General features: G+C 37.6%; 3 protein-coding genes across 3 annotated transcripts in view; 1 reads left to right on the top strand and 2 right to left on the bottom strand.

The window, feature by feature from the left end:
* Positions 1-3373: 3373 nt before the first annotated feature.
* Positions 3374-42381, bottom strand: sv2a (synaptic vesicle glycoprotein 2A). The gene is made up of 13 exons (XM_084385434.1): positions 42245-42381; positions 25008-25748; positions 20131-20311; positions 19170-19321; positions 17293-17426; positions 17096-17185; positions 15705-15815; positions 14585-14673; positions 14338-14502; positions 12397-12530; positions 10103-10306; positions 9829-9988; positions 3374-8029 (listed from the first exon to the last, which is right to left on the bottom strand). Exons 2-13 carry the CDS (start codon positions 25603-25605, stop codon positions 7846-7848), a joined length of 2202 nt encoding a protein of 733 aa, XP_084241560.1. The 5' UTR covers positions 25606-25748; positions 42245-42381; the 3' UTR covers positions 3374-7845.
* Positions 42382-48576: 6195 nt separating this feature from the next.
* On the top strand, positions 48577-51487 carry LOC311306789 (uncharacterized protein). The gene is made up of 2 exons (XM_084435368.1): positions 48577-49251; positions 50416-51487. Exons 1-2 carry the CDS (start codon positions 49169-49171, stop codon positions 50759-50761), a joined length of 429 nt encoding a protein of 142 aa, XP_084291494.1. The 5' UTR covers positions 48577-49168; the 3' UTR covers positions 50762-51487.
* The window catches only part of mtmr11 (myotubularin related protein 11), a 32940-nt gene continuing 32180 nt past the window's right edge, over positions 51441-52200 (bottom strand). The window contains exon 17 of the mRNA XM_084435367.1: positions 51441-52200. This exon is cut by the window's right edge and continues 1855 nt beyond it. The gene's annotated coding sequence lies outside the window, so the exon portion shown is untranslated.

Here is a 52200-nt window from a genome sequence, read left to right as displayed (position 1 = left end):
CATTCAGAAGCAGGCCTACATGTACAAAAACGTAATTGCTTTGTTTGAAAATATTTTTTTAAGCAATTTGGAGTTAGATAACATTTTGACTCGGTTTGAAAAATTAACACCTAGACCTAGGCCAGGGGCGGCGCTAGGGCTGGGCTAAGGGGGCTTAAGACCCGAATGTTTTTAGTAAAGCCCCGAATAATTTGTTACCTTGTCTTTCTCATAGTGCAAAACAATTCATCAGAAAAACAAATGTGAATAAGATTAGCCTACAGCAGTCGCGATTACCTAATCATGAAAAGTGCATATTACAGTTTTATTTATTTTTCCCTTTGCATTAAAGGTACTTACGACGTGCTTTTGCAGCGTTGAGCATTGTAGCCAATCACAGACATGTCTGTTGAACGCATCGGCCAATCAGAGGCGTTTAAATGAGTCGCTGTGCTGAAGATGTATTTTGCGCGAGCTCACCGAGTTCTACACTTTCGCAAACCTGTCATTATTATTGGCAATAAACTTAAGATGCAAATAAGAGATTCACTGCAATGTATTTTATATTCTTGATGCTGCTCTGATGCACTACATTACGCACCGCTCTGTTTGTTAGGATGACTAAAAGTTCAGCGGTCTAGCTCATCAATGTCAAAATGCTTAAAGAAGTGAACGAATGTCTGGTAAAATGTACGTAGCCTAGATAAACATTTAATATTTGACTGTTTTACAATAAAAATGTCCAACTACCGACAGTATCCGGGGACGCAAATTAGTCAACTTTTTTTATTTAAATATCAAAAATATTTAAAATAATCTAATTTCATACAGTTATAATTTTTCAATGTAAATTATTTAATTTGATTGGTAACAGCCTAATGTCTTATTATTTTAATTGAATATATTGATCAAATTTAAGAATTTGAAATGAAAGATGAGCAAACATTTAATAAAATAAAACCTTATAAAGGTACAAAAAAAATATTCTGAGTGTTTTCAAACAGTGATGTAATGAAACATTGACAATGTAAGTTTGAAAGGAGTAAAGCCTCTGTTTAGGCTATTAAGGAAATGTAATTTTGCCAAAAGAAGAACTTTTATTTTAAACAAATGTTCATTTTAAATCAGCCTATGTCAGTGTGATATGTTACCATATTATCATGCTTAACACTGAGAATTTGAATAATTGTAATGTGATCAGATGCAGAAATCTAAATCAAAGAATATGGGCGGTTGGCGGGTGGATTATTTATTTTTAACAGTGGATTTGGGTGACTCAGAGTGCACCAGATTAATAAATTTATCTTTAAAATGTACCAAAATTTCTTCCGGGGGGGCATGTCCCCGGACCCCCCTAGAGGTACCAAGCTCCACCCACAAAAATAATGTCGAAAACACATTAGGCTATATGATGATCTATGAAAAATAACATTTAATTACCTTATTATTAAAATACATTATTAGGATTTTACCACCTCCATCTCATTTTGAGCCAGGAAAAACCCTGTGATACAATAAGCCTTTATTTGTCTTTATTCCTATAAATCGCTTTTATAAATAATTAATTCATTCCTTTATATAAAAATAGTATTTTTAAAATACCCAATTTTAGTTTGGGCTAAAGCCCCGAATACCCACTGACCTTAGAACCGCCCCTGAGTCCTAGGCTATATACATTTCTGATCTTCACACAGATTATTTTGTTTATTTAGTCTTTAGAGGACAGACATGTCATACTTTTATGCGGCTTTCCCACCTTTTGTTGAGCATGGCAATAAAGTATTGACCAAGGGGGTAATCTTCCAGAAAAAACTGAAGCTTCCCTGGGCGCCGCCATTGATTAGCAGACCATCACCTGCTGTTAGCATTCCATTGACTCCCATTCATTTCGGCGTCACTTTGACAGCGAATAACTTTACATCTGAGGCGTTTAAAGACTCCATTTGTCCATTATTTATTTCTAAAGAAACACGAAAATGTATAAAAGGCTCCATTAGCTTAGGTTATGGCCCTGTAGAAGCAGTTTTTGTAAAAATAGGCTAAAGATTGCGTCATAACCATGTGACTCTTTGTTGCACAGTAGAGAAATTACCGTATGGACAGGAGGAGAAGCTCGCGGGCAATCGGGGGGACGTGGAGGCAAAATGACAAAATAATTAACCAGAATACTTAGCAAAAGTTTCTCCTGCTCCTAGCTCATGGACACCTCCTACTCACACTCTCCGTCTCTGCAAGTTTCGGAAGGGAGTGATTCAGATTTCTCTCGGCACAGCTACTAGAAGACAGACGGGTTGCTCACGTCACATCTACGTCGTCAAGCTCAGTTTGAGTCTGCGCAGTACGCTCAGCCATCAGGAAGTGAGTGCTTCTAATTGACTTCACTTTTCTCCGTTGAATCCAATGGGGGGGTCGCTGTGTCCATTTCTTTTACTGTCAATGGTATTGACCCTTTTCATATTTCCGTGTTTCTCCGGAAGTTTAGTTGGGTAAACCTATGGTGAATGAGAGACTTTAGCAAAAGAAAAACTCCACAAGTGTTTTCACAACTTTCAAAAAGAGGAAAAAAAAGAGAGAGAGAGATTGATAATGGCATCACTCATAGACTCTGTATAAGAAACACCCTAACAGCTGCAGCGTTAAAGGGTTAGTTCACCCAAAAATGAAAATTCTGTCAGTAATTACTCACCCTCACGTTGTTCCAACCCCGTAAGACCTTCGTTCATCTTCGGAACACAAATTAAGATATTTTTGATGAAATCTGAGAGCTGGCTCACTCCTCCATAGGCTTCTAGGTGACCGAAACTTGCTGGCCCAGAAAATGTATTAAAGAGATCGTTAATAAACTTAAGATTGAGCCACTGTAGTCACTTGGACTATATTAACGATCTCTTTAATACATTTTCTGGGCCAGCAAGTTTCGGTCACCTAGAAGCCTATGGAGGAGTGAGCCAGCTCTCAGATTTCATCAAAAATATCTTAATTTGTGTTCCGAAGATGAACGAAGGTCTTACGGGGTTGAAACAACATGAGGGTGAGTAATTACTGACAGAATTTTTATTTTTGGGTGAACTAACCCTTTAAGCTGTTTTTATATTTGATGCAAAGGTACTATAATACAAAGTATAGTGTTATGAATGTGCATGCATTTTTAAAACTTTGCAGGATTTGCGATGCTGATGACTATTAAAACGTCATCAGTCTGTGAAAAGGGTCCATTTTCATTCATATGGAAACAGGGCTTTGAAAGAAAAAAAGCCCTGTGTTTCACGAAAGAAAAAGTCATACTGTACGAGGTTGGAATGACACGAGGGTGAGTAAAACAGATTTCTTGTTTAGTATGCATATAAAGTTTGTCTATGTGGTGCATCAAGAACTCAAATCATCTATTCAAGCAGTATACCATTTGTTTATTATTCGTATGTACGTTTTAAATCCACTGAGGGACAGTTTTAACTGCACAAGCGCAGTCCAACCCCCCGAATACGAGTCAAAAAACCCAAAAGTAAATCTCTCACAAACTGTAATACAGAACCATTTTGGTAAGGATGGAATCTATATTCAGCGATAATGTCAACATTTCCATTCTTATGTACAAAAAAACAAATCACAAAATGAACAACATACAGTAGTACTCTGTTTCTCATGTTCAACATTTTTATCTTTTTTGTTTTTATTATTCCACATATTTATTCATTTACATACAAACATCTACAATCTCTACAGCACAGTACAATGATAAGGTGATAAACTCTCTGTCACATTTAAATTATGGCAATACACTGAAACTGACAAAAGCATCAGAAGACCTATGGTATATTTGTAGAGTACACGGATGTTGGCCTGTTTTCTTTCAGCTGCTGTTTCATCAAATATGGCCAGCGGACATTTTAGGCCCGGTTTCACAGACGGGGCTTAGATTAAGCCAGATATGTTTGAAGTTGCTTTCAGTTAAAACAACTCAAACATGCATTTTAGTCTGTGACTAGCTTAAGCCTGGTCTGTGAGACCGGGGGTTAGTGTGCTTTCTTGCCCGATAGTTTGGGGGCAGAGCGAACATGTTTACCACTTATTGCTTTGATTTCTTTTTGCACACGAGATTGGTTGTTGCTAATTGAGCACGTTCAGAAATACAAAAGACCCTGTAACAAAACCCATATGTCTTGCAACCAGTACACAATCTTAAGTGATGACGTGCACCAAATCCAGGACTGCTTGTGCACAGAGATAAGTCACTGCTTCACTGAGATTAGTTACTGTAATTCACAGCATACGACAGCAAATATGACGGAATTCGATGAAGGGAACAACAGCGACACATTAAGAGATGTGACCATATGAAGGGTTACAAACTGCAGCAGGACTGTTTGGAAATGGTGACATCAAATAAGTTTTATATTTAACGAACGATTGGTTGTGCGTACAAACAGTTCACTGACAAACCAAATATTTAATAGTTATATTTTTCAAGCATTCTCTAATTGTTTCCAGCTTTTCGGCTTATTTTAACCGTTTGCACGAGCATTAAGTGCGTAAAACACCTGATTGAGAGATATGTCTATAAGCCTTGTTAGGGGTGGGCGATATTACGATATACGGTAGAAATTTGTCAACCGGAGATTTTTGGACTATCATCTCCATCGCGGTTACACTCATGTGATGTTTCTGTGCTATGCAGTCATTTGCATGCATTTTTAAGTATTGCTGTTTAAAAACTAGTGATGTTAAACCGTTAAAGCGCAGTAAACAGCGAAAGACAACTCGTTTCGCTATACGCGCGTGCTGTTTCTCTCAGCGTGGGAGAAATGAACAGTGATTTTTGACGACTTACTGGGCTTGAACGGTTAAATACACATACTTATGTGTCAAAGTGACCATGTCTTTGCAAGTAAACACAGTCACTTATTCATTGTCTTAAGTGAACGTGAAGAGTTGAGAAAGAAAACGCACAAGTATATTGGATCCGTGCAGTCGTTCTTAAAGAGACAGCTTCCCAATCTACCTGCTGTCGTTATTAATGTTAATCAAACAACAAAAAAGAGAAAATTTCTCTAACTTTTGTAAGTTTAATAAGAAACAAATTCTATTTAATTTACACAGTGAAGACTATGCACCGTTTTTTATACATTTGATTACTTTATACAATTTATATAGTATTTTTTATTTCTAGTGCTTGAAGTTTTTCAGCTAGGTCTATTTAATTTATGTCTATTGTAGTTTCTTTGTCACTGTTAACTTGTCTTCAGTAAGCTTGAGAGTTGTTTTTTTTACTTAGGCTAGTATACATTTTTTGTGAATGGTGACAAGAATTATGAAATTTCAATGGTATCAAAAAATGTGATATATTTTAAAGCAAAAATATCTAAATTGTGATATCGTGAAATAAAATGACTCATAACATAAGATTTTGGTCACATCGCCCACCTCTAAGCCTTGTTTTGTTTTTCATTTTCTATTTCTTTACTCGCTTGCTTAGATCACCACACCCTGCTAGAACGTCAATTTATTACAAATCATGTTTTTGTCTGCCGTGATGAGAGATCTGCCAGTACAAACCGAGGAAGTAGAAAATATTTGGCAATTAAAGATGCGCACGGTCACACATGGCACACATACAGATTGTCACTACAGCATCTGTGACACTACTGGTGACGGAAGGTCACGGCAGGGATGGCAGTTTCTACGACAGGTCGTTTTAAAACAATGTGATGCGTGGCACTGCGCAATGCCAATTTCTCCAATTGAAATAATAATATGTAAGGCTGTTATAAACATTGTAAGCGCTTAAAAGTTACATTTGTGCCTAAAATGAACAGTTTGTGTTTGGTAACCACTTTGGTTAAAGTATTTTTAAATCTAAAAATTGGTTGGTTGTCTACTCTGAGCACATAATATGGCTGCTATCCTACAAAATGGCAGTAAAGAATGTTGAATGACACTAAAAACTGTTGTTGTGTAAGCGCTGGCTGTGTTTAAAAGGAACAGGGCTGAAATATAGCTTCCAGCCGGGTGGGGTTTTGTCTTTCCATTTTTTTTTTTTTTTTTTGCGTCAGTATCTGGTCATCAAACCAGTTTTCAATGATACTAGAACTAGTATTAATTGTGCTTGGTAAAATGTAGCAAGTTGGACAAGTTGCACGGTTTAGTGCTCGTCCTAATGGGATATCCATGGTTTTTGTTTCCCATCAAACGTTACAACACATCGGTTTTAAAATCCATTGAGTTTTGACTTTCGCCTCTTTTTGATGCTATATTCAGTTACTGCTACCAAGTCACCAAAAATTGAACATCAGGTCAACAATGATACAGCAAAAAAATCACCCTGCATGTGGCACTACATCTGCTTCTACAGATACTCAAAGTAAAAAATACTATAAAATCAAACTCTCATAAACAGTTATATAAATAAATACAAATATTCAGAGAACACTCAACATTTCACATGCAAGCACACGTACTTCCATACTTTACACACACACACCCACATACAGACGGATACCTCTGTTTCTTTACAAGAACACAAGAGAAAACATGAAGGAGGGCGTTTGTGTGTGCTGCAAATCAGTGGACTTATTCAGACATTTTTTATATATATTTGCTTTGATAAAAAAAATTAAATTCCTTAATGAACAGAAAACCTGTATATACATACATCAAATGGAATCTATCTAAGACGTTATGTTGATACTAGTTCAACATCTGAACATGTAAATATTTTTCTTATATATATATATATATATATATGTTTGTATATTTAATAATAGTTTTCGAGTGTTCAAACAGACAGACTTGGATTACAGCTAATTTTTATATATTTATATTCAATACATAATTTACATAATCATCAAAATAAACCTATTGTTTTTAATCAAATCACTTTGTGCTTCATTTTATTTTTTCTGTTTTTTTCACGTGTTCAATGGATTTTTTGAATGAGAACAGGGCGAATGTAAGGTTCGCCTCAATGTTTGCGCACATTCAAAAGGGACGCAACTGAAACTGCTCTGGAAAACAGTATAAAACAATAATGCAAAATATGAATAATGGCTTACTAAACCAAACTAATGACAACCTGTCATGTCACTCTCATATTTTACATCATGTCCAAAGAATCATGGGTAAAGTAGTGTAATACAGAGCACTGTCATCAGTTATGTTCACCATTTTCAAGCATATGTCGCGCTTCATTGCATGCACAACACATTTTGAAAGAACAACCGAATTCGTCAGATGGAGTACAACAAAAAATGAGTGAACCAATGATACACTGTCTATAGTTATGTAATGTTAGCATTTATGCTGTAAAACATCTAAAAAGCGAGGAGTGCTTGAGCCGATATAGGAGACAATTGCGGCATCACACACTTCTCGGGACACAAAGGACTAGAGTAAAGCAACAACAACCATCACCAGCACCACTAGATCAACACTGTCCATTCAAATATATCTATCTACTGATTTCACGGGTCCTCAGTGATGGTTTTCAAACCGCATGATGGCTTGGATGAAGATTAAAGGGAAAGTCAAAATGAACATGTTAAATTTCACATTCGTACCGTAACGCAAAATTGGAATGTGTTTAACATGGCAGTTTTTCCACACACACACACACACACACGCACAATATTCCTGTGAGACAATGAGATATCAGCAGGGAACATATTTATACATGTAGATTTGAATGAAATGAAATTAAAATGAAATAACGATGCAATTGCACATATTGGAGGAATGAAGATATCTGTAAATGTGGGATTTGTTAGGGCTGCTTCCAGCATTGCTCACTCACGGACTGGGTTTGGGATTTGGGGGCGACAAAGTCGGGCATTCCCTACTCAAACGCTGCCAGCTGCTTGCTGGAATACCGCACTATTGAAGCACCTGACCGCGAGTCTCGGGGAGCTTGAGAGCCAAGAAGCTTCCGACCGCCAAAGCCCCCGACGCGAAGAGGATGGGCACCGCTTTAGTGATGCCCACGAACGACTGGAAGATGCTGATGCCCAGAACTGCTGCTAACTTACACAAGGCGTTCAGAAACCCGAAGGCTGTAGTTCTGAAAAAAGGGAGAAAAAGATTAAAAATGACATCAATTGGATCTGTCTATCTGATCTTTTTTTTGTCCTTGAGAGGAAATTTCTTGCCACCGTAGATGCGTACATAACACAAACACAAATAACATGTTAAATTATCACATAATAGAATAAAAAATAGTTGCTTACATCACAAAAAAACTAAACAACAACAAAGAGAGCATAAGTGACGTATCAATGGCTGATGTCTTTAGGGCTCGTATAGATACAGGAACAAAACTCTTACTTTACCTGGCCTTTCTACACATCAGTAACCTATACCTACGACCAGAGGGCAGGGGGATGAAATATTTATAGAGTGGGTGGTAAATTAGGGGTAGGGATACCAATCATTTTACTTGCTAAATAAGTTATCTTTAAGAATTTGTTCTTGTTGGTAACTGTTATCATATGAAAAAAACAAATGGTACCATAAGTAAGGACTGGCTCAATAATACTGCGATACAAAAGAAGAAGAAGACGAGGCTGAACAGACAAGTGTCTAAGTTTGCGAACAGCTGTCAGTCTTTGTTGACAGCACTTGTAAACCCCTAGAATGTGCTGGCTGAAGTTGAGATTTTGATCCACAGTAATGCCGAGATATTTGAAATACTCTACCCTTTCAACTAATGGTAATGCTAGAAGCATGAATCTGGGTTTTTGGGGAGCTAAAGACCAGTTCCTTAGTCTTTGAAATATTGAGGTTCAAAAAGTTATCCTCACACCACGTACTAAAATGTGCTAAAAGAGTCATTGTCCTTATTAAGCAGATCAAGAATGGCTGCATCATCTGCATATTTAAAGTAATGAGTAGTGGTAAATGGACTCTGACAGTCATTTGTGTATAGAACAGTGGTTCCCAATTCCAGTCCTCGTGACCCACTGCTCTGCACATTTTGTATGTCTCCCTTATTTAACACACCTGAACCAGATTATCAGCTCATTAGGAGAGACTCCATGAACTGAACTGAGTGTGTCAGATAAGAGAGACCTACAAAATGTGCAGAGCAGCGGGTCACGAGGACTGGAGTTGGGAACCACTGGTATAGAATATAAAGAAATGGGCTAAGTACGCACCCCTGGGGGGCGCCGGTATTAAGAACAATGGTTGGTGATAATGCACTGTCCATCTTTACCACTTGCAGTCTATTAGAAAGACAATTATGGATCCAATATATTAAATCTATCCATCTATGCGTTCGTCCTTCTATCTATCTATATAGTATCCACACTACCATTTGGGGACGATCTGTCTGTCTGTCTGTCTGTCAATCAATCAATCAATCAATCAACCAATCATCTATCTATCTCAAAACATTTCTGAAATCAAATGTTTGTTCAGTAAATTACCTCTTAGAGGTGCTCAAGAGCACACATTGTTGAGCAGGCACTGTCAACATATTTTCTTAGAAATAATGCATAAGGACTCTGTGGCAGAACCACTGAGACTTCATTCATTTTGACTGAGAATTTTTAGATATCCCCTAAATTATAATGTATTTGATCTGCACTGCAGTGGCAATGCAGCACAAAATGACTGACAGAAAATTTGATCTATTAACGTTTCTAATCATTTTCATTTAGTATAATAATAAATAAAAAAATATTAAAAGAAGAAGAGAATCGTGTTTTTATCTAATTCCATGACAATTATTCATTTTAAAGTGTGGCGTAACATGCAAGTGTCCAGATACTTACTGAGGTCATTGTATTAATACAATGCAGAGAGAAAAGTGGCAATTGTGGTAGATGCAGTAATCACAGAAATATGAACTTGGCCCACCTCTTGTCCGAGGGGTACAGCTCCACCGTTAGTACATCCAGGGCATTCCATGATGCAATGCTGATGCCCCCAAATAGACAGAGCAAGGCGATCATAGCGGATTCGCTGTTTCCAAATGACAGGAAGAAGCAGCTGACGCAGGAAATCACACTGGAACCCGCTGCACCAGAGGAGGAGAGTGAGAACAAATGTTTATTATTTTTTAAAAGCTCAATTGCTTCATTTTTTTTAAAGCTCTAAAATGTGTTCAGCTCTGATGCAACTTGTTTTTTACCCAGCATTCTTAGACGTCCGATCTTGTCCATAAGCAAAGCAGACACAATGTTCCCAGGCAGGACAGCAAGCGTGCCAAGGAAGCTGACGAAATAGATCATGTAGGCGTTGTTCTCATCGCTGAAATCCAGCATACAACCCTCTTTGTTATGCAGAAAGGTGCTGTTGATGAGTTTGCTGTTGATCAGCCGGTACTTGAACAAGTCTAAAAACAGACGAGGGCTCTTGTTAACCAACGCATCAGCTATTCCTCCACAACAGTTTACGTAAACACTTCTAGGCCAGATAGATGACAGCTTTATGCATGTGTTCTAAACCATTGAGCTACTTAGAAGGCTTAGAAGACAACAGCATTTCTGGCCCTGTTCACACCTGGTATAAGATGCGTTTTGGTCGATCGGATCACAAGTAGACGAGGGAGACACATACCCAGTATATACACCTAGTATTTTAATCCGTCTCTTTTGTCCACTTTGGACCACTTCTGTCCTGATTTCTTCGAGGGGAGGGTCTATGGGAGGGTAAATGCATGGGCTTTTTCAGATCTTTCGATATAATGGGAAAAAAAAGCTTGCATAATTTACATATGAACGTAAAATAAGATGATGGAAAAACATACAGAGAGCAGCAGCTTTCATTTCTCTGACAGCTGCAAGACCACGCCGAACACTGTGAGTGTTTGTTAGAAATCAGGAATGGTGAGAGAACATTGTACTTTGTGCATTGTGCTTCCCGTCTGGCTAGTGCGCTTCCCATAATGTTTACACATTAAGTCAGACGGCAGAAAGTAGGCGTCTTTTGTGGCTGTTCAAACGCACTACCTCTGGAACTGGTCGAAAGTGGACAAGCTCAAAACGTTTTAGACCCCGTTTACCCCTGTATTTAGCGTTGACCACTTGTGATCCGATCTACCGATACAAAATGCATCTTAATACCAGGTGTAAACTGACATTTTGGCTCTGTACTAAAACCTTGTGGCTGCTTTCAAAATACCCATTCACACAAGATATGGTTATTATATGCCCAGTTTCACAGACAAAGCTTAAAGGGATAGTTCACCCAAAAATGAAAATTACCCCTTGATTTACTCACCCTCAAGTCATCCTAGGTGTATATGACACTCTTCTTTCAGACGAATACAATCAGAGTTGTATTGAAAAATGTCCTGGCTCTGCCAAGCTTTATAATGGCAGTGAATGGCTGTTTCTGTTTTGTCCACAAAAGTGCATCTATCCATATTATAAATAAAAATATTTTTCTTACACAAACACATCGCTTCGATTCAGAAGGCCTTTATTAACACCCCGGAGTCGTGTGGAGCACTTTTATGATGGATAGATGCACTTTTATGGACAAAACAAAAACAGCCATTATAAAGCTTAGAAGAGCCAGGACATTTTTTTATAACTCCGATTGTATTCATCTGAAAGAATGTCATATACACCTAGGATGGCTTGAGGGTGAGTAAATCATGGGCTAATTTTCCTTTTTGGGTGAACTATCCTTTTAAATTTAGTCACCGACTAAAATGCATATTTGAGCTGAAAGCAACTTGCACTGAAATATCTTAAAATATGTCTTAAGATGCACACCAGTAATGTGTTTTTCTAAGGCATGTATATAAAAACTACTTGAGTATCCTTATTTAACTAAGGCCTAATCCTGGCTTAATCCAAGCCCTGTCTGTGAAACCAGGACATAGTCTCTCACTTCATTGCCATCTTGAATTAATGCGTTCATTAAGCTCATTGCAATCATTCTGGGATTTGCTGTTCTTTTGGAACAGCAAAATGATGCATGTCAGGGAATGCATGGACTGATAAAATACACCTCAAATGCAATGAAAATTGCTTTAAGTAAAAGTGTCTGCAAATGCATAAATGTAAAAGTTAAAATGCTGTCTAGGTAGGCAGATAACTAGATTTTAGAACAGACTCAAAGCTTTTTAAGTTTCATCATTCATCTGCAAGCTGCTCAGAGAAACAATCATAAACGCCCAGTACGACTGATTTAGGAAAAGCAGATTGTCATTCCCTCACAGACAGTCAAGAGGAAGAATCTGAGCTGGTGTTGCTAGGATACCTGAAATGCGTTCAATAGCTCTAAAACCTGAGGCCATTTTAACCGTAGCAAAACATGTCACATGAGTGTCTTCTTATAAAGGATCATAGCTTTGAATGCCTACGGCTCGAATCCAAACATTTTATACGTCTGAATGTGTCGATCACATTCAAAAACATTCAGCAGTGCTATATTTGTTTATAGCCAGGAGGGTGAAACCTGTGTTCTTCTCACCAGTGTTGTAGAAAAGGGTGGCGATAAAGGTGCAGTTTCTAAAGAAGGTGTTGCTTGATGTGATATCCTCAAAGTAGCATTCCTCAAACATGGAGTCTTCAAACACCATAGACTTCATCTTCAGATTCAAGAACCTTTAATGGCAAAGAGAAAAGATCCACTAAGAAATTTGGTAACACATTAGTTTAGGTAACCCATTCTTACTATTAACTAGTTGCTTATTAGCATGCATATTACTGAGATATTGGCTGTTTATTAGTACTTATAAAGCACATATTAATGCTTTATTCTGCATGACCATATTCTACATCCCTTAATCCTATACCCAATACCTAAACGTAACAACTACCTTACTAACTATTATAAAGCAGTAATTAGGAGTTTGAGGCAAAAGTGAGAATTGGACCCTATTCTAAAGTGTGACCAGACGGTATTCAGATTTCATTTAGCTTTCACAAAGTGCTCCAAATAAAGGCAGCTGGGATTGCCAGAAATGTACCATAAAAAATATGGTAATAACATTTTACAGATTCAACAAATTACAGTAAAGAAAAAAACATATTTCATTAGCTGATATAATTTTAATATACCAACCTAAACTAATATCTGTTTTGTACCTTTGTAATATACTGACAACCACCAAAAACAGATGGTGATGAGAAAGTCACATGAAGAATCAAAGCTCATCACAGAAGGTAAATACTAATATATAAAAGGTGTCATTCATTCAAATACTAAACACCATCATGGTAACACACTTGACACTAAAGTAATGCAATAAACATTTATTATACTACGGGGCTGTTTAATGCTTGAATCTGATTGGCTGACGAGCGTTCTAAGGTGTGCAATTATTTTCAGGGAAACGCACGGCTAAAGTAGATCCAGGCAAGTCTTGACCGCATTGCAGTTCCACATCACTTCACCAAATGATTTCAGTTATTTCGAAGGTCTTTATAGCCTACAACCGCAAAAGAACCAAAACCCACAACGACACTGACCGAGCAAATAAATATAGTAAACAACAGGACAAAAACAATTTATTTCCATGATTTTTTTGCCACAAAATTACTTTTTATTACGTATGGATAGCACATACTCTCTTTCTCCCGCTCTCTCTCGCACACTTAAACGGACACACATACAGCATGGACCAACACTCGCACAGACAATTTTATCAGTAAAATAGTTTAACAACTTAAAAGCTACAAGACATTTTTCACTAGCGATGTAATAACGGCTCTGTTCTTGAAGCAGATAAACTTACAGTTTCGCTATTAGTGGAGACGCTGCTGCCGAATACACAGAAGAGCGTTTTAAGGACAAAAACTTGACAAACGTCTTGAAATACATCATCTGAACAATGTTTTGAGGTGTGATAACCGTAGTATAAGCATAATGATTGACTCCGGGCTGTTGAATTATTAGAAAAATAATGCACACCCGAGGTGGTAATGTTACACCTCGGGTGTGCATTATTTTTCTAATAATTCAATGGCCCGTTGACGGACGTTGATGGTAAATGATGATGTTCATCAAGCATATGATGATTTATATTTTGGCCCAAAAGAAGTTGTCTTCACATATATGATGTTTTAAAATGCTGTCTCGGTAGTCAGCTGACTTGGAACAGAGATAATATTGTGTGAGACATTTAAAAATTTCTTTTACTATAAAATTATACAATAGCAATCACATTTTCACCATCCATTTTGCATTCTTCTACAAAAAAAAGAACAAAAAAAGAACAAAAACAAAAACAGAAGCATGTTCAAAAGACACTCAAGGTTGTTAAGCCATTCTATCACACTTAAACTGCATTTAATCTGGAATATTCCTTTAAAAAGCAAGCGGAATGTCACAACAAAATTCACCTTTCATAGAAAGGTCAGCTCTATTTACTGAAATATGTTTGGCATACTGCCAGTGAGCAGCCCTTACTTGTTGTTGAAGTACTCTCCATTCCGGTGGATCTGGTTCTCCAGGGTGAAGTTAAAGGTCACATGCTCCACTTTCTCTTTGATGAAGACCTTTGTGCGTGAGGAGTACTCTTGTTTCTGCAGGTATTTGATCATGTCAGGGAACCAAACGGTCAACCCGTAGTAGCTGGAAGCAGAGAGCAACAAGTCATGAAACAATGCAGATGGACAAATCATCAGATGGTCTGGAAAAGATCGGTGTAGTTCACCTGAAGGACATGGAAAACCACACGGCCATCATCATGTAGGTGATCCTCCGGTACTCTGGATTAAACACCGTCAGGAAGTTGCTCCACACCTGGAAATCCAACATAAAATAATTAGTTTGATGTATTAAACTATGGAAAAAATGATTCAAAATAGATTGTTGGAGTATGTTTCACAGGAAAATACTATTTCAGTCTTTCTACTTCAAAATGTAATTTTTAATCTGATGTGTTACTTGCCTTTTCTTTGTACTTATTTGTGAAAATTGTTTATAAACAAGTAAATCCTACACATTTTTTTTTCGCTGTATGTAGACACATTTCAACATTTACAATTTATGGAAACTAAGCTGCAAATGTGTGTCAATCAGAATCGCCACAGTAACAATATCACTATTGCATAAGCATGTTAATATGACTATCCACATTTTATATCAATGCCTGTTCGGTATTATACAAAGTTGAATGCATAGGTGTCACATGATTCTTCTTTAGTCATTTTGTTATGTGCTTTTGTCATTTTTATTAGTTTTGTTCTTTTCAAATAATACTATTTACATTTAATTTATTTAATTAATAAATTATTTATTTTGTTCGTTTTAGTTTTTATTTATTTCCAATTTTAGTGCTTAAACTTAAAACTTTTATTTCATTTACTTGCCAAAGCAACATTTCTGCAAAGTTTTTCATCTAATATTTATATTTTATTTTATTTTATTTTACCTTTATTTCAATTAAAATGTTTTTAACAGTTTTAGATTTGGTTAACAATAATATCCCTGGTGCTGCTTAATATTTTTGTGGAAACATTGCGGATACATTTTCTTCAGTATTCAAAAGAACAGGATTTATTTGAAATAGAAATCTTTTTGTAACATTATGAGTGTCTTTACTGCCACTTATGATAAATTTAATGCATCCTTGAGGAATATAAATATGAATTTCATTTTTTTTTAACTTGGTTATGTACAATGAAATGATGACTTTTTGGTGCAAGAAACCTTGACTGATATAAAATAAAATGGTACAAAAGTGTAGAATATGTCCCCTGTAGACCATTTCAAACTAAACTTTCGTATGGTGTTTGTCTTTTTCATCTTTGTCTGTGTTTGTCGTACTCTACCTGGTGGAAGAGGTTGGTCAGCTTGATCCTCCAGCGCTGGTGCCAGGCTGTGGCCTCTCCACCCATGTCAACCAACTCATCCATCTGTTTCACCGTCTTAATGGTGGTGACCTGGGGATTTCACAACATGCTTGAAAAAGTGCCTTGATACTTTACTGATAGGTTTGTGTGGTTAAGTGATAGGAATCTACTCATGAATAGCCTATATATATATATACACACACTCCTGGGCAAAAATGGCTAAACACTATACTTTTAATTGTCTTATCCACAAATAATTGGTCAGGAAATTAGCTAAATGTAAGCAAATGCATTTCTTAAAAACTGTCTCAGAAAATAAAGACTGAATGAAATTGTTGGCAGAATATGGGTTGTGTGTTGAGTGATGAATCACAATGAAACACGAGTTGCGTGGTGATGCTCCAGAGCGGTGTCTTCGAAAATATGCTGAGAAATATAATAGTAAATGCATCTCTTCCACAGTGAAGCATGAAGGAAGAGTGGCATTGTGTGAGGAACATTTTAGCTGCTGGTATTGGTGAGATGCTTCACTGTGAAAAGTCATTTAATGCTTTGGAGTACAGGAGAATATTGCAGAATAGCTTGCTTCCCACAAATGAGTAATGATCAGATGTTATTGTTCAGCAATGCTCCTGCCCAAATTACAAAGACAAACAATAAGTGGCTTGAGAACAAGTTCATCAGGCTGGTGTTTTGGCCTGGTCAGAGTCCAGATTTGAGACCTATAGTGAATATTTGGTCTCACATTAAACTCAAACTAACTGGGAGACATTTTTTCAACTACTGAACTGTTTGAAGCCATTGACATTGAGTGGAACAACACTGACTCTTCTTCCTGTAAAAAGCTGTCTGCAAGTTATGGAAGGATATTCTGTGCTAAATTACTTCATCAATAGTATTTGTGCAATTCTTGCAAATTTTGTGACCAGTGATTTGTAAACAAAATGGTTAGACCATTAAAAGACCACTAGAATATTTTGCCTTTTTTGCTTGGCCTGTTCCTTTGCCCAGGATATTTCTATAAAACTACTTGTCAGTGAGAGGAGAGCAGAGTCTAATTAAGTAATATGATTAAGATTTACAATGCTAATTATTGTGAACTATGAAATTATAATAGTTATAGAATATCCCAAAATATCAAATGAAACGTGTGCATGATTAACATGTAAATAATAACTTTATTGACCCTGATTAAATGAGCATGAAAGCCAATTTGACTCCCAGCTCGGCCATTTAATGGAAACCTATTAGCGTGACTGCATAATTAATTTCCAATTCATATTAAGAAAATAAAAATTCCCACAAATCCCTTCTGTCCTAATGTTATTGTTCTTTCTGAAGGAATGAGGGGTGACTCTAGCTGTACTCACAGAGAAAACCCTCTCTGGGTATCCCTTAGCCCTCATGTTGGTGTCATGGACCTGCTTCAGAATCATCCAAGCTTCGTCATGTTTCCCGTTCTGGTAAAACACACACAATGCATCAAAGTCATCTTTGATTAGTAGCTTATTCTGCAAGTTTTACCTACAGAATTAACCAAAAAACCAAGATGTGGGACGTCACTAACCTCCAAGAAGAAGCGTGGGCTCTCTGGCATGGTGGTCAGCGCAGCGATAGCAGCGACGGCGGGAAACGCACAGACCAGCACAAACACTCGCCAGCTATGAAACTGGTAGGCTGATCCCATCTGGAAGCTCCAGCCTGGTTTAAAGAAAAGGCCATATGTTAGTGAACTAATTTCTGTCATGAAAACTCTGTCATGAGTGTTTGGCATGGTAATGGATATGACAATGTTGATATGTTTGGTCTTGGCAGAATAGATCTGCTTTGTTGCTGCTGCTGTACAAAATAGCTAATTATTAATATTTACATATACTATAATTAATATTCATGACCCAAGCCAAACCTGGCACAGTTTGTGCATCAAGCCATATTAGCTGTTACAATGTTTAGGCTTAATTCTGAAACTTTTATGACAAAAAAAGCACAATTGAGATGCACTGTAAAAAAAACAAAGACTTGAACAAAACAAAGACTTGAGTTAGTTTTACAATAAAACACTATTTCATATGGGGTGTAACGGTTCATAAAAATGATGTTCGGAAGGTTCGGTACGTAACTTTTTTTTATTAAACAGTGGTTTACTGAACAAACTATGTCTGTCTTTAAAAAAACAAAAAGTGTCAATAGGGTTTATACACAACAAACTTCCACATGCTGTAAAACTTCCGGTTCAGGTGCTTCGTTAAATACTTTGTTTTACTCAAGATACCTTCAAAGGAGCGAGCAAAGATGAGTACATCACACATATGCAGATCGATTGAAGTTTTTATTTTCCCTCTCACTAACATTTAGATATTTGAATCGAATAAAACTCCAACAATAAAAAGGGCTATCTAGGTTAGCAGATTACCTTAAAAGCCCATAGATATCGCCGTCAGTTCATACTGCCATTAATACTTTCTCAGACAAGCAGATGCAATGACAGCTGTTTTCCTGTTTGTTCATGTGACGTTCGGCATAAAGTCTATATTGCTGGCAGCAACACACACACTTCAGTTTATGGTGCTGTTGAAATTGGGGGAAGAGATTGTGCTTACACTTTTGGATGCTAAATATGTTAGCAAAATGTCTTAGAACAAGGTTAGAATTATTGCGCTTCATTCTAATCTGCTCCATCCATTTGACGCACAAGCGTGTGCCGGCACTCATCAATTGAAGTCTGCAAATTTCAACGTAGATTTGTTTGCTAATTAAAATTTACAGGTAAGTATACAACCATAAGATGTAAACTGAGGAAAACTCATCTCAAACGCATTAAACAACACACCTATCTGACAGTAGGGAAATCCATTTAGGTTTAACACATAAATATAATATAAATATAAAACACATCTCATGTTTAGGACAACTTGGATCGTGCACTTCTCCGGAAGCAGCTTACTCTGAACTTATTTTTCAGATGTGTGTATATAAGTATATCTCCCATTCAAGGGGGGAAACTCTGATTTTAAAATTACGTTCCTCACACAAAGAAATTTACTAGCAATTTATGAGTGAAAATTGTTTCTCCACCAATTTTTTTTTTTAGTGTGGCATTTCTGGTAAGTATTCATGGTAACTAGGCATTTAAAATCATGACCTACTTCTGAAGAGAAGTTGATAAGATTTAAAACCTCTATAACCTCTGGATTGTTCATACATCCCTAAAATCTTTACAGATCACCACAACACAACACAACACGATAATTAGTGGATTTACTTTCTGGGACATCTCCATCTTAAGTTACCGGTTCAGTCCCCTCTGGAGTAAGCTGAGGTTAAGTGTCTTGCTCAAGGGCACAGTCTCGAGTTAATGGATCTACAACCTTTCAGCTACCAGCTGAGATCAATTAACCATTAAGCTACAGTACACCACCCGAACGATTTAAGTGTGCTAGTTACCGTAGTGGGGAATGATGGCCCAGGCCATGGCAGCAGCGTAGATGCCTCCAATCATCCAGAACATGCAGAGCCAGCTCAAGTGCTCACCACGCTTCTCTTGAGCCAGAAACTCAGAGTAATATGAGAAAACAATGGGAATAGAGCCACCGATCCTACAGCATGAAACAGAGGCACTCCAATATTAGGATATTGTACATCATTTTCTTTTAAAGATTTCAGTAAGTAGAATTAAAATGGAATAAAAAATGTAACAGCTTCTAGCATAGTTCTTAGTACTATTTTATTTATTTTACAGTATAAACATGCTTATACAAACAGTATATGGAGAATTTCCAGAATTATTAGAAGACATTTCTATAAATAATTTGTTTAAAACGCCACCTATAAAATTTGTAAATATAAGAAATTATATAAATGAATTTAAACAACTATATATAAAGTATATAAGTTTAAGTCCATTTATATGTTTATAATATATAAATATATATTATAGTTGTTACTGGTAACAAAAACTAACTATTACAAATATTTTTTTTGTTTACTGAAATAAGCTGACATTTTTTTTATAAACTAGCGAAAATTTGAAATAGTATTAGCTGAAATAAAACAAGTTTAAGTACAAATACTAATATTACTAAAACTTAAAAATAAATTAAAGCTAAATAGAAATAAAAATATAATATAAAATAAAATAAAAAATAAAAGCTAATAATAAAAAATAAATATATATATATATATATATATATATATATATATATATATATATATGGAAGAACTGATATTTTAGAATGCACTTTATCTATTTAATAATTACTTTAAACTATTTTTATGTCATATTTATTTTTATAAAGTTATCTGAAAGAGACCCAAATTTGAATTTTGTCTTACCCTCATCTCTAAACATAATAGTTTTTTAATAAATGTAAAAGAGAGACAGTGGTGGTGTGAAATGTGCATTTACCCCACACCGGAGAGCAGACGACAGAACAGGAAGGAGCTGTATCCTTGGACAAAGGAGGAGAAGAAAGCAAAGACACTGTTGATGGAGAGAGAGATCAGAAGGGTCTGTCTGCGCCCAATTCTGTCAGCCAGACCTCCCCACACAAAGGCACCCACCATCATACCCAGATACACAATCAGACCTGTGAGAGAAAGATAGACAGAGAGAGAGAGACAAGGGGGATCAATAACCATACCAGCATCCTGTCCAAATCATACCGCATCAGATCAAGATGACTAATGGTCATACTCCATTCAGACAGTAAATCAAAGTGACCAACAGAGCAGTGTGTTAGGTAAAATGACCATTCTGGTACTGGCGCTTGTTGCTGGAGCTACATGAGCTAAAATTCGATTAAAATGTCAAAGTTTGCTTCTTTTATAGAATGTAATGCTTTCTTTGTTTTGTGTCTGAGAGCTCAAATTCATTTTGTCTTTTGTTCGTGTGAGAGGTTTTCTTTGGTTTAGAGAATTCACACTGCCTGCTGAATGACGACTCTTTCACAGCTCCACCAGCAGCTGGTCATGTGACTGGAAGTGTGAACGCAGACTGCTTGCACCGCTGGCATGGATGTGCTGCCACGATACTGATAAAGCAGTGCATGAATACAATATAAATGACCCATGGAATATGATATTCCTCAGATGTTGCTCTTTCGCATCTGAAGAGAGTTAATTGAGATTTTAGTTATGTTTCTCACACTACATTTAACCCTGGATTAACATCTTTTTACACCTTGGGTCTTGTTGGCTAAGCTACTTAAGCACACAATCATCCGAAACACAATGACTCTGTTACAAAACCTAGTGAGCTGTCTTACTGTTAGCAGCCTATATAGGCAGCATCCTACATGAAATGGTCTACATAGATGACTACTCTGGATCATACAAATTCCACTCCTTATGTGATTCGCATGGGAATCGCAAATCACTCCATTAAGCATAAAATATATATTTAGCATTTCAAAATATATAAAAAATGGAAATACTTTAAAAAGAAAGAAATGTTTCTTGAGTAGCAAATCAGCATATTAAAATGATTTCTGAAGGATCATGTGACACTGAAGAAGCTGAAAATGTAGCTTTGACATCACAGGAATAAATTACATTATAAAATATATTAACATAAGAAACAGTTATTCTAAGCTGTAATAATATTTCACAACATTACTGTTTTTACTGTAGTCTTGTTGAACATAAGAGACTCATTTAAAAACATAAAAGAATGTGTGTGTGTATATATATATACTGTATATACTGTATATATATATATACACACAAAACAGTATATGGATTTTTTTCCATATATCTTAGGATAAAGTCTCTTAAAAGAGAAAAACTATCTTAAAAGTTTAAAAAGTATTTTACACAATTGTCAAGTAAATATATTTGGTTCTTATGGTGTTCATGTTATTGTCTTTGTGTTGTTCTGCAATTACCCAATCTGTCATCAAATTCAACCCAGGCTGCATACACAACTTTCAGTTGTTAGCAAAAGTATGGCCTTGTCATTTTTAAATCCCAGTGTCCCATTTTAGTACATACCCCTGTCTGCCATTGCATTGCCCAATGGACACAGTGCTTCACTGGCACAGTCAGAAGGTGTTGAGAGCTGTGGTTTGTGCAGTGTAAGCCGATGGGCCCAGGAGAGGAGGGGTTGAGATAACAGACCCCTGCGCTGCATTGCAGTGATGCCTATCAAGGCCCATCATCACGGCTGTATGCCATAGAGGCCTAATCTGAGGCCAAGGTGAGAGAGAAGCAGTGCTGACAGCTGCCACACAAACTCAAAGATACTTTATTTGCAGCACAATCTCAAATACATGCAGATCTATCTATCTGCAGTGCACAAAATAGTTCTGTTGTGTTAAATTCCATTTTAATTTGTAAAAAAAACCTGTAAAATGATTAAAAATAGTATTGTTTTGTTTAGTATATATACTGGGGGGCTGGATCCTTGGCTGCACAAATAATTCTCTAGAAAACGACAGACTAGATGAACGCATGATAATTTTCTCAATAATATTCCATAAGCAAACATGTGTACTGTATATGTGAAGAGCGTTTGCTTTCGGTGGATTCTGCTGAATTCTGCTTTCATGCAGGCCCGTTTATGACCTTCAAAGCCAGTGATGCAGAGCACATTTGCTAGGGAGACCTGAACAATGGAGATGAACACGTGTTGCGCGATTTTATACAACTTACTCAGCTGAGAGCATTAATAAACACAGCTGTGTTTGTGGTTAACCACATGCCTTGAATTTAAAGGGAAGGGAAGTTTTATGCTACTCCAGTATGAACCAGCCAATGAGGGCTCAGTGATGGTTGAGTGGGCGGGGCCGTCTGCATGACGTCAGAGGGGTCTCAGAGATGCAGGAGAGGGGAGTGCCTGCAATATTAAGTTTTATTAATACGGAGAAAAACTTTGAAAAATCATTTTACTTTATAAATCTATTACTTCTAGCAAAATTTCATATTCATAAATGTACATTTTCTAATCATAAGCCATTATTCAAAGTTTTTCTCAATGAATTTCACCAATACCTTCAAACGCTTTCTGTTTCAGAGAAGACCAAAGCAAGGAAAACATTGTCTTGTTGTGCTCTCTTTAAAATACCGCTTTACATTTTGTCACATTTTCTTGTCCTAACATGCTCTAATTGATTGAATCTCCTTTATTTATTTGCTTATCTTTTCTTGAATTATTATTGTACGTTTTGTCTTTTTTTTCCTTCTCTCCTCTGGTGGTTGTTCCGGTTCTTGTTTTACACGTTGATACTATTTGTTGTCTATTGTATAATTATATCTAATAAAATAAAAATAAAAGAGGGGAGTGCCTGGAGACAGCTGACCTCCGCCTCCTCAGAGAGAGAGAGAGAGAGAGAGAGAGAGAGAAAGAGCAGAGGGGGAAGGGAGAGAGAGGAGGCTGTGATTCTCCCGCACAGTGACAGGAAAGCACACAAGCTCCAGGGTTGAGGAAGTGAGGGAAAAAGAGACAGAAAGCGGGGGAGGGGCCGGGACACTATTTTTAGTGCATTATTTTCTTTCTGCGAGTGTCTCTGCGTCACAGATGAGGGGAGCGCAATGGACTGTGGCAGGTTTGTGTATTCTGTTCTTCAGTTTCACCCAGACTAATGTGCCGTTTGGCACCCGGTGTTCTGGTGAGAAACAGACTAAACGCTCTCTGTCAAAGGTATAGTGGCGTGGCGTCACCATTCACCCTCACCGCTGTCACGGTAACAGGCCAAAAGAACTCTGACATAAAAGCTGCTGTCATCGAGAGCTTTCTCTATATATATATCTACAATACTTCTGTCTATCTATCTACCTACCTATCCATCTGTCAATCAATCAATCAGTCTATCTAATCTATCTATCTATCTCCTTTTCCATCCATCCAAATAAACGATGAATACAAATCCATCAAACCATAAAATCTCCTTGACGGCTGATTTGTCATAACATTTAATGGGGCGATTTACTTTCAGTGCCGTGATAAATAATAATAGTGTTTTCTTCATGATATTTTCATATTACACAAACAAATTGCGCTGTCTCTTCTAGGTCTCTGCATTTTAAGCCATCAGTAGAGAAACATGCAGGTCGACTGCTGGGTGCAGTGAGCAGGAAAAAAAACCTCCGCGGGCCATTTCATCCCACACATCCACGCTGTTGGATTTGATTGGAGCATGTCATGTGACAGAGGCTGAAGCATTTTTGCTGCAGAGCTGCAGCTGCGCATGCATGGAAACTTTAGGCACAAGGACCCAGCAGAGATGCAAATGGCACTTCAGCATGAGTCAGGGCTGTTTTGTAACAGGGGAGAGACCAAGGGCCCTGCTCCCTAATGGCACTCCACACATAGACACGCTCAAGCTGAGACCCAGGCAGAATATCTCAATGAACAAGCAATGACATGAGTACACTAGCTCACATTGTAACACAATGAATACAATGATGTCATAAGAAGAATCATATAAAAGATCATTTAAAAAAAGAGACAACATAAAGAAACATAATGAATATGGTCTAACAGCAGCAACACTTACGTTCATTGATGAGTATAGCAGTTAAAACTACCAAAAAGTGTTTGTGGACAATGATCTAATGATAATACCTTATTTTTTTGTTGTTGTTTTTTTTGTGGGGGGGCTCATTCATTGCATGAATGACTCTATTCATGCAAACACACTACTAGAACATTTGTGTCATACACCAGAGGAATCAGTATAAGCCATGAAAGCACACTGTGCTGTTCAGCAGTCTATTGTCAGTTAATTATAGCTCAAACTGCGTCAATGCTGCGTTGGGTTCGACCAGGATGGGCGAGTGTCCTTGCTGGATGGACTGACAGATGGTGAATTGGGCACAAAATGGCAGTAGAAACTAGCCTTGAGATGAATGTTGTTTATATGTCACAGAAAGCCATTTTTGTAAGCAAAAGTAACCATTGGACCTGGTCTTAAACATCCCTACTGAAAAAACATCTTACATCTTGTCTTAGTAGGCTCCCAACCTGGCCAGCCTGTTGGCTGGTGGTTTTTAATCCAAAATTACTTACAAAAGAGAACTAAAGCAATTTGTCAAAGAGCTAATGATAACTGTAATACAGTAATATTTCCCTCATTAAAGCTGTTAAGTTTTTGTCTGATTTTCACTTTTTTGCTTCAAATCAAAGTTTGTAATATTTTTATACACCTCTTAACTTTCTTAAAATCCCTATTGGATAAATGAATGGAAAAAACATTTCCAGAAAAGATTGCAGGAAAAGATGATGGGCACTGTTGCGCTCCAAAGCAAAAACCACAAATAAAAGCTAATAAGCTGTTCTTGACTTACCCAGCATCCCTTTGTTGGGCTCAGACAAACACATGTCCTTCTCAGCACTGGGCAGGACGAAACCCACCACGAAGATCTCCACGCCGTCAGCCATCAGAGCCAGACCCAGTACAAAGTAGAGGGTCCACTGGAAGCGGCCGTGGCCACACTCCTGAAGGATGGTCTCATACTGCTGTGCCAGCTCCTCCTGGTCCTTCCTCCTCTCGCCCTCATACTGCGCTACGTCCCGGAACTGAGATTGTCCCACTCCGTCCCCCTGTCTGTCTGCCTTTTCCACTGAGTCGTTTCTGGGGATGCCCTGGTACTCGCCCTCATAGATCTCATCATCCTCATCGTGGCCTTCTGTAGAGTCGCTGTGAGCCCCTTCGTCGTCATTGGCCCTGCTATTGCTGCGGTAGTAGCTGCCGTCCTGGGCCTGTACGGGGTAGTCGTCGTCATCGTCTTCCTCTTCGAAGCGAGTATAAGAGCGTTTGGTGTACTCATCAGCCACCTTGTCCACGTGGCGGCCCACCTTTTTACCTGCATGCCTTTTGACTTCTTTGGCAATGTCCTTAGCGCCTTTAATAAAGGCCGAACGATCTCTGTAACCCTCATCCATGGTTGAAAGTTGTGTGTTGATGTAAAGAGTGCTGGAGCCGGGTGTCAGGAGCTGCTTGTTAGCATGTAGTAGAGTGAAGCTGGGCTAGAGAAGTTCAGGACCTTGGACAGCACCTACTAGAGCACAGAGCTCTAAACGACAGCCTGAAATTAGAGAAGAACACATGCTGTAATTCAAGATGACACACTTACAGAAATACTGGAATTTACAAATATATGCATCATATGTAACATAAGGTGAATTGTTATCATTTATGGTGAATTGATGGTGCAATAGTCAATAATGTGAAATTATTGGGCAAATCGTCATAATCATGTCCAGTTCAAGATAATAATAAAAAAAAAAAAAAAATTGTTCAAATTCAAAATTATAAATATGAAGTTTAACATTTTAAAGTATTTTTATAATAATGGTTGTAAAGGTTTGGTTGTGCTGCATTTATGCTTATTTACAAAAAAAAGAAATCATTGTCATTATCATCAATTGTATTACAGTTGGATAATTATTATGAAAAATGTCACAGTGTAAACCTTAATAAAAATGCAAAAACTCCAAAAGGGCTTCATTGTCTTTATACTGAATGTAATTTCTGTAATTAAAATGTTGTATTATTTGTGACATGGGCATGTTTTTATGAGATTTGCTCTTTTAGATCTTACTCTTTGCTGAATCATACAGGTAGTCTGTATATTCTGATGATATACAAAGAAGGCAAACAGTATACCAATATTGGCTGACTTATTTTTTCATATTGACTTCAAAAATACATTATTTGTATTCTTGAACTATGAATGACTAGTTTGTACACAGTTTACCTGCTTAAAACAATGCATTTACAATGTCAAACAAATAATGCTAGAAGAAACACAGCTGCCAGTTGTTAAAGGGATACTCCACTTTTTTCGGAAATATGCTCATTTTACAACTCCCCCAGAGTTAAACAGATGAGTTTTACCGTTTTCGAATCCATTCAGCCGAACTCCGGGTCTGACGGTACCACTTTTAGCATAGCTTAGCACAGATCATTGATTCTGATGAGTCCAGTAGCATTTCTTTCAAAATGACCAAAGAGTTTCAATATTTTTCCTATTTAAAACTTGACTCTTCTGTAGTTAAACCGTGTACTAAGATCGACGGAAAATGAAAAGTTGCGATTTTCTAAGCCTATATGGCTAGGAACTACTCTCATTCCAGCGTAATAATCAAGGAACTGTGTGGCTGTACCATGGGTGCAGCAGGCGTAATGATATGACGCAGCGCCTGAAAATAGTCCCCAGCTCGGTAACTTCTTCCAACGTGACCGGGACTAAGTTTGTCTAACCTATTAGACCTATTTTCAGGCGCTGCGTCATATCATTACGCCTGCTGCACTCATGGTACAGCCGCACAGTTCCTTGATTATTACGCCGGAATGAGAGTAGGTCCTAGCCATATAGGCTTAGAAAATCGCAACTTTTCATTTTCCGTCGATCTTAGTACACGGTTTAACTACAGAAGAGTCAAGTTTTAAATAGGAAAAATATTGAAACTCTTTGGTCATTTTGAAAGAAATGCTACTGGACTCATCAGAATCAATGATCTGTGCTAAGCTATGCTAAAAGTGGTACCGTCAGACCCGGAGATCGGCTGAATGGATTCTAAAACGGTAAAACTCAACTGTTTAACTCTGGGGGAGATGTAAAATGAGCATATTTCCGAAAAAAGTGGAGTATCCCTTTAAGACTGTGTCTTAAGAACTGGTTTGACCAACTAGCAGTTAGACAAGCGGTAATCAGTCTTACTTTTCCAATTCAAATTAAACCAATCTACCTTTTTATATAACTGATTTTAAAATGTTAGGACATGTCTTGAAGAAAAGTATCTTTTAAGAATAGTCTAAGCAGTTTATGCAACCAGTCATACCAGCTTAACCCAAACTAGTTTTAAAAATGGTCAATCAGGTAAAAAACAGGCCCCCTGAAAATCGAGAGTTCTCGCGAGAGCACAAGTTGAATTTGCTCAGCGAGTTACTCTGGCGTCGAGTAATGATGCTCATTAAATATGCCCTTGAATCCGAGCTGCACCAATCACATCGGGTTATCTGATATAGGCGGGCCAGAGGTGAGCTAAACAGATGACGACAGCGCTGTGACGTCGAAGTCATTAGTACACATTGCAAGATGGCTATGGATGAACACCAGTTGTTTGAATCGGCTTTGGCCGCTACAATGAACGAGTTAGACTTGGCTTTTTATCTAAAAGAAGAACAGAAGATGGCGCTCGAATCCTTTTTTGCTGTTTTGCTGACCGGATACGGCAAGAGTCTAATCTACCAGTTAGCTCCGCTAGTAGCTAAGCGTATGGGGCTTATTGTTGTGATTGGTCGTAGTGTTATCCAATTGCGTGCAGTGAAATTTTCAAATGCATGCTTGGTGACGCCCCTCGAGCTGGCCGATTTTCATTAGTCGATGCCAGACCCTTAATCTTTCAGATTTGGGTCTGGATTTCCAGGCTAAAAAACAGGTCCAACGGCTGCTCCTCTAGCTAATCAACCATCTAAACCAACTTGGATCCGCTAATGACCTGCAAGTAAATCAAGTTATACACTGAGCCTGGCTTCAGCAGGATTTTCCAGCAGAAACATTACCTGTATACTCTTGATTTTCATAAATCACTTTTGTGATAACAGCAAAAAAAAAAAATATTATAATATAATTAAAATTCTTGTAAGCTTACAAATGAATACATGGATAACACTGACAGCATGTAAATAGGTGCAGCGGCTCTCGCAGTGACCTTGTTTCCTCCACGTTACATTCTGGGGGAAAACACTTTAAGAAACCAATTGAGCCTCCCTGAAAAACGGCTGATTAAAATGTTCCCGAGGGAAATTCATGAAACCATCAGTTTGTGTTGCCTCGTACAATCTGTTGAAATTGGTCTGGATCCAGTTATTGCATTAATAATCAAATATTCATAATTGAGCCACATTAATAATATCTCAGAGGGTATTTAGGAGCTCTACAACACTGATAAAGATCTGTACAGAAATCTTTCACTGCGCAAACCTGAAAAGGATCATATTTAAGGTTAGGAATCAAAAACCGGAACTGACAATGACGACACCTCTTTCACCCCGAGTTGTCCTCACTTCAGCATGAGTAGTGTAGTATGAATTTTGAATGATTTTGTAAAAACAATTTTTTTTGGGATTCGCAGAATCCTTCAGAGTGGGTATTGAATCACTCACTAAACCACAAGTTTTTACTTTTTAGCATATATTGATATATATATATATTTTATTATATTCTACACACATCTTTAGGATATGTAGACATGCATACACATAGATATACTGTATGCATACAGAGCCACAATCATTAAATTCATTACAATTCCTATTCCTAATGACACTGCTCTTCTTTTTTGTCAGTCTTTTTCACATTCTCATCTAATTTAGTAATTTGCCTGTTCTTTTCTATCTCTCTGGCTGTGTTTTCCTCTCTGAATAGCCGTCGGTCATCTCTCAGCAACCACATCACCCTGTGTCTGTGAAGATAATGAGCCGGTCAGTCTGACATTCGGCCTTCTCTGTGACAGACAAAAAAAAAATAGCAATCTCGGATATCTGTCATCAGCCCTGCTCTGAACACCTCGGCACAAGTCCTATTACGTTATCGTGGCACTGATAAGTGAATACACAGAAACTGAACAGCCATGTGTATCGTAGAGCTGTAAATGCCAATAAAACAAATTGACGTGCTTCCCTTGTTACTCAAAGTAAACACTGTGCAATAGAGGAGACGGCTGTAAAACTATAAATGTCTGTAAAGGTGGATCTGGGGCGCTATATGAGCTCATCAGCAGTTGCGATTGGTCCAAGGGAGAAATGGCCCAGTTGGCGGCAACAGACAGGGATCTGCGGTATACTGTCCTCTGTGGTCGTTCAACTATCACTAATATGATACTTGCATGTTCTCTGGATGTCTTCCAATACAGAGGCATGCATGCACTGCCATTGGGAAAATCATTTCTAATATTGATTGCTTTCAGGGCTGGTTAGAAAGTGTTTGGTATAGAAAAATCCATGCATAAGTGGGTTCTGACGAGTTTTTGATGGATAAAGTGCTGACACATGATGAAAATGCATCAGCAACTTTGTGGCTAAGCTCAAGAAAGCGTGATTTCATTCAAAACAACACAAATATCAATGTTGCTTTCATTACTATACTGAAACAATCAAAGGCATTCTGACCCAGGGCCTAAAAAAATCAAACCGTTCACTCCGAGCAGAATCAGTATTTTAACTCATAGCTACAATAATCTTTGTAATCTGTGTAAGTTGATATAAATGCAATGCGATGCACTTACTGCCTCAGATGCGGACATTCTAATGACTGACAAAACACATTTCTGACATTCGCTGGAGAAAAACCTAACTTCATTTGAGCTTGATTTTGGCAAAATGTTAATAATATAATGACACGTTTTTTTTGTTTTTTTATTGAATAGTAACGGTTCAAATACAATCAAATACAGATCTATGGTAATTATAGCTGAAAACCTACCCCAACCCTAAAAATTACCCTAATCCTTCCCCTTCAATAAAATTAAAATGTACTGTAGAAGAAGTGCGGCACTAGTGATGACATCAAAGGTTCTAGAGGGAGGTGCTAATTGGCTGTCTCATTGTAGGGGTGTGGTTTGTAATACTGCAGGATGCAGTCGGAAAAATGTGGGCATTTTACTCACAATGGATGTGTCAATGTCAAATTTGCATAGGCCAAATTATTTGAATGAATTGGTTGACAGCCAAACAGAATGATAAAATAACATTATAAACCGGTTAGAGGTTTCAATAAGCGTTTCTGTTCAGAACAATTAAACTTGCACAAATAACACTAAAATAACACTGTCATGTACTAACCTTCATATATAATTTAGTGGAACACAAAACATTTCATACAATGAAACTGTCTTCCACACAATGAAAGTGCACTGCTAATGTGGTTGCCAAAAAAAAGACCACTAAAGCAGTCAACTCTTTTCAAGTTGTCTGAATCCATATGATGGCTTTATGTGAGAAACAAACTGATAATTAAGTTTTAAATTTCAGTGTGATCCTCTCACAAATCTATTATAAACATTCTTTAAAACAGGCAGGTGAGTAAATGACGACAGGTGAACTATCCCTTTAAGAGCTCTCAGTGACATTCAGTGTCAAAGCATTACACCTGTAAATAACCCATGTAACTAGTCCTGCACAGGCAGAGCACAGAGACTGCAGTACGGTGCAACGGTAACAACCGTATCCCCCACAGTTCCCAAATACAGCTCTATTCGTGTCTGCAGACAGGACAGCAATAGTGGCGTGTAGGAGCAGCGGCATGTGTGAGATGGCTCTGCTGGGAAAAACACTCAATCGACTCTTGGAGGAACACTTGCGTTTCAATTAGACTCGTACAAGAACATATGTCAGCGCTAAAGAACAGGGCCTAAAAGCTCTGTGAACCAAAGCCTATCCCAGAGCTGTCACATCTCTCTGATACACTGCTCTAATAGCAAAATGAGATTATAGGCCATTTAGATGTGACTTAGTACTGCAGTATATCAAAAATGGAGTAAAGGACGAGGAAGACAGTGCCATTCTTAAACACAATAAAAATGAGATTTCTTCTAGATCTGCTATGAATCAAGAGAGATGACACACTGCAAAAATACGTATTTTTTTATAAATAAGATATAATATAAATAAAATTGTATATTGACACTGAAGACTGGAGTAATGGCTGCTGAAAATTCAGCTTTCACATCACAGGAAAAAAATATATTTTAAATTATATTTAAATAGAACAAGGTTTTTTAAATTCGTTTTTATTGCATTTTTATTAAAATAAATGCAGCCTTGGTGAGCATAATCTCAAAGACACTAACTGACCCCCTTTGAACGGTATATAGATATACAGTATATATTATATATATATAACCAAACAAACTCTAATGAGTCTCATCTGACATTTTTTCTCATAAAAATATTGTTGCACTTGGAAATATATCAGATAGTGAAAGTAAAATGGGCTGTGAAACACGTTTCATGTTGTAGCTCTTAATTTGTAATTTCTCAGAAGTTGCAACATATCAGTAAAAGATCTGGCACCTTTATTCGTAACATCTCTTTAGGATCAAGCTGATTGTGAATTAACTCTGATATAAGGGGTGGGCAATGTCTTTGCCTCTTGTTCACCAGTGATGAAAGACCCAATTATGTAATTCAGTTTTTGAAGCAGAGACTACGCCAGTGGGAGTGTAGATCATCATTTTCAACGAGAGACGACAGGAAAGCAGCGCATCAGCTAGAGTGTGAAGAGGCTCATGGGACTCCAGTGAATCTCAGTGTTAGCGAATACAAACTGCCAATGAAAACACAAACCTATGATGACAGCCCTGAGGGGCTCATTTCTGTTTTGGAGTACATTTTCATGTCCCCATCATATATATCTTAAAGGCATAGTTCACCTAAAAACTTTAATTCTGTCATCATCACTAGCCGCTTTCCGACCAAGTAGTTACAGGAACTTAGTTATAGGAACTGTCCACTTCTAAACAGTTCTATGAACTACTCTCCCCCAAACTCGGTTTTGCTGTTTGCGTTCGCACTGGCCAAGTGGCCACAGGAACTGGTAGGAGGGGTAAGGGAGTGACGCAAGCACGGCGACTTTTATTTTGACGGAGCGAAGGACCTTTATTTTGACGGCGCTGAGAACGCCAGAGCAAACAATGCTCGCATTCTCTGTGTTCATTAGTTAGCGATCTGTCTAACAGTACTGTTTAACATGTTATTAGATAGAATTGTTATAGAAAGTACACAGTATATGAAAAAAAAAGTTATTAGCCTATGCCCTGTTGTTGATGTCCAGTGTTGCTAGCTGAGCAGAAATACATAATCATGTTTGACTTGGTCCCCTCAAAGTTGCGTTGGATTTTCTCTTCAGCATAAAGGTTTAGAGGCCCATCTATCACTGTTTTCCATGTTTGTATCTAGTTTCTGGAGTAAATATATAGGCTATAATCTGTGTGTTTACATATAGCTGTTTTAAAAATGGCAGGTGCTGGTGTTTTGCTTGCGTTCGGTCATCAGCGTACACTAACGTCACGAGTAGTTCCTGTAGTGCTGGTTTAGACCCTACTCTGAAGTAGGAGCTAAATGAGTTCCTCCAAATGGAGTTCCTAGAACTAAAATCGTTCCTGGTTCCTGCGGTGCGAACACGCCGACATCCGGGAACTTCCCGCAATAGTTCTAGGAACTGTGAAAAGGTTCCTCCGGTCGGAAAGCGGCTACTTACTCACCCTCATATTGTTCCAAACCTGTATGAGTTTCTCTCTTATGTTGAACATAAAAGAAGATATGTTGAAGAATGTTGGCAACCAAACATTTGATGAACCCCATTGACTTCCATAGTATATATTTTTTTTTCATATGTATGGAAGTCAATGGGCTCCATCAAATGTTTGGTTGCCAACATTCTTCAACATATCTTCTTTTATGTTCAACAGAAGAAAGAAACTCATACAGGTTTGAAACAACTTCAGGGTGAGTAAATGATGACAAAAAATGGTGAACTATCCCTTTAAGCTGTTTGTATGCAGAAACACCATCAGGGATTATAAAGTCATCTTGTTTGGGTGTGTATTCTGGTGATCTGATATCATGTTACAATAATTCCATCAAGTGGCTAATACCAATGAAAATCCCTAAAGCAGATGTCCAGGATCAGAGCGCTGTTGGTTTGCCGGGTCACATCAAATGGCTTTGACAGAATGTTGACATTCACTGAGATGAACACGGTTTGTCAAACTAATGTGAAGGCTGAATTTTTCTCTTTCTTTACAAAAAAAAAACATGCAAATGAATAGTCGCATTAAGGATAATCTGCACCCGTGACTAGTACATTCCCAAAAAACACCAACCCACAGCATGTTCCTCTCAGCAAAATACACACACACAGGTGCCCATTTAGAGAACATGTTAATGCTGCTTTCTAAAACAACTTATTTTGGCCAAATTCTAAAGCATCTAAAGCAAATTTCTTAGATCTTATGATATGTCTCTGTGAACATATGGTGGTACTCGCCATGCTGACTCTGAGCCTGAATGGTTTTGTGAACCCAGATAGGCTGGCGCTTGATAAATAGCAGCGATGGTAAAGAACACTCGCTGTTTCTCATTCATCTTCAATATTAAGCATTTTATGTACTGATTCCATTTATATTTAGTATTTTCCTTCAAAAATGTTTCTTTGCAGTGGCAAGAAAACTAATTAGTTGTTTACAACATCTGTGAATGTCATTAACAAATGTTACTAGGCAACCAGTAGTGGGAACGCACACTAGCGACCTAACCGCCGGTCACTGACCACATGCAGCGACAAAGTTGCAGGTAGTGTGAACGCAGCTTTAGAGTATTCTGTCAATAACCTACAGGCTCATGCCAAACTGTACTAAAATCAACTGTTGATTCGAGACAAAAAATACCTGTCTTAAAGAAAGATATTTGGACACCATGCAGTGCTCTAAAAAGGATCTGTTATGCTTTTTCACATTTTCAATTTGAAACTCTTGGTTATGGTAAGGGTCTTGGAAACTCTTGGTTATGGTGTTTGCATTTCCAAAACACGCACAAAGTGGTTGGCCAATCACAACACATTGGTCCAGCTGACCAATCGAGATGGTCCTCACTGCAGAACATGAAATCCAGGGGGAGGAGTTGGATCCAGATCCAACTCCTCCCACCTTACATATACCTAAACCTACCCATCTCCACCCCCTGATCCCTAAACCCAATCCTAAACCTACCAATCTCCACCCCTTAGATCTGGATCCAACTCCGCCCCCTGGATCTCGTGTACTGCAGTGAGGTACTCCTGGACCAATCAGAGCACATTGTGCTTTTCAGAAGGAGGGGCTTCATAGAGACAGGAACTAAACAGAGCGTTACTGACAGACTGGGAAGAGAGGTGCTGCAACAATGGAGAATATGTAAAAAATAATGTGTTTTGAACATTCAAGCATGAAACCTATTTTAGCAGATCTGAAAAACAAAATCAAGACTTTGTAAAAGGGCATAATATGGCCTCTTTAAAGGGTCACTTTGGCAGAAGATTCAAGCCAGTTAAATGTCAGCGGTCAAAGATTGGCGAAGAGAGGAGAAACCTGCTCAACAACAGTGACCAACAGAGCGGCAGCACATGTCGAGAGAGAGGAAGAGTCTGTACTGAGAGCCATCATGACTAATGACAGCCATGCAAATGCACCCAAGACTTGTGAATGATAAACTAAGACCACCTATGGATAATTTCCACCATTTCCTTGGTTCACATTCATATTTTGAAGAAAGGTGGGGTCCAAATAACGCTGGACCCAATTGACTTTCATTGCATGGGCAAAAAAATGAACAAACAAACAATAAGACTTTCACTAAAAAATAAAAGTCATATGCTTGGATCCGTGTCTAATGAGGAAATAAAGAGGGGCAAATAATTATCATTATGCAAAAGCACTATGTACAAAAACACAGAGATTTGAGAAGAGAAGAAACACTCAAAACTAATTTGAAAAATGAAATATTCAAACGAATGCATACATTATTCCTACAATAGCAATGCCATTAACCATTAACCAATACTTGTATGATATGTTGTTAGTCATTTTAAGTTAAAAGGCATTATAAATCCTTTACATGTCATCCCACATAATAACCCTATTAATACACCTAACAGGCTTATTAATTATTCATGTGAATGATTTGAAAAGCAATTTAAGCCTTAACTGTGCGCCCTTCAGGAACAATACATGCTGAGTCACTTTTCTTATCAGGGTATTGAAGCCATTTTCAACATTGTGAACGATTATTTGTACAAAATTTTAAACTAAGCTATCCATTATCCAGCAGGCAGATGGAATATGTGTATGGTGGTCACACAGACAGCCAAGGGGCTTCCCAGAGGACAAACATGAGAATACCAATATCCCCGGCATAACAAGGACTATAACGAGATGAAGCAGTTAGCTTGATAGAAACAGAAGTTAATCTAACAGTGAATGGGTGAAACAGAAGTTAATCTAACAGTGAATCTCAACCAAACCTGTTCAAAGCATAATTCGGCCAATGGAGTGAGTTTGGGGAGTGACTATCTGTTTGTTCAACCAATGTAAAACAGGGGGAGTGTTCGGGAAACCAGTTTGAAAACAAGCATTATTTTTTCGATTTCATTAAGTGGTATCAAGGTTGTTTTCGTAAACGAAAACTGAATCTAAGACTAAAACTATTGGTACAAAAACATTTTCGTAAACGGAAATAAAATAGAAATTTCAACATAAATGAAAAACTAAAACTAAACTAAACTAACAGCAGTTACTGAAAAACGAATTGAATTAAAATAATAATTAGCAAAAATAAATAATCAATAAAATTAATAAGCTCTCATCCTGTACTGGAAAATCAAGTTTTTCCAATCCACTGCGCTACTTTATTTTTCAATGACCGTTGCGGTCGAGTCTCGCGTCTTTTGCTCTGTCTCGTGCATGAGTCATGACACAACGTTCACAAAATGCGGCACTCGAGTTAAAATAAGTTCAACTTTTAAAAGACGCGTCTCGAGACCTTGCAAAACCGCTTTCTGTGTGAACCAGCCCTAAGAAGCAGAAATGGCCAAATAAGTATTTCCATTATGTCTAGACCACATGCAAATAGAGCTATACCTTAATTCAAAGTAAGATAACCATTTCATGTGAAACTAAACAAAATACCACACATATTAAAAAAGATACCAAACTAAATGTCTGGTCTGAATAGAATATATGAATATGAGTTTATGATATTTAAAGATGCAATAGACAAAAAGCATTAATGGCTCAATACAAGAATAATGTTTGAAAGGATTAATCATAAATAACCATAAAAGTATACGCATATTTTTTTAATTTCTCTTATACGCCAAGTTTAACAAGATTTCATCTTTAATGTGAACTATAGTTACTAAAACTAAAACTTAAACCTTAAAACTGCAGTGAACCAAAGACAGTCTCAAAAACACGGTTGAAATCGCTGGTGTTTCTGACATCACAAACAACCTTGTAACCAATCAGGTCAACGTGTGATCGTCAACGAGTGGATCTCTGAGCTGGGCTGCGTTCCAGTCCACTTTTAGACACGCACTTGCGAACTTCCCTAAGCACTTCCCCTCGGGGGAATCCCTGCCACCATTTTGAAGTGCGTTCCACTTCGTGAAGTGGACGAGGGAAGTTTATTATGGACAGACCCTCGTTCCCTCGATATTGACCGAGGGAGCGAGTCTAGTTCATATGTGCACTTCAGGCACCTATATGTCCCACAATGCAGTACGATTGTGACGTCACCACAGATCTCGCCTAATCAGCACCACAACAAAAAACTCTATGATATATTAATTATATATTTTTTAATTTAAAACAACCAAAACACACCTATAAACATTTGGATGCTGCATTAAACAAATTCTTAAAGGGAAAAAAAATGTAAATAATAAAGAAACTCCATAGCTGATTCCCAGTGATCAAGGGCTTAGGACGTTCCAATTCAGCCCACCGCAGTGTCCGCCAGTAGTCGGCATTCGTGCAACGTAAGCAATGACGTACATCCGAGTGAACGAGATGAGAGGGAAGTTAGCGAGTGAAGGGCATGACAATTTTGGACTGGAACGCAGCCCTGGAGTGAGTGAGTGGAGGCGGGGCTAATCTGCATATTCATAGAACCGCTTATACTAAATGAGGCAAGGGTGTAGAGTTACATTCAAGCAATTTTTTTTTGGGCTATGTCATTTTGGTGATCAAAGATGAGTTTTTAAGGAATACAAATATTGACTACAAGGGGACTTTGTTTTGTCTCAAGATACACACCAGTAATGTTTTTTCTAAGACACGTTTCTAAAATCTATAAATGCCCTAATTGAACCGAGGCTTAATCCTGGCTTAATCTAAGCCCTGTCTGTGAAATCGGGCCACACATTGTATAATTATATTAAAATGAAAACACAGCAGTTTTAATATTATTATGCTCCAACCTCTTACAACAGTTTTGCTTCCCCTTCTGTACATCTTTTTTTTATGTGTTTGAAATCTAATCTTACAAAGAGTAATAAATTGAACACAATTTACATTTGGCAGACACTTTTATCCAAAGCAACTTACATTGCATTTCAAGGTACTTACATTCTTATCAGTTCTTCCTTTCCCTGGGAATCAAACCCATGACCTTGGCGTTGCAAGCGCCAACAGTCTACTATTTGAGCTACAGGAAAGCTAGCTTTTCGTGACACATATGCTCGGCTTGATAAAGTATTACCAAACAAGGCCAAAGCTCAATGCATCTGGTGTATTTCAAAGAGCAAGAGTGACAGCAGAAGCCTTGAGTAGATGGATCTAGGAATGAGTGCGGTGGAATAGAGGGAGGAGAGGAGGATGCTATATGGTTAGAAGCGTCTCGACAGCGGTCTCGCAGGAAAGGACAGAGCCGTTGTGAGTCACGTTAGCCCTGGAACAAATCTCTCGGTGTGCGCTGTCACCATGGCCACAGTCACTCCTGCCCTCTGCTACATCAGCACCACCAGCATCCTCATGCCCTGCCTCCATTTTAGCCCCAAATATTCCAGCACAAACTGGCCTGAGCCACATTTGGATGGGTGTTGTCAATGCAACATTTCATTAAAAACAGGAAGTGCTTCTACTCTATCACACTGTCGCTAGTGCAAATTGAACACTGAGTAGTGAAATATATATATGCAAGGAAATCCTCATCCTTAAAGTCAACATGAAATTAAAACTGACCTACTTTGCTTTCTTAAAATGATAGTTCACATAAAAATGAAAATTCTGTCATTAATTTCTCCCCCTCATGTCACTCTAAACCCATAAGACTTTTGTTCATCTTCAAAAAATATTTATACATTTTAATGAAATCTGAGAGATTTCTCTCCCTCCATTGAAAGCCTATTCACCTCAAAACGTTCATTAAGTGAACATTTTCGAATATCCCTTTAAAGTGGTAAACGTAACTCAACAGGTTTAAATAGCAGAAGTAGTCAAGGCACATTCTGCATGGTGTATATAATGAAGTCCAGGGGAAATGAGAATTCCTTCTGTAAGAGCTCATATTTTACCGCAGGGATTAATGGGTGAGAGATTACAGTATGATTCAGTTACATGCAGACTCATGCAATATACTAAACGTAAGCATAGTGCAGTTTCAAAGAAACCTCTCACCCTCCATTTGCATCATCGTGAAACCGAGGACATCTGGATCTAGAAGAAAATTCTAAATAAATCACATATCTATAGAGGACATCTTTAGAGGTTGGTGGCCTTTACCCTTCTCTCTGTGAACACATGCTGAGAGAGTAAGGTATAGATTTTGGTTCAAACACGAGTGAATGGGAATTTACACATGGCTCCACCTTGGTGTGAAAATATATATGTTCTGAGGTTCTGCTTCAATTTAGATGTTTCCATTCCACTCTAAAAATGGGCATGCCTTCGATTTCACTCTGAACATTTACCCAGACGTTAACCTGCTGTTATGCAAGTATATTTTGAAGACTAACAGGATGGAAAGTGATATTGAAGACACAAAGGCAAAAAACGTATAAACTGATCACCAATTAGAACAATAATCCCAAGAAAACATGTTTAGTTTCAAAAAAAGAAAGGAAGAATCACTTGGAATATTTCTTAAAATCACCACGAAATCAAAATGGACAATTCTTGTTTTTTTTATGAAATATTGCGGTTTTTATTATGAATGATTTTTTTTTAATGTCACCTCGTAATCTTTACTCAAAATAACTTCCCCTCCCTCTTGCAGCAAGTTCTCTTCTCTGATGATGTGTTAACTAGTGTGAGTACTAGTACTAACTAGTAGTTTACTAGGGGTGACCTATCACTCACATGAGATCCACCAATAGCAAACCACCACAATAAATTCCCAAAGGACAAAAACAAAAAAGTCCTTTTGTTTAATTTTGTCTCTAATTTGAAAAGCTGTTTTACTCAGATATACATATAATTGGGAAGAAAAGACTATCGCAAATTCAGTTTCATGCCTACTTTAACAAATTGCCAGTTTTATATTCATAAATTCATCAGAGCAGCACCAGGGGAATTATTGTGAAAATTGCAATATTGTAATAAAAGAAAACTAACTAACATGATTTCCAACCTTAAATTTTTTTATCTAATATATGACACGGACATGAAAATGTGCTGCACCAACCTCAAGTGCTAACCTTATTCCCGACTCCTGATTGAGTTCTGAATGATGGCCGAGTCAGATCAGACATCAGCACCAGCAGAGATCAGAGACAAACGCTCCTGTCGTGCCGTTAAACACTTTTTCTGACCCTGTTCTCTCTCTTCCTCTGAGGATTCCTCTCAAGGTTACTCTGAAAAGAGCACTGCAGCGCAGAGAGCACACAATGATTGAGGAACAACTGCAATCCTGAGCAGCACCAGAGGACTGGAGCTGAAGCTGCTTACCACAAACAGCCCGCAAATCAATTCACCATAGGAGAAACAGCTTCTCTCAAAGTCCTTCACACGGGCTTGGACACTTTCAAATCCGGATCAAAGTTATGATAACACAGTGGCTCATCCTACCAATGACCTGTGCACATCAAACCTTCAGACTTTTGCATATCAGTTAGTATTACTGTTAATATTATTTTGGGTTACACTTTATTTTAAGGTGTTCTTTTGTTACAGTGTAATTATATATTTAAGTACTGAGTAATATTAAGCAACTACATGTACTTACTATAGGCTTAGGGTAGGATTGGGATTTGGTTGAGGGTTAGTTGCATGTAATTATGCATAATTTACTGTTATTACTACGGTAAGTACATGTAACATATGTAACAAGGACACCGTAAAATAAAGTGTTACCTTATTTTGCATTGTGATGCTTTTTGGGTAATTAAAGACGATGATAATTCTCCTTAGATTTTAGCTACTGTGATAAAGTATTTTTATTGTGTGCTTATGAATATAGTCACAATGTAAAAAAGAAGGATCTGAATTTACAGTCTTCAGTTAGCACTCATATTTCATCCAAACCGACTTACAAACGTGAATAAAAAAGCAGAAGTGATCTCATATTAGAAATATCTATCAAATATACATCTCTAATATCAATACTAACTAAAGCTCTACATATACACCCTTAAAAGTAAAGGTTCTTTATTGGCATCAATGGTTCTATTAAGAACCTTTAACATTCATAGAACTTCTTTAGATTATTTGAGGTTCTTAGGTTAATAACACTTTCTTCATACTAAGACAAAATGGGTCTTTTAAAAACTGGTCTTTGGGGAACCAAAATTGGTTCTTCTATAATGGCATCACTGTGAAAACCCCCCTTTGGAAGTTTTATTTTTAATAGTGTACTAACAATACTGTCAGCTATAAAACTCTATAATATCAATATAGCTAATAAACAAAGATCTGCATATATAGGAATGTAACAACATATAGGATATAGCTAGCTACTATCAATGCAGTAATCACAACGTAAAACTCTGCATTGCTAGAACATAAAGCTCTAGCATTGTAATACAACATTTTTTGCATATTACTTCAGCTCTGCACAATCTACACTTATGTAGGAAACGGTAAAGAGCACACTTATCATTTTTTTGCATGCACTCAACAGTGATGGTTGGTTATTTCCAGCTCAAAGGCATTATATTTCACTGAAAGAGGAGCAGTATACGGACACATGTAGATCCATAGAGCATCATTGTGAATTCAGTCAAAGCAAATGCACATGCTGTCGTGACTAGATTGAATGCAATCAGCAATAGAATAAATCATCACACTCACACACGCGCACACATGTACCAGGTTTCCATTCTTCATGTCTGCTGCAAGGTCATTTTGATGCTTCAAGATAGCACGAGCAAAACATGTCGTTTTAATCTACATTTCTCGTGATTAATCAATTGCAGAAAATATGAAACCCAATAGCAGCCTAAAATCGAGGAAAATGGAAAAGCCCGATCAGTGTTATTCTGACGGATAGATATATGAGGTGAAGGGGCGAGGTTTAAGGTGCCTTGTCTCTATGGGAATATGGCTTTTATAAATTGCTCTTTTGATCTATTCTTTAACACATGGCAAACAAAGATTAACATAAATACAGTAACTAAGTAACAAATGTGTCGTAGATACTGAGTGCAAAACACAGCAAAAAAATAAAAAATAAATAAAAAATCTGCTCGGCGTAAAAATATTTTTTGAGATGATGCATGAGCCAATGATAATAAATATTGCCTTAAGACAGATTTGTATATCATTTACGTACAGCGTTGTAATTATAAAGATGTATTTTTGATGAAGATTACGTTTGCATCCATCATTGATGTGCTCACATTATTTTTCAAATGAATGCATCTACTCCCTAAAATAGCCCGTAGAAGCTTAAACCTGCAACATATAACATAAAACACGTATGTATGCCTATATAAATGTGCAATTTAAAACATGGACGAGCATCAAATCATATTCAGGCTAAATAGATTCACTAATTATAATTCAGCTCCAAAACACGAATTAATTAGCAATAGAGGTCACTTACCAGTGCGAATCAGTTATTATTTTTTCCAAATGCTGTCAAGAATAAGTGTATATAAGATACGGTGAATTTTTAGTCGTGATGATGAGGAGGGCTGTGTGACATTGCCTGTATCTTCACCCTGTAACGAAGGCGCGTGTGACGTGTAACAGGGTGCAACCCTACAACAGGCAAAATTACGATTCCTACTATGGCGAACGCTAGACTTATTAATATTAATAGGCACACTGACGTTGCATGGTAACCTTCCTGGAGCGTCCAGTTACGTAATCTAGTTACTATTCATGGCCGTCCCTTGAATTCCTCATAGGCCAACCCGACTATCGCTCACTCAACTTTCTTTCAGCCAAACGGTTGGGCGATCGTCACGTGATTTGCACTCTCTGCCTTTCAGCCAATCATTTAGGTCTATTTAGGCGAACGTGATGTTACGTAATTAATATTCATTAGACAAGCCATCGCCGTAGTAGAATTGGCTAATTCGCATCCTACAGCGATCCCTTCATCCCTCATCACCACTCTCCAATGTGCGAGCGATCCGAAATTAATTTGCTATCTATCAGCATCACCAATGTTTTAATTAAAACGGGTTTTTATTATAATAAAAAACGCCACATGTTTAATCCAAGCTGCCTTCAAAAGGGTTTACGCAAACGCCAGTGCAAATGATTGTGGAAATATTCTATTTTTTCTTTCTTCTTTTTTTATTATAAATGAATGTCATATATTGTGTGTTTAATGCCTTTTAAGACCATGCACTGAGTCTGAAATCACTGGTCTGTGCATGATTGCACGTGCTCTAACTCGTGCACATAATTGGCCAAAAGGACGGAACCATGACGCGCTTTTCCAGAGCTTTTCTCTCCATCTTCATCGACTGTTATTAATGTAAATTCGACATAACCTGCCTTTATCAAAGATTAAAATACTCTTGCCAATTAATAACTGTATGCTAGAGGTAAGTGCAGGAGTTCGCAATCTCATAGATGCCACTGACCCCCAAATATGACCATATTCGCGCAAAGGACCACCACATCCTAATATATAAAATGCAGCTAACCTGCCTTTTAATGTATAAAGACTCAATATATATACATATACATACATACACACAAAGACATATATATATATATATATATATATAGCCTACACACACTAACTTTTATGTTAGATGTGATTAATCACAAATCAAGATTAATCGATTTTGACAGCACTAATTTAAATTATAGGCATATTATTTATTTAGTTCAATTTTATTATTATTACTTTATGTATTTATTTTACATTTTTTACACTGTTTTTCTCCAAACTTTTCCATGAACCCCCTTGCGGTCCTCATACCCCTGGGACTATCAAAATTGAATCACATAAACCAATATTTATGTCAAGATTGATTTTTTCAACAGCTATCACTGACAGTGTTTTGAAGCGCCAAGTCAGTCAGACATCTAATTTTTTTATGATAGCACTATCAATTCTATAGAACAGCAATATGATATGACATAAATGTTCAGTAAATAACATTAATTAAGAATTAAAATGCTATTCATCTGCCACATAATATAGTCCATAGGTCTAACTGTAGGCCATATACGAATGTCAAGCATTGTGGAAGCTTTTACGATATTACAACAATCTCACCCAACTTAGGTTTTAAAACTGGATATTAGCCTACCTAATTTGAACAACAGTTTATTTTTTCAACAGTTTTACATGATGAGTTTGTAAGACTGGAAGAACTGGAAGAAAGGGCTACTCACTGAGAAAACAAAGGAAATTAACATTTGAACTCTCTTCCTATATTACCATCCCCATTCGAGACACGATCACACTTGAGTTGATCACCTCCCAATTTACACATCATTCCCTTCACCCATTCCTACTTTATAAAAAATTCCTAACCTCCCCAACTCAAAATTTTTCAATTGGCCCAAGTGAAATTCTGTAAATTGAAATTTATAATACAGAATTTTACTTGGGCCAATTGAAAAATGTAGATGTGACCAGTCACTAGAACATTTCTTCAGCATTTTTTAAAGCTGTTGTTTTGAAGTACACCTTGTATAAATCATAACTTCTGCATATAAAGCTCAGCAAAACTGGAAAAATCCGGTTGCAATCTGTTTTGGAATTGGGTATCTGCGATGAAACCTGCACTGCAAAACCTGTGACTGTCAGACGTAGTTTCAGAAGTGCCAGTATTATTGGACATAATGGACTAATGCAGTGCTTAGCAACAGGCAGAATGACGATGTGACTGGTTTTCAAATAAGGCTGCCAGTCACCATTCTCCTGCTGACAACAGGAACATCTGCTGGTTTCTCAAGTAGCTACTGCATCACATACCGTTACTTCAAAACAATATAGGGAACTAATTCATTACTGCAAACCTAGAGTTTGAAACAGAGACAGACAAAACATTTTCTTTTCTTACAGCCTGACATGAAATAATAGTCACATTTTGAAACATTGAACAGTTTAGACAAAAAGTTTGCATGTGAGTATCATATTTGAAACATAAGGCTTTTATGGCTCATATGATATAGTGAGAATATGGAACTCATTTTATTCAGAGGCCCAAACTGAGCAAAAATATGCACTTTGCTGCAGCTGCTGATATAGGGACAAGAAGTAAGATGAAATTGTGATGGCTTGTAATGTAAATCAGCGAGATTTATAACAGTATAACAGAGTACTTCAATAAACGCATATAAATATCAGTCGTCACTATATCTGCCAATAATATGTCTTAGTAAGATGATATTTAAATGCTTAGTTTAGCAAAGTTCTGTAGTTTTTATTGAATGAGCAAAACATATGATGCAATGCATTACAATGATTATTACTAACAATATAAAAATGTTTACATCATAAAAAATCTGTAAAGATTTTAGATTCATTTCATGATGACTTTAACAGCACTCTGTTATGTTGTGGTCCTTTAGAAGTGCCTAAAATTTTGTGAGCAAACAAACAATTTAATCAAGAACATTATGCTTTATCTGATTCACCTCATCCGAATGTTAGGAAAATGAAGAAACCAAATCACCCATATGCTGCTATACTTATAGGGTAATCATCATCAAGCTGTAACAACCCAAGATGAGTACAACGTAATTATTTGTTCTATTTAATTCCTCGAAACCTTGTCACAACAATGGATTACTTCATTAATGCTAAATTACACCTCACCGCCTCATGAGGATACAGCACCTTTCAGCTATTAAAACAGAAAACCTCCAGCAGATGTTTCTGACTCAACATCTTAATTTGTGCTCTGGGTTTCATTCCTGCCTCCAGTCTGCAAAGTAAGAGGATGCACTTCTAACTACTGTTAACTGCTCCCTGCAGACTGGCTTTTAGTGCCCTAAAGAGTGTCACACTGCAGTGTCGACAGGAAAGCAAGCTGGATTTTTTCTCTTCCAAAAATATTCGATGCCAAATTGACAATAATTCATGATTATTTTGCTGCAGGCACTGAAAAGAAGTAAAATGTCTCTGAAATCTCAATGAGCATACATTTCTCTGGTCCCAGCCGCTGTGAGGCCTGTTGGCATGTCATATCCTTAATATTATTATCCTTATTTAGATAAATCAGCAGAGTACACCAAAACACACTGCATCATGTCTAAATAAACACCGGCTACAAAACAGACAGACCCTATCAGAGCTGTTCCAGCTGTACAGGACGGCCCTAATTAAACAGATGGAAGTCTTCAGTTTAGACCTGCATAGCATCTCATTTGCAGAATATGCAATCTGAATATGATCATTTATTCAGCTTAAAAATGAAACAAAAATGCAAATCCTTTTAAAACTTTAACACAGTGTAAGCCCGTTTATCACTCCAAATGGGGGTTTCCGCCAGAAAGGGTGAAGGTCTCTGCGTGTTACTGTCTTTCCGCGTGGCAAAGTCATTTAATTCCATTTAAGCTTTTATCTGACTCCATTTTATATCTGACTCCATTTTATCATGACCTCGAATTTAAGTTAGATTTCCAATTGGTTACTGGTCAATTGTAAAACAGTTTAGCAATACATTTGATTGTTCTATTTAACTCTTTACTTATATTTTACCCATTCATATTAGGAAGCCATGTTGCTCAGAGGTCCTCACGCCTTGTTTAACACGGGTCTCACGATCACAATCTCGCCAGCTTCGGTCACCAAACATAGGTAATTGCTATATACCTGATATAGGTCGCATTCACGCTTACACAATCAAAGATACTTTGGTAAAGCCCCTGTGATTGCATACACCTGAATTTAAGGTAACGTTTACTTCAGTAGACGAATGGACACTACTACAGATATAAGTCAACCAGCTTTACTTGTCTTATAATATATAGCTTTGGATTGGCCATGCTGTGGTTTCCCACATACACTTATCTAAAGTAACATTAAATTAAAACAGAGGTAAGACACACTCAGATTTAGGTTGGTCAAGCAGCACTTTGCTGCCCTAAACGGAAATTCACTTCTTGTCTTTGCAAACCAAGTACACTTGAATCAGTGCCAAATATTAGTCGTCACTAATCTGACGCAAAACTTGCGGTAACATATGAATCCGTTTAATCTACTTGGGAGAACAATTTCAGAGTCAGTCAGAATAAAATTAAATGTAACAATTTATTATGCCAGGTAAATGTATCATGCCAATTTCATAATCAGTTCAAAGATAATAAATACAAAACATCAAATGCTCTGGAATTAAGAGAAAAGATGCGAACCATGACATTAGAAAACACATGATGCTGAGAGTCTCTGCCACTCTCAGCATCACTGGCTAATTTGAGCAACAAATAGCCCTGAGCCTCTTGTTGCATTTCTTTATATAGACGGAAACTTCTTTCACATTGCTTACAATGGGAATTTGCATTCCGAGTTTACACCTTTTGGGAGCAGAATGCCATTTGCCTGGAATACCCACCCTCCTCTGTGTGCGAGTTCTCTCTAAACTCTTAAATACCTTATTACCTTTTGGTTTACTTCTTTTGGGAATAAGACCTTTGTACCAGTCGCACTGAGACATTTCAAATGATACCAAACATGTATGATAATTATTCACTTTAAACCATATAGATTCTTGGGTGAATTTTGGTGATCTCAGCATGAGAGATAAGGAATGGGGGAAGAGGGAAAGAGATGTAGATTAGGATGATTCTGAGGTGAGACTTGTGTCTCGAATGGTGCACAAGAGTGAGTTCAAATGTTGATTTCCTTCGCCCTCTCTTCCAGTTTTTCCAGTCTTACAACAGTGTCAGTCAGTATGTGGTCCATATTGTCATGATAGCATCAAGCAGTTGCTGCAGATTTGTCGACTGCACATCCATGATGAATCTCCCGTTCCTCCACATCCCAAACGCCCTCTACTGGATTGAGACCTGGTGACTGTAGAGGCCATTTGAGTATAGAGAGCTCATTGTCATGTTCAAGAAACCAGTTTGAGGTGACTTGAGCTTGTGACATAGCGGGTTATCCTGCTGGAAGTAGCCATCAGAAGATCTGTGGTCATAAAGGGATGGACAAGGTCAGAAACAATACTCATGTAGGCTGTGGTGTTTAAATGATGCTAAAATGGCACTAAGGGGCTCAAAGTTTGGCAAGAAAATATCCTCCACACCATTACACCACCAGCAGCCCGAACTGTTGATAGAAGGTGTTTTCACGCTGTTTACGCCAAATTCTGACCCTACCATCTGAATGTCACAGGAGAAATCGAGACTCATCAGACCAGGCAATGTTTTTCCAATCTTCTATTGTCCAGTTTTGGTGAGCCTGTGTGAATTGTAGCCTCAGTTTCCTGTTCTCAGCTGACAGGTGTGTTGCTGTAGCTCATCTGCTTCAAGGTTTGATGTGTTGTGTGTTCAGATATCCTCTTCTGCAGACTGAGTGGTTATTCGAGTTACTGTTGCCTTCTATCAGCTTGACTAGACTAGTCATTCTCATCTGACCTCTATGTGTCAATTTGCCCACAGAGAACTGCTGCTCAATGGATATTTTCACATTTTCGGATCATTATCTGTAAACCCTAAAGCTTGTGCATGAAAATCCCAGTAGATCAGCAGTTTCTGAAAAACTCAGACCAGCCCATCTGGCACCAACAACCGTGCCATGTTCAAAGTCACTTAAATCACCTTTCTTCCCCATTCTGATGCTCAGTCTGAACTTCAGCAGATCTTGATGCACGAGTTGCTGCAGTGTGATTGGCTGATTAGATATTTGCATTAATGAGCAGCTGAACAGGTGTACCTTATAAAGTAGCCACTAGCCAGTGAGTTTATGATATCAAATTATAATTTTACTTTAATACTATTTCAATTAATACTAGGAATACTGTAATATATACTAGCCTATATACCATTTAAATAGTTAACTACAAAAAAGTACTAGAACCTAATGAATAATTGGAATGGTTGTAACACGGATACCAGCAACTCGATTAGCCTATAGCATTAATTGATAAAGAGCCTAGTAACATAAAACATATGATAGTTTTAATGAACAAATGTTAAAACGTCTTGCCATAAAACATCTCTAAGTACACAGGGATCGAGTTATGATTTAATTTGCGTGTTTTGACTGAAACTTTCTGAAAACAGGATCCTGAAGAGACGCTCGCGCAGCGCTGCTCACTGGAGAGTCGCGCGCTGCGCTCGTGTGATGAGCAGATTTTCCAGTGCTTTCTCTCCCTCAGTTTCTATCTGCATCTCATTCGTGCTGACCATCGAGAGCAATCGCCTCCTATTGATTTATCGACCTGCTTCCCACCTCGAGAACGATAAACCACCGATCGCGCCGTGAACTGCTTTTTAATGACCCATTTACCGACCGCGCGTGGCGTTCTGGGTGTCTGATCGCGTGCGGGAACATGTTGAAAAACTATGAGTCGCTTGCACAGATGTCACATCACTCCAGTCTTTTACCATGAGAGGAATGGACATGTGTTGGAAGATTATTGCGACACTGAGCTTGGACTGTTTTAAAGGTTCTCCGTCCTCTTCGCACAGGTACGTCATGTCTCAAAAACTGTGTCAGTATTGCGCATTATTTGTATGAATGTTTTTGCATTCATGTGCAGGAATCGTGTTGGCGGACTGAACAATGGCAGACTATAAATGGGTTGCTATGGCAATACCTGCTCCGAACATCATCTTTACAGAGATTGTGCATTGTCACTATGCATGTACATTGCATGATTTAACAACAACCTGCATGGCATGCATGCACTGCTGAAACAAAACAATAATATCTACCTTAATCACAGACTAAAATGTTTTGATGATCTAGTTGTCTGGCTGTTTTGGGGCACTTTTAGCTTGATCAGGCTGTTAGACTGGCTTAAACTAGACCAACAACCCGTTTTAGGCTGGTCTAATCTGTTATTAGAGGGTGACTTTAACACTGAAATGATGAAGTATCATGCGAGGGTCACAACACTACAGGTTACGCAACACTACCGTCCATTGTTAGAATGACATATTTCTCCTAAAATCTCAGATGTGTAAAATACAATAGGTATACACACTATGAGGATAAAGTTACAAAATTAATTCGAAGCATAGTTCAGATAATAATAAATATAGTATATTGAAAGAATGGGGTCAATTTTAAAAAATTGTGGTCTCAGACCTTTTGGCCCCATTGTACTGTATTTGATTTCATATAGAAAAAGAAAATTCCAGTTTTTTTTTTTTTTTTTTTTTAAATGTAAAAATATTCAAGAATGTTATTTAGAATTTTAAATAAATGTGTTTCATTTAAATACATTTTAATTTGGAATTTGAATGGCATATTTTCAGTGCCTTCTCAGCCAGTTTTTGATGAAAAATGTCAAATTTTATGTCTAGTTTCTACATTACAATTTACTGTGATCTGTTATCAGAGGTGACTTAAAGTATAATGTCCAGAAATGCAATTCTACGATAATACAAATCCTAACATCATGTATACAGGCAGAAACAATGAGCTCATTAAAGCAATTATTACCAGTTGTGATCATAATGATTACAAAACATACAGAAACTTTGTCAGTTGTGTGTTTCAAACTATACATTTAGCCTCATGTGCAGTTTCTTGGCATTGCTAGCAACATGCTAAACCAGCTTAGCTACAACAAGATTCAAACACTAAAGAGATCTCATCTGTGATTTCTCTTCCCCGTGGTCCCGCAGGTCGTCCACTAAGCTGGGCTCGAGTCAGGCCGCCAGCATGGAGAGCAGCTCTCTGACCGGTAGCCTGTCTCTGGGCTCTGATGTTCCTCACTGCCAGTGCTGCATCACCTACGAGGCCAGGCTGAAGCGTCTCTCCTGCGGACACCTCTACTGCGACCCCTGCTCCGACCAGATCGTCAACCTGGCGTTTGAGGACATCGAAGGCCTGGCCGAATACCCCTGCCCAATGTGCAAAACCCTCCGTCACCTGGGAGGCTTCGTTCCAGCACACAGCTTCCACTGTTCGCCCTTCGAAAGTCAAAAGCAGCAGCTAGTTGAGGCCTGTGGGAAGGATTGTGTCATTTAACGCAGTGGTTCTCAACACGACACAGGTTTAACATTGGACATCACGTGGAAACACAAATCCTGTTCCAAAAGATGCAAACAACAAAAGATATTGGAAGCATTTTCTCCTCTCTTATAAAGTTTATAAGCTTGCTTTTCTAACTATGTACACAATATCTCAATTCAGGAGGTGACGCGCCAGTTGTGATCTATTGCTTTAAAGGGACTGGGCTTCATATCATGGTTCAATATTCTGAATCAATTATCTGTAACATGAGAATTCAATGTTAAGTAGGGTCGTAAGTGAATCGTTTAATAGGTTTCAAATGCCCTCATGGAGGAAAAGGAAGAGCATTTTACTCCATTACTGGTGGAAGTTATTACACAAACTACTGGCTGTTTATAGATAGTAGATTCATTTTGTGTTTTTAATGTCAGATGATTTACAGTGGTGAAGCTTAGTGTGTATCTGTAGGCCTATACAAGTATTTTTGTAACGAGTGCCATTGATGTAAACAATTATTTATTAAGTCATTTCGCAATTCATGAATTTTAAATGTTGTAATGCTTCTTGCAAAGTGCTCATGTTGTAAATATCTATATTTTGATAAGATTTGAGTAGCTATGTCAGAACTATTGGGCTCATTTATCATAATTTTAATAACCGTTCAGAAAAAACATCAAAAATTGGAGTTAGGAACTATAAGATGCATTTATTTATCTAAAATGTGCCAATAAAGGTTGTTATAAAAGAATAAGGAATGAATGACAAATGACAATATGTAATGATTCGTCCCTGTGGCAGATGCAAGGATGAAAAGCACAAAACAACTGAAATCAGTTTTAAGGCACAAGCACTGGATCATTTCATTAAATGCAAGCAATTCTTGTGCCATCAGATAAACTTTTGCTCAAATTCAGTCTTGTAAAATATGTCGATGCAATATATTTCAAGTCCACTTCTGCTGAAAATCACTGATGTGCGAGTGAAACCACAGGGTGAGATCTGAACACGGTTCCATGTGTTAATGTTACCGGCACCTTTTCCCCACAGGGGAAATAAAAGTAGGACACAAACCTCTGGAGCTTCTCTCTCAATTTCGGAACGTCACCGTTTTCACTGGTGTAACGCTTCTTCAGTATAAAGTCTTGCAAAGACGGATCTGTCCTGAGGAGCACGAGGTCTTTCCATCAAACCTAAAAATGCCAATGGTCACATTCATGTAGTTCCAAAATGCTGTTATTTTTCCCTTAGAACACAAAATCATTTTTAAGAAAAAACAACGGCGCTGGGATGAGTAAATAATGACAGTTTTCATTTTTGAGTGAACTTTTAACAGAATGATGAGCAGTTCCAAACACTGATTTGTAGAAAATCCGTCAATCTTACAAAAGAAATAAGCAAATAAACCACAGGAAATGAAAAACCATGTTGGAGGAAGTCCTGGAAATCCACAGTGA

This window comes from Rutilus rutilus (assembly GCF_951802725.1).
Source record: "Rutilus rutilus genome assembly, chromosome: 17".
In the NCBI taxonomy this organism is placed as follows: Eukaryota; Metazoa; Chordata; class Actinopteri; order Cypriniformes; family Leuciscidae; genus Rutilus; species Rutilus rutilus.
Note: the sequence above shows the minus strand (reverse complement) of the source record. Positions and strands in the feature narration are given on the sequence as shown.

Excerpts from the sequence above, each read along its gene's own strand:
- sv2a (XM_084385434.1), bottom strand. The coding sequence starts at position 25,605 with ATGGATGAGGGTTACAGAGATCGTTCGGCCTTTATTAAAGGCGCTAAG. Across the intron at positions 10,307-12,396 it reads CACCCTTTTCTACAACACTG|ACTTGTTCAAGTACCGGCTG; the intron begins GTGAGAAGAACA and ends GTCTGTTTTTAG. Across the intron at positions 8,030-9,828 it reads CTGTACCCCTCGGACAAGAG|AACTACAGCCTTCGGGTTTC; the intron begins GTGGGCCAAGTT and ends CCCTTTTTTCAG.
- LOC311306789 (XM_084435368.1), top strand. The coding sequence starts at position 49,169 with ATGAGAGGAATGGACATGTGTTGGAAGATTATTGCGACACTGAGCTTG. Across the intron at positions 49,252-50,415 it reads TCTCCGTCCTCTTCGCACAG|GTCGTCCACTAAGCTGGGCT; the intron begins GTACGTCATGTC and ends GTGGTCCCGCAG.